This window comes from Hibiscus syriacus, unplaced genomic scaffold (genome assembly GCF_006381635.1).
Source record: "Hibiscus syriacus cultivar Baekdansim isolate YM2019G1 unplaced genomic scaffold, ASM638163v2 tig00000477_pilon, whole genome shotgun sequence".
Classification (NCBI taxonomy): domain Eukaryota; kingdom Viridiplantae; phylum Streptophyta; class Magnoliopsida; order Malvales; family Malvaceae; genus Hibiscus; species Hibiscus syriacus.
The window spans coordinates 2,536,401-2,608,489 of record NW_024061790.1 but is presented as its reverse complement, the minus strand read 5'-3'; the positions used below and the strand labels follow the sequence as shown (position 1 = coordinate 2,608,489).

The 72,089-nt window shown below is 34.1% G+C and overlaps 1 protein-coding gene and 1 long non-coding RNA gene across 2 annotated transcripts; one reads left to right on the top strand and one right to left on the bottom strand.

Annotated features, from left to right (window-relative positions):
• The first annotated feature begins 33,946 nt into the window (after positions 1–33,946).
• Positions 33,947–38,404, top strand: LOC120206892 (mediator of RNA polymerase II transcription subunit 22b-like). The gene is made up of 3 exons (XM_039206459.1): positions 33,947–34,210; positions 35,579–35,644; positions 38,095–38,404. The coding sequence occupies exons 1-3, from the start codon at positions 34,064–34,066 to the stop codon at positions 38,326–38,328; spliced, it is 447 nt and encodes a 148-aa protein (XP_039062390.1). The 5' UTR covers positions 33,947–34,063; the 3' UTR covers positions 38,329–38,404.
• Positions 38,405–38,704: 300 nt separating this feature from the next.
• Positions 38,705–63,603, bottom strand: LOC120206901. The gene is made up of 2 exons (XR_005524151.1): positions 63,478–63,603; positions 38,705–39,151 (listed from the first exon to the last, which is right to left on the bottom strand). It is a non-coding gene; the product is annotated as an uncharacterized LOC120206901 (long non-coding RNA).
• Positions 63,604–72,089: the final 8,486 nt, after the last annotated feature.

The window sequence follows — 72,089 nt, the reverse complement described above, 5'->3', positions numbered from 1 at the left end:
AACACAAAAGCTTCAGTAAATCAAACAAAACTTTTACATGTAGGGGACAACTTTCAGTCCTAACTTCAACAAAACTTTACATATAGGGAATAACTTTCCCATTTTCTTCTCTCAAACCAAGTTAGTTTATCAGCTTATGGGCCATATTGCTTGTCTGGACTGCAGCTTCTTCCATTACATTCTGGTGTTCTTTCATCTCCTATGTCAATTCTTGGAGTTGATCATTTTCCTTTGTGAGAGAACATTTGTGTTCAAAAAGTTTTTGGACAAGATCTTCATGTATGTTGCAACTCTTTTTCAGTTTGGTGACCCCTGCTATCCACTCTTCTGGGGTGTTTCCTATACCAGCATTTTGAAAGGCTTGACTGACCTTCTGGAAGTCTTCATGTATGGTTTCCATTTTGGTGCTCAATTTATCGTTTTCAATCTTCAAATGACGTATTTGAGCTTCAAACCTCAGCAAATCTTCTTCTCTCTGGGCGCCCCTACTGATATTCTTACCTTTGAAGACTTTTGGTATTAATCTATCAGGACCCTCGGTTACTAAACTAGGTCGATTATTTACCATAAATTATAAGGTTCCATGATCCAAAAGACTTTGGACTCGGCGTTTGAAGGCAAGACAATCCTCGATGGTATGTCCTTGAGCTCCGGCATGATATTCACAATGAACATTGATGTCATACCAATTTGGATACGGAGGTTGGAACGGTTTTATATAATATGGATCCACTTCTCGTGCTTCAAGTAGCTTTTCATACAACTCTTTATATGATATGGGGATAGTATCAAGATGAGAACCACCTTTTGTCTTGAATTGAACCTGAGTTTTAGATATCGGGAGCATACTAAACTTCGATGATTTCAGGTTACATGATTTCTTCTCTTCTCTGGAAGCTTTTACAATTGTCATCATTTCTTTGGTATCTCCAGATGACTTGTGAATACGGATGATGATTGTCTGTAACTTCTCCAATTGATTAGGATCAGAAGCCCCTTGCATATTTGAGATTGCAGGATTATGTTCATTAAGCTTTCTCTCTTTCTGTGCAGGAATCTCTTCTCTTTTGGCCAAAACAGATATTCTATCCATCATTTTGGACACCTGCTCTCTTATTTCTTGTATCTCCTTTTGCTCTTCAATGGGCATACAATCTTTGGGTGCATAGCTCTTCTCTATCTTCAGAGTTCCCTCAGGATGTCTTTTCTTGGCCGCATCATATTTTGTTTGATCATAGAACTTTTTGTCCATTTATGATTTCTTTCTAATTTGATGAACAATCTTTTCAGTTAACACCTTTTGGTCATGATCATGCAATGCAAACAAAAGAAAATAATTTAAACAAATTAGAGCAAAAATAACATACATGGGAAAATAAGAAAAAATAAAATGGTTAATACCAACTAATTGAAAGAAAATATTTATTTATCATGGTATATAATAAATCCTAACCTCATGCTTTCTAGTTCCATGCTTTGTTTAGAAAAATTAACCTAACCGCATGATTTCTAGTTCGCATGCATTTATTCAGGGAGAAAAAAAAATAATAAATTAAAAGCTAGAGCTTATTTCTCCTTTGTGTACACCTATGAACAAAGGTTCAGTACTGTCTTAGATTAGGTGAATTTCTAGGGTTTATAATATGCAGAGTTTCAGTTCTAGGAGTAAAGGTACTCGAATTGTCCTTGTTGATGCCCCCTTGGGCTGTTAACCCTCAATCCTAGTCCATCACAGACTAAAGTGGATCGAGTTCAATTCGAGGGGATACATTTCTCTATGCCTGACACAGAGAATAAATTCTCACGAAGACATAGAGCATATGAACCCCGAAAGTTACTGGCTAGGTCTGACACGGAGAATAAATTCTCACGAAGACGTCGCTTTCACTTCCACTTAAAAGGGACAAGCTCAATTATAGAGCTTTATGTTATGCAAGTGTTGTGTGTGAGGAGAAATATTCAAACCTCTGACAGAAAAATAAATAATAAAATACTTGCAAATAATGAAATATTAATAAGAAAATATATAAATACTATGGAAATAATAAGTATATAAAAAATTTGAAAAGAAAGAATTATAAATCAAATATATGAATTTTTTAATTTATAATTAATAGAGACAATTTATAATTGATTTTAAAAGTTTGACCGTCCCCAGCGGAGTCGCCAAGCTGTCGTAACCGGTTTTCATCCGGGCACGAAATTTTAAATTTGGCGGGAAAATTGATGTGAATAAAAAAAATAATTTGGGAGTCGCCATCGGCCTTTTGGGTCAGGTAGGTCGAATACCTAAAAAAGAATCTTTTAAAAGAGTTTTAAGAAAACATCAGTTAAAAGATGAACTGATCTGCGTTTTAACCAAAAAAAATTTCTTTTTAATAAATAAAAGGGATTCGTGGTCGGTTACGTTTAGGGAAGGATTAACACCCCTACAACGCCCTACAATTGTCTCTAATAATAAAATTTAAAAATTCAAATAAATATATTTAATTTATAATCCTATTATTTCAAAATTTTATAAAAAATATTTAAAAATATCGGAAAAGGACTTCTAGGTGCCTTAAGACAGCTCTTTTCTTTGATATTGATAAATATTAATCTGAATAAAAATAATAAATTTTTTATAATATTTAATTTTAAAATACCAGAATAGGACATCCAGTTGTATTAAGACTGCCCTTTTCTTCGATATTGAAAAATGTTAAAAATAATTTATTTAAAAATAAATATTTATTTATTATATATATATTTATGACTACATAATAATAATAAAAATATTTAGACAAGTAAAATTGCAATAATAAATACAATTAGAACTATGTATTTAAAAGCAATAAAAGAAATAAAAAAACATTTAAAATAAGTGACTAAATTATAGTAAAATTAAAATTTAAAACCTAATTCATAATTAATCAAAATTATAGTGATTAAACATGTTATTTTCTTATTTTATTAATTTAGTGACTAAAATAATAATTATTAAAACATAAGGGACTAAATTTATTATTTATCCTAAAGATATATAAACTGATAATGACTAAAATGGGTATTTACCCTAAATATTATATAAGCAGGCAAGGATTAAATTATAAATTAAATAAAATTATAAAACCGAATTGAAATGATTAAAAATCAATTTCAGTGACTAAATTGCAAAGTTACAAATATAGAGGGTTGCGGAAAGGGTTTACCCTTGAGGGTAATTACAGAAATACCCCTCCCCCAAAACGGTGTCGTTTGGGAGAGGGCATTTAAACCCCAAACAGCTGGCCCGAAGGGCCAGCTCTCTCATTCTCCTTTCTCCCTTCTCCCTTCTCCCTTCTCCCTTCTCCCTTCTCCCTTCTCCCTTCTCCCTCCCTTCTCCCTTCTCCCTTCTCCCTTCTCCCTTCTCTCTCTCAAACGAGAAATTTTTTTTTTCTCTCGCTTCTCTCTAAGTTTCCCTCGCCGGAGGGAAACCAGCAGCCATAGGCCACCGTACTCCGCCGCCAGCCACCGCCACCAGCTACCGCCGCCGGCTACCATATACGGCGGTCGGATTTTACATAAAGACCCCAAAATAAAGACTCGAACCTCCCAAGGCCGAATCTGGCCTTGGTTTGCCCTAAAAAGCTCTTGATCGGAGCAGATCTAGAGAAATACCTTCGGGTATTTCGAATGTTTCCTCGGTATGTAGCGTCTCCGGTCACCGCGTAGTTTCCTCGGTAAGTTCTTTCTCCTTTCTTTCTTTCTGTTTTGTTTGCTGTTGAGGGTTGTTATTATTATATATTTTTTTTCTGTTCGGTATCTCTTTGTTGCTCTTTCTGGTCTGTTGGTTGTTATCTCCGTTCTTTGCTTGCTGCCCTCTTTCTTTCGTAGGTGGTCGATGGCTTTATAGCCATCATCAAGACGCTCATCGGACCGGTTAAAGGAAAGGAGTTCGGTGAGTCACCGAGCTATGTGGTGACTCACCATAGAGCTCGACATGGACGGTCGGTGTTGTGGCAACAGGGCTTCTGGAGGCTTCTTCGAGGTGGCTTCGTGGCACTGGTGGAGTGTCGGCAACGGCGATTGGAGCACTTGGCATCAAAGGCTGAAGCATCTGGAAGCTTCTGGCAGCTGGAGAGGCGGCTGCGGCGCGGGGCTTCTGGAAACAGCGGCTGGGAGCTAGGGTTTGAAAACCCTAGCTGAAACCCTAAATCAGTTTAGGGTTTCCATTTGGGTATGGGTCGGTTCTGGTTGGGCCTGGGATTTGGGCTTGTAAATGGGCTTCCAGTTTTGTAATTATTTATTAAATAATAATAATATATAATATTAATAATAATAATAATAATAATAATAATTATAATAATAATAATACTAATAATAATAATAATAATAATAATTTTAATAATAATAATAAATTTAAATGAAAAAAATGATGTCTACACACCCTACACAAAAAATACAGTCCCCATAACTGCATCCATAAGGACTTACCATATACTCGTTGGGTATAAGAGTCAACCTGAGGGAGTGCCTAGGGGCCTTAAAGCCTCCTCAAGGGATACCTTAGGTTCGTGAGGAATTACCAATTTGATCAAAGTTGAACCTTTATACTCCAGAATCCTACCCAGACAATATTTTTATAATCAATTCATACAATAAACAATAGATTCCATGATCCACAAATTAGGAACAATTATATTTTCCAATGAAAACAAGTAACCAAAGAGCACATATCAGGTAGACATAGTTCATAAATAGTAAAATGCATTAGTAAATCAGAATGTCCAACAGTTAAAAGATTCAATAAATCACGTTTCAAGACAGATAAAATAATCATATAGCATATAGGGAATACACTAGAGGATCCAGTTATTTTCCGGGAGTACTTGGTATTTATTAGGTAGGGAGCCACAAAATTTCTGTAAAATGATTGAATTTCAGAATGAGATCCCTATAAAAAGGGGGTTGATAGCTAACAGATTCATCGATCATTCAGGAAGTGATTTATCAAGATCATAGTATTCAAATTTATCAGCAATGTATTCAGGAATTATTGCATCAAAATTTATTTAGGACTCGGACATTCTTAAAGTGATTCTATCAATCAGGCGTATAAGAGCATATTAGTCATTTAATTCCTGAAAATTTTGATAAATAAATTTAATAAGGGTATGCAACTATTTACAAAATTCCAGCAAAGGCAACACTTATCAATTATGTAGGTAGAGAAACTTCACGAATATTCACTTCTTGAAACTTGATGCACCGTAGAATCGAACATATCACCTTTAGAATCATCTTTAAACGGATCAAGAGGAGACGATAGGTATTTAAGCAATATTTATTTACTTCCCTCATTATAATAGTATTAGGGATGATCGGCCTACTTAGGTCATACTCTATAAACCTGAAAGGCGTTATAGCATTTAAAGTTTCACTGGTATCTTTAGAAGTTATCCTAAGGCATTTTCTTAATCCAAGTCATGAGGGTATTTAGGTCATCTCAGTACTCGAGGTTGTTTTAGTTATTTTGGGGTTTAAGGGCATATTGGTTATTTTAAAACTTGAGGATAATCCTTCATTTAAATACTTCAGTGACATGCCCCACTTCTAGTAATCTAGTATTCAAATGATCATTCAAAAACAAGGAGATTATCATATAAAGAATTCCAAAAATATAAGTTTATTTTTAGGGGTTTTCAAATAGATCGGGAATTTAATCAATGATTCCAAAGTTCAAATAGATCAAAATATGAGTTCTCATGTCGTCTCCATTATCATAGCCATCCATAGTCCTTTTTACTCTTTAAGGGTATTATCGTCATCCCATTCAATTCTGTCAGTGGCATTACTTCCAGTAAATTAGGCTTCAACTGTTTATTCAAGAATAAGAATTTATAGGTTTTGTGCTTTTTCTAAGGTTTAAAACTGATTATAAGATATTTTCCAAATAAATCAGGAATTAACAGGTGTGTCATTAATTTTATCGGGTCAAAATACATATTCTCGGGGTAATTCCACTATAGGGTCAATATATACCATTTTTACACCTTAAAGGTATTTTCAGAATTTTTTATGCATGTATATCTGACATTTAACCTTTCACAAAAATAATCGAAGTTTAAGGATCTTGAATTCAATTAATTTATTGATTAATCATTGAACTTGAATTTATTTCTTATCAATCTTCTAATTCCTTACACAAGTTATTCGAGTCTTATACGGTTTACTACCTTCTTATTGTATTCATACCGGGTTTACCTCAATCAACGGTATCCATAAGATCAATCAAACTTATTCATGCATTTACCAACTATCAATGTGTACCATGCATTTACGAACTATCAAAGTGTACCATAAAACATACGAAAGGTAATAGAGTATTACCTCGGTTTTCAAGCCACATCAGTCGATCATTTTAACTTCGTTCGACTGCCCTCAAACTTAGATTAGATTCCCATAAATATCTTAGTTACATAACGAAAGAAATTATATTAAAAAAAACTTAATTGCAAAAAAGGATCGAATCAGAAGATAAAATGTTGAAACCAACTTACCTCAGTCGAATTTTGATGAAACATACTTTGAATTCTAACTTAGGACGTTGACAAACCCAAATCATGCCTTTTTTAGATATAGTCAATTACGCTACTAGAACCTCATTAACCCCGAATTCGAGCTTACTAACTTCGATTTTGAGCTTCCAATCCCTCTCATAAACTTGGGCCATCACTACTACTAAATCGAAGCGATTTAAACTATCATGGCTTAACTAAAATTATATTAAAACTGGAGGTCAAGGTCAGAATCTTACCAAACATGAAGGATTAAAACTATGATTTGTCCATCTCACTTTCCAAACACCCAAAATCACGTGATTTTCAAAAGAAAATATGAAAATGTTTTTAGTTTCATCTTCCATGGATATTACCGTTTCATTTTTTATCCTTTAAGCCTTTTCATCATGTCTGCTCTGTAATAGAAGCGAGAAACCTTCATCGGTCGACAGTCAAACGTCAGTGATGATCGCATCAACACCGTCAACGGTCATCGTCTGGGATCTAACATACATGGTTTGAACCACCTCGAGCTCCTCATCACGAATTCAGTCTCCAATCATCCATAAACACTAGCAATCGTCGTAGATATAGCAAAAACCATTTAGTTTCCTCGAAGCAAAACATGTCGGTCTGCCTCCAGTGACCATCCGATGACCTTCCTTCCACAATATGCTACTAGACATCTTCACTATCCTTAATCTTTCAAACAACTCTTGAATCGTCGAAACAAATAGAAACTCCTTTCTCTATTTGTTTTCCTTTGCTTTCCCCCGTTTTTATTTCTTGTTTATTTGATTTTTTTTCTTGAATTTTACTTTTGGATGTCGATTAAACTGCTATTGTTTATAAGTTGACATGACTACTATTTCGGCATTTTTTATTAAAGGCAGTGTAGATGTTGGGGTGGTCGTCGGTTTCTTCACTAGTTGTTGAAGCCGATAAATGGGTTGCAAAACTGGGGCACCTATGGCGGGACGACGTGGGGATTCTAGCCACACACTCCAAGGAACCGAAGGTTGCATTGCTGGTGTTGGGGACATGGCCGAATGGTGGCTTGTTGGTGCACTGCAGGGGTCACTGATGGGCTGATAGGGTGATGGTTACACGAAGGGTTTTTTTAGTCACTTTCCAATCCCCATTTTAAAAATGTGTTTTCCCTTGAGAAATATCTTTTGTATGTGGTTCTTAATTTTTCTAAATAAAATATTTTTACTAATATTATAAATTATTAAATCTAGTAAAAAAAATCCCTTATCAACCAAATCAAACCCATCACTCAGCTAATACATATAGATCCCTTGCAACTTTAGTAATTCCAAATAATAACTTCCAAAATTTGGAAATTTAAAAAGTTAGTTTCCAAATACATCTATAATGTTTATCCCCAACATCGATGTGACAATTTTACTCTCCTTAAAAGAAATTTTGACCTTGAAATTTACTTGAATTAAATGAAAACCAAGCCTTCATCAAATTTCTAATATCTTAGGTATCTATTGCATGAATATGATTCTTCCATTGCCTTAACCATCAAATTTATATTTTATCATGCACACATATACCTTCTTTTCAATCTCATAACAAACATATCATAAAAGCACATGGTTTAACACTTGTCAGATTAAAAAAAATTGAACCGTAGATTTTCTAGAAATTCTCCCATCCAAATCATTGAAATAACACTTAGGGGAAATCACATTGTTAGGGCTTAGACAAGGTATTACTCTTTCATCCACCGTTAGTAGCGGTTCTTAATCTCAAATTTTCACTTACAAGGTTTGGACGCGAGCTTATCATCACATAATGTTTGGGGTAATATAACCCAAATTCATGTCGGAGGTCAGGTTATGATCCTCAAACAAGTAACTCGTACGTTATTTGCAAGCCAACTTTTTTTTGTTTTTATATAAGAGAATGCTAAAGATTTTCTTTTCCTTCACGTATTAAAACTTAATGGTCAAAATACTCAGGTACGTTCATTACAGAGATAGAACTCAAAATCAGAGTTCTGGATCAAAGGAACATGGTTATAATCAAGGGGCATATACTGAACATAAATCCTTTACGGTCGATCTACTCAAACGAATCGACTTAACCCTAACTGTGATACCACTAAATGTAACACCCTTAGACCGATGCAAGTGATCAAATCCAATACGAGGTGTCACATTAGGGCTACTGGAGCGACCTATAGTAAAAATCTAAGAAAAATTTAAAATTATGTTAAAAACGTGTAAAATCATAAAAAAATGTATAAATAAAATACAAGTTCAGAAAATCATTAATATATAAAAATAGAACTCAACCTACATGCCCCTTAATTACATGCACTGTACTTTGCAAACAATACCAGTAGGACTCCTTTACTAATATCGATACAAGGACATGATCAAACTCTTTAACCTAAAATGGTAAGTAATATAGCGAGTTTTGGAAAGCTCAATAATACTAAACTACTAGATGTATGCAATAGGTCATCAGGTATATGGTAAAGCATAACTTTCCTTAGCGGGACAAACATCATCATATTTTAGTGATGAATTCAGATTCCATTAGCTAAGTCTTTAGTTACAAACATGAATTTACAGTCTGAAGGAAGTATTCAGATAAGTGTGTATAGATCCTTTAAAAACATTAGTAGTTTAAAACATATTTTAAAACCCAGTAATACCCTTCAACCAAACACAAATATGTAGTTTCCCTAGAACTGCATCAATAAGGACTTACCCTAAGCACACAACAAAGTAACCACCCTAAGGGAGTACCTTGAGGTCTGTGGGTCTACCCAAGGGTCTCCTTAGGTCCGTAAGGATTTACCAGCTTGATAAGAGATAACGTCCGTACTCCAGACTCCTACCCATACAGTATCTTATAGAAATCAGGTTGAGCAGTAACATTAATATCAAAACCATGATCCAGTATAATGTTGTAAAAATGACAATGTAATCATTTAAATCACATAATTTCCCTCCACCCTGCACCAAAAATACAGTCTCCCATAACTGCATCCATAAAGACTTACCTTATACACGTTGGGTATAGGAGTCAACCTGAGGGAGTTCCTTGGGGCCTTAAAGCCTACCTAACGGATACCTTAGCTCCGTAAGGGAGCTTGAATAGAGTTGAACCTCCACACTCCAGAATTCTACCCAAACATTATTTCAATAGTAAGTTTATACAGTATACAGTAGATTCCATGATCCATAAATCATGAACAATTATATTTTCTAGTGAAAACAGGTAACCAGAGAGCACATATTAGGTAGCCATAGTTCATAAATAGTAAATCAATACATCAGTAAATTAGAATATCGAATAATTAAAAGATTAAATAAAATAGTAACTTAAGTAAATCACATTTCAAGACATATATTATAATCATATAGCACATAGGGAACACATTAGAGGATCCTGTTATTTTTTGGGGATACTTGGTATTTATCAAGTTGGGAGCCACGAAATTTCTGCAAACTGATTTAATTTCAGAACGAGATCCTTATAAAAAAAATGGGCTGATAGCTAACGGATTAATCAATCATTCTGGAAGTGATTTATCAAAATCATATTATTCAAATATATCGATAAGGTATTCAGGAATTATTGCATCAAAATTTATTCAGGACTCAGACATTCTTAAAGTGATTCTATCAATTGGCTTATAAGGGCATATTAGTCATTTAATTCTTGAGAAATTTGATAAATAAATTTAATAAGGGTATGCAACAATTTACAAAATTCCATATTTCAAGCATCTTAAACAGGTTTTCAATTCCAATCGTATTGTACAATTCTTAACAAAGGCGACACTTATCAACTATGTAGGTAGATAAACTTCAAAAATATTCATTTTTTAACTAGTTGCACTACAAAATCGAATTAATCACCTTCAAAATCATCTTTGAATGGATCATGAGGAGTCGAACATGTATTTAAGCATTATTTATTTACTTTTCGTATTATAATAGTATTAAGGATGATCGACATACTTAGGATGTACTCTATAAACCTCAAGGATTTAAAAGCATTTAAAGCTTCACATGTATCTTCAGAAGCTGTCTAAAGGCATTTGCTTAACACAAGTCATGAGGGTATTTAGGTCATCTCAATACTTGAGGTTATTTTAGTCATTTTTCGGTTCAAGGGCACATTGCTTATTTCAAAACTTGAGGATAATCCATCATTTAAATACTTTAGTGACGTGTCACACTTCTAGTAATCTAATCCTCAAATGATCATTAAAAAACAAGGAAATCGTCGAATTAAGAATTCCAAAAGTAGAAGTTTATTTTTGGGCTTTTTCAAATCGATTGGGAATTTAATCGATGATTTCAAGGTTTAAATCATCAAAATATGAGTTTTCAGGTCTTCTCCATTATCATAGTCATGCATAGTACTTTTTAATTTTTAAGGGTATTATTGTTATCCCATTCAATTCTGTCAGTGCCATTACTTCTGGTAAATTAGGCTTCAAGTGTTTATTCAATAATAAGAATTTATAGGTCTTATGCTTTTTCTGAGGTTTAAAATTGATTATGAGATATTTTCCAAATAAATCAGGAATTAACAGGTGTGTCATTAATTTTATCAGGTCAAAATACATTTTCTTGGGGTAATTCCACTAGCAGGGTCAATACATACCATTTTTAAACCTTAAGGGTGTTTTTGTAATTTTTATGCATGTATATCCGACATTTAACCTTTAACAAAAATAATCAAAGCTTAAGGATCATGAATTCAATTACTTTACTAATTAATCATCGAACATGAATTTATTTCTTATCATTCTTCTAATTCCTTACACGAGTCATTTGAGTCTTATACATTTTACTACCTTAATGTCGTAATCATATCGAGTTTACCTCAATCAACGGTATCCATAAGATCAATCGAACTTATTCATGCATTTACCAACTATCAATGTGTACCATAAAGCATACAAAATGTAGTAGAGTATTTCCTCGATTTTTGAGCCACACCAGTTGATCATTTCAACTCCGTTCAACCTTCCTCAGACTTGGATTCGATCCCCAAAAATATCTCAATTACATAACGAAAGAAATTACGTTAAAAATAAACTTAATTAGGAAAAATTGATCTAATCAGAAGATAAAATGCTGAAAACAGTTTACCAGGGTCGAATTTGATGAAGCGGACTTCGAATTCTGACTTAGGACGTCGAAAACCCAAAATATGCCTTTTTCAGAAATAGTCAATTATGTTACTAGAATCTCATTATCCCCAAATTCAAGCTTACTAACTTTGATTCTGAGCTTCCAATCCTTATCGTAAACTCGGGCCAAACATGAAATTATATTAAAACTGAAGCTCAAGGTCAGAATCTTACCAAACATGAAGGACTGAAGCTATGATTTGCCCATCTCACTTTCCAAACACCCCAAATCACGTGATTTGCAAAAGAAAATATGAAACTATTTTTAGTTTCATCTTCCACGGATATTACCATATCATTTTTTTCCTTTAAGCCATCTCATCATGCCTGCTCTGTAATAGAAGCGAGAAAGCTTTACCGATCGACAATCAAATACCGGTGACCACCTTTCTGACGCCGTCAATGGTCATCATCTGGGACCTAACATACATGGTTCCAACCGGCTCGAGCTCCCCATCATGAATTCGGCGTCCAATCATCCATAAACACTATCGATCGTCGTAGATCTAGCAAAAACCATTCAGTTTTCTTGAAGAAAAACACTCTGTTCTGCCTCTGGTGACCATATGATGACCTTCTTTCCACAAATACTACTCCCGTTGTCAAGAAAGACATCTTTAACATCCCTGATCTTTCAAACAATGCTTAAATCTTCGAAAAAAATAGAAACTCATTTCTCCAGTCGTTTTCCTTTATTTTCCCCCATTTATATTTCTCGTTTTTTTTGTTAATTTTCTTGACTTTTACTTCTGGTTGTCGATTAAAATGCTTTTGTTTATAAGTTGACGTGACTACTATTTCGACATTTTTGATTAAAGGCAGTGTAGGTGTTGGGTGGTCATCAGTTTCTTTACTAGTTGTTGAATCCGATAAATGTACTGCACAACTGGGCATATATGGCGGCTAGACTTGGGGCTTCTAGCCGTACACCCTTGGGAACCAAAGGATGCACTACTGGTGCTTGGGACATGGTCGAATGGTGGCTAGTTGGTGCACTACAAGGGCCACTGATGGGGCTGATAAGGTGATGGTTACACGAAGGGTTTTTTTGTTTCATTGAGTCACTTCCCAATCCCCGTTTTAAAAATATGTTTTCCTTTGAGAAATATCTTTCATATGTGGGTTTTAATTTTTCTATATAAAATATTGTTATTAGTATTATAAATTATTCAATCTAGTAAAAAAATCCCTTATCAACCAAATCAAATCCATCACTTAGCTAATACATATAGATCCCTTTCAACTTTAGTAATTCCACATAATAACTTCCAAAATTTTGGAAATTTAAATGTTAGTCTCCAAATACATCTATCAGGTTTAGCCCCAACATCGATGTGTGACAAACTCTAAGATATTCAAAATAAACTTCTACTCTTAATAGAGTCAAATGCTTTTTGCAAATCCATCTTCAATGAGCACCAAGGAGATAAAGTGGACCTGTTGCATCCACTAACAAGCTCTTGCACCATAATGGTATTATCTATATTGTCTTTTCCAGGAATTAAGGCAATCTGACTATGAGAGATCACCTCAATAAGGAAACCTTTCAACCTATTAACTATAACTCTTGAGATACACTTGTAAACAACGTTACAACAAGAGATTGGCTTGAAATCCTTCATGAGACAATGATTTGGGACCTTAGGGACAACAAGGTTCGTAACATTAATAGTTGGCGACATAATCATAGACTTAAAGAGATAAGATATTGCACTCAAAAGAATATAACCCCATAATATTCTAGGCATACTTGAAAAAGCAAGTACAATACTCATCAAACGATATAGATGAATCAAACCCCCTTACCCTTTTTTCTACCTCATCTAGCAAGTTGTTTATGTTTCTTAGAAGGCACACCCACAACAACAGCCTTGACATCATTCATACCCTACATCAAGACATCCATGAATATAGTATGCCCAAGAGGATTCATCCCAACAACAACCCTTTTTTCCAACACAGTAGGTAGAGCAGTGGTAGCCACCCTAGCAATACTATTAACATGCTATGAGGGTAAAGGCACAACAATAATGATATTATCAGTCACAAATGCCATTAACTTCAGCAACAGAGTAGATAAAACACTATCCACAGCTGGAGCAACACCTACTCTAGCAGTAGCACTAGGCTCATCAGCCAAAGTAGCCTTAATTTTAGCAATAGCACTCGATTCAAGACCCAAAACATCAACAGCTACAGGAGCAGCAACACCATTCACAACCTAAACTCATTAATATTATAACAAGGTTTATTTGTAACCACAATATCCTCAAGCAATTTACAGGGATCATGTATAAATGCATTTCCTTTAACACCAGAGGCACATCCTTGCTTTGTCATCTAGGTCTTTTGAACCCAAACCTACATAGTTTGCTTTTTTGAAGGAAACCACTATCATGGTGACCAAAACACATAGCAATGGAAGTAGTTAGATAGAAACCAAGAAACCTCAACTCCAACCGAAGCAAAAGAACAATCTTGTAACTTCACATTAACAAAGTTAGGGAATTTAAAACCAGTAATATCCTCCATACACACCTTCTTATAAGAGACTATCTACCAAGAAACTATTATTTTATCCATGTACAATAGAGTGCCAAAAGTACTAGATAAAAATCTAAGCCCGAGATTCGTAAAGAATTCAAAAGGCACACCACTTAAATACACCTAGATGGGTAACTTTTCCATGCTAAACTCAAGAGATTTTGTAACACCCCAGACCGATGTGGATGATCTGATCCAATCTGAGGTATCACATTAGGGCCACCAGAGCGACCCACCGTAAAAATATCAGAAAATTTAAAACTTTTATTAAAACATGTAAACTCATAAAATGATTTATCAGTATTAAGAAATAAAACATGTTTTCAGACTCGGATATAAAACAAAATACAATCTACATGCACCCTAATCACATGTACCATACTCTACAAGCAACACCAAAAAAACTCCCTTATTGACGTTCATAGATGCACTGGAATGATTCTTTTAACCTAAAAAGGTAAGAAACCAAGTGAGCTTTGGGAAGCTCAGTAATACAATACTACCAGTTGATGCTACAGGACATACAGATAAATGAAAAGCCATATAATTTCCTTATTAAATCATACATATACCGATTATTCGGGATAATCTGGGGTACCACTGGAGGTCGAATAGGATGTCTAGTGTGTTCCAATCAAAACCAGTGAAAATATATAAATCTTTTAAAATCATAGTGAAACCCTCCAACCAAAATCCATTATGTAGTTCCCCAGAACTGCGTTCGTAGGGCTTACCCTAAGCACACAGCAAAGGGAGCCAACCTAAGATATGCCTTAAGGCCTATGGGCCTACCCAATGGTATCCTTAGGTCTGTAAGTTCTTACCAGCTGGATCAGGGTTGTGCCTCCATACTCCAAAATCCTATCCATATAAGCATTCAGTAGAAAGCAATTTTAACCGTAATTCATAATATCTGGATCGTGATCCAGTAAATCTCATAAGCGTAAACATGAAGTAAACCATATAATTGTCCTCCACCCGTACACCATAAGTAGTCCCATGATTAACTTAAGGGGAATGCCTTGGGGCCTGAGAGCCTACCCAAGGGTCACCTTAAGTTCGTAAGGATTTACAAGCTTGATCAGAGATGTACCTCCATACTTCAGTCTACCCAGATAATGTCCCAATAGAATAGTTCAGGTATAACCCGTGAAAACAGAAAACCATAGTTTATCCATGATTCCATAAATCATGAATAATTCATATTTTCCAGTGAAAATAGGAAACCAGATAACACATTTCAGGTAACATGATTCATAAACCAATAAATTCCATGATTCCATAAATCATGAACAATTCATAGTTTTTGATGAAAACCGAAATCATATATCACATACCATGTTGCCATGGTTCATAACCAGTAAATCAATACTTTTGTTAAAACTCATTTCAAAACATATAAAACATCATTTAGTACATGTGAAACACACTAGAGATCAAAGTATTTCTTTGAGACACTAGGTAGTTATCTGAATGGATAATATGAAACTGATTTAATTTGATCAGATTCTAGGAACGAGGTCATATTGAAAAGAATTTATTATTAACTGATTTAATCAAACATTTAATAAGAGTGATTCTATTACCCAAACAATCATGGGTATTCAGAAGTATACCTTGAATTAACATGATTTCAGTCCAATTGAACTAAATGGGGTAATCAGAATCCTTTACATCTGAGTTACTTGCGTGTTCAGATACGACCGGAGTGATTTGAGCTAATAATAGAGAAACGAATATTCATGACATTTACCATTTATATTGATCGATTAGATTATCGAACAATTATCATAACTAATGCATATGAACTAGTCAATTCATTTCCCTTCAAGGGTATTCAATCTTTAATACCAAAAATTATTGTCCATAAATCATCTTTAGAATCATCACTGAATAGATCTTAAGGAAACGAACAGATATTCCAATGGTCTTTAGTTCATTTCTAGATTGCAACAATATCAAGAATTGTCGACGTAATTAATTCTTGGTTCATAAGCCATAGGGACAGTGCTTCATGCAAGTTCATTGGTGTTCCTAGAATCAACCAAATCACTTACTAAATTCTCAGTCATCTTGAAAGTCTAAAGTTCATTGGTGTTCCTAGAATCTACCAAATCACTTACTAAATTGTCGAAGATTATTGAAGTTGTTTGGATTTTAAGAAGATTATTTTGTTGAACAAATTAACTTTAGGACTTTATTATGGTCATATAGCTTATTTATGATTTATGTATGTTTTTGTCGTATTCAAAAAATTAACTCTAAAGTTGTTATTATTCTTGTTTACTTTTTTTACATTCATTTGTTGTGTTTGAATAAGTTTTTTTTTGTGTTTGTGTTGTTTGTTTATTGTGTTCATTTATATTTGTTCATGTTCATTTATTATGTTCGTTTATGTTCGTTCGTTTGTGTTCGTTTACGTTCGTTTATCATTTAAATGAACGAACATGAAAAATATATATTCCTTAATGAACGAACATGAACAAAAAAAATTTGTTCGTTTATATTTGTTTATTTATTAAATGAACGAACATGAACATGCCTCCTTTTGTGTGCGTTCAGTTCGTTTACAGGCCTAGGAAAATGGATTGAATCGGGTGGTTAATCATTGAAAAATAGCTTATCGGGTTTGAATTTGGAAAAACATACAACAAAAATGGACTCAAGACATCGACAAACGTCAGGATAGGTGTTCTCGGAAAAGGTCAACAGTCGGTCAACGGGGGTCAACTACAGTCAATGGTCAGTCAACGACAGTCAACGTCGGTCAATGGTCAACACGAGAAAACTTGGTCAGCTCGGTAAGATGGCTCGGTCGGTTCGATCGAGTGGCTCGGTCAGACGACTCAATCGGCTTGGTCGGCTAGGTCACACGGCTCAGTTATCTCGATCACATGACTCGTTTGGCTCGGTCGGCTCGATCATACGGCTCAGCCAGCTCAAACAATTCCCTAGATGACAGACGACGCCCACTCATAGGGGGAGGTGCGTATGGCGGCTCATTTCGTCGGTTCGACGTAAAATTTTCCAGAATTGTAGATCGACACCTCGAAAGTCTCGTGCAAGTTTTATTTTTCAATGAAACATAACGGATTTCAAAATTTTAAAACGTACAAACCTCTCTAATACTGTCCGGTGAGTAACGACGATGAAGCAACAATAATATAACAGTTTCGGTCGGGTTTTGAGCGCATGGTCACAGTGAGTCTGATGGTGTAGAAGGTGTGATGAGCGGGTGGCTAGATCGACCGAAATTGACGAAAAACTTACGAAGATCAAGTTAAAACCGACAAAGCTTCCAATTGAGTTTTACGACAAACGATGCCTATTTACAACGGAATAAATGTCGGGTTTTTGTTCACCGTTTGATGGAGATTCTATTGGTGGTTTTAAATCGATGAACGTTGGTAAGACGGTGGAGAATCGGGGAGACAAAGTGGGTTTGACGGGGAAGGAAATTTGAGGGAAAACTTTTGGAGAAAACCAGATTACACGGGGGAGGGGAATTTATTTTTCATCATCCCACAAAAATGGGTAAATTCAGAACTAAGCCGCTGAATTTCCTGAAACTTCAAAACTGACTATAAGTTTCAGAAACTTATAATTTGACCCCTAAATTGGGGTGTGACAATTCTCCCCTCCTAAAAAGAATTTCATCCTCAAAATTTATTCATGTCACAGAATTACAGAATGAAACTTCCATAAGTACTTTCATATCTTCAAGTAGCAGGTGTTACACTAGGGACATCGGAGCGACCCACCATAAAAACCTTAGAAAATTTAAACATTTTATTAAAACATGTAAACTCATAAAATGATTTATCAGTATTCAGAAATAAAATAGTTTTCAGACTTAAATATAAAACAAAATACAATCTACGTACCCCCAAATCACATGTACCATACTCTGCAAGCAACGCCGAAAAAACTCCCATACTAAGGTTGATAGATGCACTGGTACTATTCTTTTAACCTGAAAAGGTAAGTAACAGAGTGAGCTTTGGGAAGCTCATAAATACAATACTACCAGTTGATGCTACATGACATGCATATTAATGGAAAGCCATATAATTTCCTTATTGAATCATACGTATACCGATTTTTGAGATAATCTGGGGTACCACTAGTAGTTCATCGAGTAAAAGCCATGAAGATCTCAGTTCATAGGAAGCATTCATAGTATCACATTTTCAGGAGGTCGAATAGGATGTCTAGTGTGTTCCAATCAAAACCAGTAAAAAATATAAATCTTTTAAAACCATAATGAAACCCTCCAACCAAAATCTATTATGTAATTCCCCATAACTACGTCAGTAGGGCTTACCCTAAGCACACAATAAAGGGAGCCAACCTAAGATATGCCTTGCAGCCTATGGGCCTACCTAAGGGTATCCTTTGGTCCGTAAGGTCTTACTAGCTGGACCAGGGAAGTGCCTCCATACTCCAAAATCCTATCCATATAAATATCGAGTAGAAAGCAATTTTAACCATAATTCATAATATATGGATCGTGATCTAGTAAATCTCATAAGCATAACCATGAACTAAACAATACAACTTCCCTCCACTCATACACCATAAGTAGTCCCATGATTAACTTAAGGGGAATGCATTAGGGCCTGAGAGTCTACCCAAGGGTCACCTTAAGTCCGTAAGGATTTACAAGCTTGATCAGAGATATACTTCCATACTCCAGTCTACCCAGATAATATCCCAATAGAACAGTTCGGGTATAACCCGTGTAAACAGTAAATAATAGTTCATAAACAGTAAATTCCATGATTCCATAAATCATGAACAATTCATATTTTCCAATGAAAACAGGAAACCCGATAACACATTTCAGGTACCATAATTCATAAACCAGTAAATTCCATGATTCCATAAATCATGAACAATTCATAGATTTCGATGAAAACTGAAATCAGATATCACATACCATGTTGCTATGGGTCATAACCAGTAAACTAATACTATCGTTAAAACTCATTTCAAAACATATAAAACCGTCATTTAGTACATGTGGAACACACTAGAGATCAAAGTATTTGTTTGATACACTAGGTAGTTATCTGAATGGATAACATGAAACTTATGTAATTTGATCAGATTATAGGAACGAGGTCTTATTGAAAGAAATTGATTATTAATCGATCTAATCAAACATTTAATGAGAGTGATTCCATTACCCAAATAATCATGGTTATTCAGAAGTATACCTTGAATTAACAGGATTTCAGTCCAATTGAACCAAATGGGGTATTCAAAATCCTTTGCATCTGAGTTACTTCATGTTCAGATACGACCAGAGTGATTTGAGCTGATAATGGAGAAATGAAGATTCAAGACATTTACCATTTATATTGGTCTATTAGATTATCGAACAACTCCCATAACTAATGTCTGTTAACTAGTCAATTCATTTCCCTTCCAGGTTATTCAATCTTTAATACAAAAAGTTATTGTCCATAAATCATCTTCAGAATCATCATTGAATAGATCTTAAGGAAACGGATAGATATTCCAGTGGTCTTTAGTTCCTTTTTATATTGCAACAATATCAAGAATTGTCGACGTAATTAATTCTTGGTTCATAACCCATAGGGACAGTGCAACATGCAAGTTCATTGGTGTTCCTAGACTAATCCAAATAACTTATTAAATTCTCAGTCATTTAGGTTACTTCAAAGTCTTCCCGAGTAATTCAGACGCTTCTGAGCTTCATATATATGTTGTACTTCCGTTCAGTTCACTTTGGTCATATAATAAAGTCATTTTGGTATTCGTGGTTGATTTATCTCACGAATATCCACTTCTTAATATCGAATGTGCTCTAGCGTTGAGCTGAGCTGATTACTTATAGAATTATCATGGATAGAAACTTGAGGACACAAACGAGTATTCAAGTGGTATATATGCCATTCAAGTACTGACATAGCATTATGGTTGGTCTGCCTACTTAATCTGTACACTTGAGTAAGGATTAAAAATGACATTTGAAAGATTTAGAGTAATATTTTGATATTCGAATAATTATATCGAATATACTTAGAAAATCTTTTTGAAAATCTTAAAATTCATTTATCTTAATTTGTTATATCGAAATATCAAAATGTTTTCAACAATCTCCCCCTTTTTGATATAGCAAAACATTTTAGTAATTTTATGATTTTGAAATTATGTTTTGAAAATTACTCTCCCCCTTACTCTAACACTTCTCCCCTTTAAAACACTTTAACTTATCCCCTTTAAAACACTTTAACATTTCTCCCCCTTTTTGTTAAATCAAAAAGACCTTTTAAGAGACTTTAAACAATTTTTTTGAAAAACACTTAGCCAATTGATTATAAATAAATATAGTGTAAGCTGCTAAGAGAACAATCAAGAGAAACGTTAGCCATTAGTTTCATAATCAATGTGACATGGTAAATTGGTCATAATGTAACTAATATGGAAATGATGCAAAAATTAATAAACATTAAGCTCAAAATGAAAGTTAAAAACCAAACCAAAGATATAAGTATGTAAGTTCAAATATCCAATCATCCAAGAAATTCAAACATCCAAAATAAAACAATCCATGAACATCAAAATCTTTCACAATTCAAAGTTCTGAGTTCGAGATGATAAACATATTGGGACGTTTCCTTATCCTTTTTCCATCCCTTTTTCTTTAAGGAAGTAAGATTGATTTGGTTTTGGAGAGGGATATGAATATCAGGAGAGATCCTAAAATCGAGTTTGATAAACAAAATAATAAGGAGACAACCATAAACCAAGGTTTCTATATTATTGGAAGGAACAATGTTTATGGAAACTCACTAAAGATGATCTGTGGTAGATTAATCTTCTTTTTATGTTGGATACAGTATATCCACCATATATCTATGTTCCTAAGGGAGGAGTACCTACCTTCGGATGGTCTAAACCACCAAGAGATCATATAATGAAGGAATCTATCACGATGAGTTCTTAGGGTACTCTCACTATCCTTAGACTTATAGGGTGAAACCACAGTCTCTTTTTCATTAAACCTGAGTTATCTAGTCCAAAATGGGTAGCGATTGTACCGGAGTCAATAAAAATGAATTATCCTAAAAGATATGATCGAATTCTTATAGTTTCAGACCGGCACTCATTTTGGACACATATCACATTGGAATAGAAAAATGCGGACTAATAGATGATAACCCAAAGGTTTAAGTTTAAAGAGTTTATCAAACTTCTAGGATTTAAGAGTATAAAGATATTGGAAGTCCATATCTTCCATAGCTTGGATCGAATGGATACGCTCTTCTCGGATTTTGTATGACTCAAAACAAGTATGGTACCTATGGTATAGATCTTGTCCACGACCAGGTACGTTGAAACAAGAGTTCAAATGGTCATATTTGGGTTATTTGGATTGGGTGGAGGAATAAGTGGTCGGTTTTGACTTGAGCGACTAGACAATGTCCTAGGTCGTTTAGGATTTGACATGGTTTAAGAATCGGAATAGAATATGTAACCTACAAATTTAAACACATGTATGCAATATAAATAAACCCAAAACTCAAATGAGTCCTCAATATTTCAAGGTACTCTAAACCGAATCCTAAAGGGAAATGTTTTGAAAAACTATTTGGAAAATAATGTTTGAAAAACATAATACGTATAGTTTTTATGAAAACAACATAATTGAATCAAAATCATCAATTAAAACAATAATTTTTGAAAATTAAAGATAGTTTTGAAAATTGAGTGTTTTTGACGAAATTGGTTGTAAAATCATCATATAACCAATGCCCGATGTAATGTTCATCTTAGAACTAATCAAAACTAGTCATAAGTTCAAAAATCAATGAAATAGAGAATTTTGAAATATTACCTTGAAAATTTGGATTTTATGATAATGTGATGTTGTTTGCAAGGATTTAGTGATGTTAGCAGGATCAGAAGTTGAAGAACTATCTAAATTCGACTTGTATTTGATGATTTTGGCAAAAGTGGAGATTTAGAGAGAAAGAGAGGTTGAACGATGTTTAAAATAGAAGAGTGGGTTTTGAGAGAAAAGGTTTTTCTGGGCGTTTAGTAACCAGAACCTGTGTGGGGTATCGATCCCTAAAGGAGGAAATCAGTTCCCATTCAAAAGGGGAATTGGTTCCCCTTCAAGGGGGTATCGATTCCTCATGTACTAAAATTCAAAAAACTATATTGTAAACACTCAAAATGCTAAATTAATTTCCTCTAGTGGTATTGGCAACTCATATTACGAAAAATTAACTATGTTCAATCAATCAAATCTATCATTAAAATTTATTTGAACATATAATCAATTTTTCACAAAGAATTATAAACTCCACCTCACTAATAGCAAAAAAATGCAATCAAAACTAATTATAAGCATTTTTCATTTAATCTTAAAAGTTCTAAAATTATTTTTAAACACTAAGTGAAGATAGGTCAGTTATACCTAATTCTCTCATAAGTGTCCAAAATCTTTCCTTGTCTAAAGGTTTTGTAAAAATGTCTGCTAATTGGTGCAAAGTATCAACAAATTCTAGAACTACATCTTCCTTAGTGACATGGTCTCTAATGAAGTGATGTCTAGTTTCAATGTGATTAGTTCTAGAGTGTTTGATGAGATTTTTAGTGAGACAAATAGTACTAGTATTGTCACACTTGATAGGAATGGTACCTACTTCAATTCCATAATTAAAAAGTTGTTGTTTCATCCATAAAACATGTGCACAACAACTACCAGCTGAAATGTATTCGGCTTCAGTAGTAGATAATGCAACACAATTTTTTTCTTTGAAAACCAAGAAATTAGTATATTTCCAAGGAATTGGCAAGTACCAGAGGTGTTTTTCCTAACTAATTTGCATCCTCCATAATCCGCATCAGAGAAGGCATGCAAGTTAAAGCTAGAGTCTCTAGGATACCAAAGTCCTAAACTAGGAGTGTCTTTAAGGTATCTAAAGATTCTCTTAATAGCTAGTAAATGTGATTCCATAGGGCATGATTGAAATCTAGCACATAATCAAACACTAAACATAATGTCCGGTCTACTTACAGTTAGATAGAGCAAAGAGCCAATCATTGACCTATATAATTTAACATCCACACATTTACATCCTTCATCTATGTCAAGCTTTGTTGATGAGCTCATTGGAGTGTCATGAGGTTTCCCATTTTCCAGTCCAAACTTCTTGAGCATATCTTTGACGTACTTAGTTTGATTGATGAAGATGCCATCTTTTCTTTGTTTGATTTGGAGTCCCAAGAAAAATGAGAGCTCCCCCATCATGCTCATCTCAAATTCACTTTGCATTAGCTTGGAAAATTCTTAGCAATGAACATCATTAGTAGAACCAAATATTATATCATCAACATAAATTTGAACTACTAATAAATCTTTACCTTTATTCTTTAAAAACAATGTAGTGTCAACCTTCTCTTTTGAAAAACCTTTTTCAATTAAAAAGTTTGACAATATTTCATACCAAGCTCTAGGAACTTGTTTTAAACCATAAAACGCTTTTTTTTAATTTAAGAACATGATTTAGAAATTTTGAATCTTAAAAACCTGGAGGTTGTTCCACATACACTTCTTCTTTTATAAAACCATTTAAAAATGCACTTTTAACATCTATTTGATTTAAATTCATGAAAACATGCAAATACTAATAACATTCTAATTGCTTCCATCCTAGCTACGGGAGCGTATGTTTCATCATAGTCTATGCCTTCTTCTTGAGTATAGCCTTGACCAACAAGTCTAGCCTTGTTTCTCACTATATTACCACTTTCATCAAGCTTATTCCTAAATACCCATCTAGTACCTATAGTAGATTTATTACTAGGCCTTTCAACTAATGTCCATACTTTACTTCTCTCAAATTGATTTAACTCTTCTTGCATAGCCATAATCTAATGTTCATCATTTAATGCTTCTTTAATATTCTTAGGCTCTATGCATGAGATAAATGCAACATAATTACAAATATTTCTAAGAGAAGATCCAGTTGTTACCCCTTTTGGATGGATCACCTATAATCTCACCATCCTTGACATAGTTGTACTCTCTTGGATAAGATACTTCCCTTTCTTCAATGGTTGGATTCTCGAGAGGATCTTGAGTTTCCTCATCTTTCGTTTCTTCCTTTGATGATGGTTCTCCAACGTCATGTTTAACGTCATTTGTATTTATAACACCTACATCATCATTCAAACAAGAATCCTTCCTCGGAAGGAGATTATCATCGAAAACAACATGTATATACTCTTCTACAACTAAAGTTCTTTTATTAAATACTCGATAAGCTTTAGAATTTAAAGAATAACCCAGAAAAATTCCTTCATCACTTTTAGCATCAAATTTGCCAAGATTATCTTTACCGTTGTTTAAAATAAAACATTTACATCCAAAAGGATGAAAATAGCTAATGTTAGGTTTTTTTATTTTAAAAAGTTCATATGGAGTTTTCTTCAAAATAGGCCTAATCATTACTCGATTAATAACATAACAAGCGGTATTTGTGGCTTCCGCCCGAAAATATTTTGGCAAATTATTTTCACAAAGCATGGTTCTAGCCATTTCTTCTAAAGTTTGATTTTTCCTCTCAACGAATCCATTTTGTTGAGGGGTTTTAGGAGCTAAAAAATTATGGCTAATACCATTAGAATTACAAAACTCAGTAAATCCAAGATTTTCAAATTCAGTTCCATGATCACTCCTAACACTAGTTATAGAGTAACCTTTTTCGTTTTGGATTACTTTTGAAAAACATGATGAATTTTTCTAATGCTTCATCTTTAGTACTTAAGAATAGAACACAAGTATATCTATAATAGTCATCTACCAAAACAAATGCATATTGTTTTCCACCCAAGCTAGTAGTTCTAGATGGCCCAAAAAGATCTAAATGGATCAATTGTAATACTCTACTAGATGATACATCATTAATGGATTTAAAAGAAATTTGCCTTTGTTTTCCTTTAGTACAACCATCACAAATTTTATCATTATCAAATTTTAGCTTTGGCAACCCTCTAACTAAATCTCCTTGAATCAATCATTGCAAAACACTCATACTAGCATGTCCTAGTCTCCTATGCCATAACCAACTATCATGCTCATCCTTAGCAACTAGGCATAAATTAGTCATATTGATAGAATATAAATGCACCATGTAAATGTTTCTTTTTCTATGACCAATAAGCATAATCAAAGTAGATGCAATGTCAATCAATTTTGCAAACACTTAATTTAAAAATAAGACATTGTATCTTTTGCCAAATTCATCTAATCGAATTATGCTTTAATCCATTCACATACAAAACATTATGCAATGTTGATTATCGAGATTAAGAGCACATGCATAAAGTTTTTGAAAAATGTTATGCATTAAAACTTTATAATATTTTTAAAAAAAACTATGCATAATCGTTAAGAAATATTTAAGGTCAAAATTTTGCAAAACCAAAGTTCTTGAAAAATCGATATCAATTGTTAAAGAGATATCAATTACATTTTAAAAACAATTTTGACCAAAAATTAATATGATGAACTAGAGTTTATAAAACATTACCAAAAATTATTATGTTCATCATACAATATTTTTCAACATACATGAGATAAAACATAATCATTTAGAATTAAAAACCTCATGCATGCATAAACTAAATGAGCAACCAAATAAAATAAAAACATTAAGTTTAGAGGTTACCATTCCTTTTTCATGTGTGGCTAGAGCATCTTGAATATCATCATCTTCATCACCATTGCTCTCACACACCTACAAGAGACATTTAAGTAGATTTTGGTATCCAAATTGCTTTGGATCCTTGAACATTAGTTTCAATGCCTCTTGTTCCTTTTGGAACCCATACTTGTCTAATTTTAAATTGTTTTCCTTTTTTTAAAGGACAAGTATGTTCCTTATGACCATGATAATGACAATGTGAACATATTGTCATTATTGTACTAGATGAATTATTTAAAATGATCTCTTTTTCTTTTGTTAAACATTCAAGCTTAACTTTCAAATCGAAATTTTCTTTTTCAATACTTTCAAATTTCATTTTTGAAAGCTCTAAATCCTTATTCAAGATTTCATTTTGATTTTCAAAATTCATTTTCGTTTCTAGAAGAAGTTTGTTTAATTTGACAATTTCTTTTTCAAAGTTTTCATATTTTATTTTTGAAAGTTCTAACTCCTTTCTCAACATTTCATTTTGATTTTCCAAGTTTGTTTTAGCTTTCAAAAGAAGATCATTTTTAGCAATAAATTTAGAAATCAATTTATTGTATTTGGAGTTCATGGTCTCAAACTTCAAAAATAATTCATCATAAGCATCTTGTAACTCATTAAAAGATTTTGAATTTAATTTATTTGAGTTAGAATATACCTTTGGCTCTATGAGAGCTAATAGAGACATCACCTTTATTGGTTATTCTTCTTCCTTGTCTCCATAGATCTCCTCAAGCTTATCCCACATCTCCTTGGCAATTGAACAAGAAGAAACTCTTTTATATACATTAGGATCAATTGCACAACATAACATGTGCATAGCCTTTGTGTTTTGTTGAGCTTTCTTTCGTTCTTGATCACTCCACTTCTTTGCCTTCTTCGTAGGAGAAGAATATTCTTTCTCGATCATCATCCAAGCTTCTATATCAAATGCTTGGATAAATATCATCATGAACTTCTTCCAACGACGATAATTTGTTTCATTGAAGTGAGGAGGCACGTCAATTGGTCTGGATTCTTCCATGGAGAATGAACCGGAAGTGGATGCCATCTTTATTGATTTAACTCTTCCCGGATATACTCATTAGGCGGTTAAACCTTCAAATGAGTCAAGCTCTGATGCCAATTGTTGAGTTAATCTATCGATGGAATCGGCCAAGAGGGGGGTGAATTGGCAATTAAAATTTTGGTAGAAGCTTTTGCAGAAAATTGAAAGTAATTGCACAGCGATTTAGAGTGGTTCGACTTTCTCAACCAAAGTCTACATCCACTACCTTAGCTATCCACACTAAGGATTTTCCACAAATTCACTAATTTATCTTTCTTTTGAGGACAAAGAGTAACCTTACAAATCCCTCAAGAATTATACCCCAAATTCTTGAGAATACTCTCTCCCAAAGAGAACAATACAAATTTTGCAAACTTACAAGAAAATCCTCACAAGGCAAGATGTTTGCACAATTCTAGAACAAAGAAAGAACACTCAAGAATAATAAAATTGAGCACAATAAGTGTTCTTGAAAACAAAAATGAATATTGAATGAAATAGGCTTGAAATGCTCAAACTTGAGGTTTGATGCTTTCTCTTTGATTCTCTCTTGATTCTTGTTGATTTTTGTTTCTTATTGTTGATCAATGACTTCTAAGCTTGTTTAAATACACCTTCAAATGATTCTGAATATTGGGGATGATTAGTGGAGTCAATAGAGCCGTTTTAGTGTGAAATCAATTAATAAAACAGCTTGGACCGTGGAGGGAATCGATACCCCCTCATGGGGAATCGGTTCCCTAAGTGTAAAATTCAAATATTTCGACCGTTGAACAGGGGGAATCGATACCCCTGGGGGGAATCAGTTTCCTTCGAGCATTCTGTTTTTCTCGGAACCAAACCATTCAGGGGGGAATCAGTACCCCCTTGGGGGGGATCGGTTCCCTCTGGACATTCTGGAATTTTTGCCTTTGAAACGGTTCAAAATACTTTGTAAAATTGTTTTGAAATTATTTTAAGATTAAAACTTAATTTTACACTTGAGTAAGGATTAAAAATGACATTTGAAAGATTTGGAGTAATATTTTGATATTTGAATAATTATATCGAATATACTTATAAAATCTTTTGGAAAATCTTAAAATTTATTTATCTTAATTTGTTATATCGAAATATCAAAATGTGTTCAACAAAACATCCAATAGAAAGCAGTTTTAACCATAATTCATAATATCTGGATCGTGATCCAATAAATCTCATAAGCGTAACCATGAGGTAAACCATATATCTTCCCTCCACTCATATGCCATAAGTAGTCCCATGATTAACTTAAGGGGAATGCCTTGGGGCCTGAGAGCCTACCCAAGGGTCACCTTAAGTCCGTAAGGATTTACAAGCTTGATTAGAGCTGTACCTCCATACTCCAGTATACCTAGATAATGTCCCAATAGAATAGTTCGAGTATAACGAATAAAAACAGTAAACCATAGTTCATAAACAGTAAATTCCATAATTCCAGAAATCAGGAACAATTCATATTTTCCAATGAAAATAGGAAACCCGATAACACATTTCAGGTACCATAATTCATAAACCAGTAAATTCCATGATTCCATAAATCATGAACAATTCATAGTTTTCGATAACAACCAAAATCAGATATCACATACCATATTGTCATGGTTCATAACCAGTAAATCAATAATTTCGTTAAAACTCATTTTAAAACATATAAAACCATCATTTAGTACGTGTGGAACACACTAGAGATCCAAGTATTTCTTTGAGACACTAGGTAGTTATCAGAATGAATAAAATGAAACTGATGTAATTTGATCAGATTTCAGGAACGAAGCCCTATTGAAAGGATTTGATTATTAACCGATCTAATCAGACATTTAATGAGAATGATTCCATTACCCAAACAATCATGGGTATTCAGAAGTATACCTTGAATTAACAGGATTTCAGTCCAATTGAACCAAATGGGGTAATCAGAATCCTTTGCATCTGAGTTACTTATGCGTTCAGATATGACCGAAGTGATTTGAGCTGATAATAGAGAAACAAAGATTCAGTACATTTACCATTTATATTGATCGATCAGGTTATCGAACAACTCCCATAACTGATGCCTGTTAACTAGTCAATTCATTGCCCTTCCAGGGTATTCAATCTTTAATACCAAAATTTATTGTCCATAAATCATCTTCAGAAACATTGTTGAATAGATCTCAAGGAAACGAACATATATTCCAGTGATCTTTAGTTTATTTCTATATTGCAATAATAACAAGAATTGTCGACGTAATTAATTCTTGGTTCATAACCCATAGTGACAATGCATCGTGCAAGTTCATTGGTGTTCCTAGACTTATCTAAATCACTTATTAAATTCTTAATCATTAAGGTTACTTCAAAGTCTTCCCGTGTAATTCAAACGCTTATGAGTTTCATATACATGTTGTACTTCAGTTCAGTTCAATTTGGTCATATAATAAAGTCATTTTGGTATTCGTGGTTGATTTATCTCACGAATATCCACTTCTTAATATCGAATGTGCTCTAGCGTTGAGCTAAGCTGAGTACTTCTAGAATTATCATCGATAGAAACTTGAGGAGACAAATGCGTATTCAAATGGTATCTATTCCATTCTCGTACTGACATAACATTATGGTTGGTCTGCCTACTTAATTTGTGTTCCATAACTTTTAATGGTAGTACAAAATCCATGTTTATTTGGATTTCTTAATTAATCCAAGACATTTATTTCTTCTAGGTTATAAGTGTATTTTGGTCATTTCGGTGCTCAACGTTATTCCAGTTATTTCATAGCTTGAGGATATCCAATCATTCCTGGCTTGGTGATATTCTTGGGTCATTTGCATTTCAGGGGTATTTTGGTCATTTTACAGATCTAGAGTATTTATATCATTTATTTTCGTCCGATCGTATTATTTAATTCAAACTTCTAATATCTTGTACAAGCCATCTTAGGTTTAGAACTCGATTATCCATATTTTCTAAGCAAAACCAGTATTTTCTATACACATCAGTAATTCCATCAGATCAATATGTCTTTTTATAGTTATTATCCAACTTTCAAGGACAATTCTTATCTTTTTCAACATAAGGGTTTTTTTGTAATTTTAACTAACTGAATTATTCTCATAATTTCTCATCCAGGTACCCTTTTAATGAGATAAATAATAATTTACAAATTCAGGGTTGATTGCTTTATCACTTAATCACAGAACTTGTAATTTAATTCTAACGGTCCCCTAATTTCTTATATTAGTCATCCAAGCCATATTCAGTTACCGCATTTTTACCGCATTCGTATCAAATGTAGGAATTAATTAACTACCCAGATTAAACCAAACATGTTCATTAATGTTTTTACCAATATCAATATATTTCATAAAGCATGAAAAGGTAGTGATGTATTACTTCGATTTTTGTGCCATACTGATTGACCATTTAAACTCCATTCAAACGCTCTCAATCTTGAAATCAACATCCAATAATTCTTCAGATACATAACAACAGAAATTTCATAAAAAACGGAGCTTAATTGTGAAAAACTGATCGAATCGGGAGGCTAATCATTGAAAAATAGCTTATCGGGTTTAAATTCAGAAAAACTGAACAGACTTAGGACATCGAAAAACGTAAGGATAGGTGTTCCCGGAAAAAGTCAACAGTCGGTCAACGGTCGGTCAACCACGGTAAACGACAGTCAACGCTGGTCAACGGTCAATGCAAGTCAACTTGGTCAACTCGATTCGGTGAGCTTGGTCGGCTCGGTCAGACGACTCGATCTACTCAATCGACTCGATTAAGTGGCTCGGTTGGCTCGATCAGACGGCTTAATCGTCTCGGTCGACTAGGTCACCTGGCTCGGTCGGCTCGGTCACACAGCTCGATCGGCTCGATCATATGGCTTGGTCAACTCAAACGACTCCCTGGATGACAAACGACACCCACTTGCATAGGGAAGCGCGTGCAGCGGCTCAGGTCCTCGGTTCGGCTTGAAATTTTCTAGAATTGTAGATTGACACCCTGGGAGTCTCGTGCAAGTGTTATTTTTCAATGAAACAGAACGGCTTTCAAAATTTAAAACGCACGAACCTCTCTAACGGTGTCCGGTGAGTGACGACGACAGAGCAACAACAACATGACGATTTCAGTCGGGTTTTGAGCGAACGGTGACGGTGCGTCTGATGGTGTACGAGGTGTGATGAGCGGGTGGCTGGATCGACCGGAATCGAAAGAAAACCAACGACGATCGAGTTAAAACCAACGAAGCTTTCGGTTTAGTTTTACGACGAACGATGTTGATTCATGATGGAATAAAGGTCATGTTTTGTTCACCGTTTGATGGTGAGTCTATTGGTCGTTTCGGATCGATGAACGGTGGTTGGACGATGGAGAATCGGGGTGACAAAGTATGTTTGACGGGGAAGAAAATTTGGGGAAAAACTTCTGGAGAAAACCAAATTACAAGGGGGAGGGGAATTTATTTTTCATCATCCCATAAAAATGGGTAAATTTAGAACTAAATCCCTGAATTTCCTAAAACTTCAAAAACTGACTATAAGTTTCGAAAACTTATAATTTGACCCCTAAATTGGGGTATGACAGATTTAATATTAGGAGCCCATTTATGCAAAATGAGTGGCTTATTTTGAATTTTCCAAAGACCATTGTTGATCACCCAAATACAATCAACCTCATTCAATAATTGGAAAAGAAAGAGATTCTTTGCAGTAGAATTCACTACAACCTTCCCACAACCACCCCAAATTTGTTTAATCAAACGATGCGAAGAAGAAACATTACGGGGTGCACCAATAAATTATGATAGTAACGAATGTTTCCATACCTGTATACCCGCATCAAAAGCCTCCGTCGAAGGCTCAATCGTTGCTACACCATCAGCTAGCACCAACGAAAAAATTACAGTGATTGATTATCTTTTGCCCCAAATAGCAACTTCCAAATCATGAAAAAACAAACTCCAAACGGAGAGCAAGCAATAGAAATCAACACAAAGAGACTAGAAAAGAAAAACGACAAAGAACATGATTAGATCGAAGGCATTCAAAAATCAAACACAACCATCAGTTTAGCTAAAGTGCGTCGAGAGAGAAAAACGAGTTCCCTTATTGAAGTTTATTTTGTCATCTTACAAACTATTTTTTGTTCTATTTATTTAAAAATTATCATATCCATTAAAGTTTATCAAAAAAAATATCTATATTCAATAATGATGGGTCAAATATCATGTTCAAGTCTAGAATTTTTTTTAAATTGATTAAGGCAATTTATGTGAAAATTAATAATTTAAGGATAAGTAGAAAATATAATTAAAAAGTTTTTTTTTAAAATCGTCAGGTAATAAAGTGTTTTTCCATCCCATAAGTAATGTCAAACATCTTAAAGATACTCCTAAAATAATGGTTGAAAAAAATGATTTTTCACCCAACCTCAAAAGCTAAAATTTATTGCATTTGATGTGAAAAATAACTTTTGAAATAAAATTATATTTTTATCCTCAATTATTTAATTTTAATTAGTTTTTAAATTATATATTGATTATTTTTGGAGGTTTATTAATATTTATATTTATTATTAGATATAAGTTGATAGAACTAAAAAAATATGTATAAAATTATCTAAAAAGATTTCTTGAATATAAAATAATATATATATTTATAATATTTATGTTGAGCATACAATTATTTTATTTTAAATTTATTGTGAACATGTAATGATTATTTTGTATATAATTTAATATTTAAAATGTACTTTATATATTTAGATTAAATTTTATAAAAAAATTAGGCTTAAAAAAGAATTAACTTATACCGATGTAAATAATTATTGATAATTTGTTGAGATCAAACATCGTGCAAGCATAATTTATAGTCCAAGATATATTAATTACTTAGAAATATTTAGACATATTACACTCGTGCAAAAAAAAAAGACATAATTTAAATAATAATTTTTCATTTAAGTCAACAATTAATATTAACTACTTAAAATATTTAAAATGTATATTTTACATATTAAAAATTATTAATGAATTGTCATATTTTTTTTTATTTTTATTGTAATTTCAATTTATTTATTTTATATATCACAATGTTAAATATTTTAAATATAACTCAACTCAATTTATTTTTAATTTAGAATATCATTTCTAAAATAAATATTTTATCCTTTTAAAAGTGCTTTTTAACATAATATCAAACACTAAAATCTTAAACTCAACTTTATAAAAGCACTTTTCATAAATACTTCCTAAAAACAATTTTCAATAGTTCTTTTTAAAAATAATATTAAATTGACCGTTAAGTGATTATAAGATAAATCCTAGTCACTCATACACAAACTCGAAATCTTCAGTAAATATATCATTCATGAATTTAATCCTTAACAATAGTTATCATTTCAAGTAAAGCATGAATTTAATCCTTAACAATAGTTGTTATGGACCGACTTCGAAATGGTCAAGATATCTGGATTTGGTAGGTTATGATTCAATTCGATTTTATAGGGGTAATTTTTTTTTTAAAAATTTTGGGATTCAGGACGGGGCGAGACCAAGTATAAGGTGAAAAAATGACCTATCCAACTCGATATAAATTATTAATTAACCCTTTTATACATATAATACATTTAATATATTAATATTGTTACAAAATACATTAGTTTAACTATTTTAAAATATTAATATATTCGGATCGAGGTAGGAGTTTTAACAAAAAACAATAAGATAGGATCAAGATGGGAGAAAAGCTCGGGGCAGGACGGGATTGAATATAAGGAAAATATTTTTAGGTTGGGGTCGGGACAGGCAAAAATGGGCCCAACCCACCCATGCCCATCACTACACGGGCCAAGATGGAGGTAGAGCCCAAAACAATTTCCTTAATTTTCTTCATTTATTTATTTCCCAGTGAAAGCAAGTTTTTTCCATATCCTCTAATTTCTTTAATCCCACCTTTCTCAATTTTTTTTCCTCTTCTTCTTTAATCTCGCCATCTTCTGTTGTGTTTCTCTGTGTTAAAAGGGTCTTAAAGTTTTGCATCAATGAACAAAGGAACGGGAGTCGGAACCGGGCCCACAGCGGCAGCTGCAGCGGCGGCGGCACAGAAGCAAAAAACTATGATGCAGAGAGTGGAAACCGACATCGCCAACATCGTCGATAACTTCACCCAGCTTGTTAATGTTGCCCGGGTAATTTCTCTTCACTTCAAGGCAATCACTTCAATTTCTTCAAGTTTAAAGATTCTTATGACAGATTTCTTAAACTCCCCTAAATGGATTTCCCCTTTTGTTTCTGGTTTCGTATTTACAACTTAGAGATGGGAAATGGGTACCCTTCAAATGTAGGATCAGATTTAACTTTATTAAAAGCTTTTACTTTTTAGTCGTTTACAGAATTCCATCATTTTGGAAAAGATATGCTTTTTCTTAAATTGATTAATCATTTAACTTCTTGCTATGAGAATATAATCTGCTAGCTGATTCATGTTTCTTCCCTTTTCTTTTCCATATGATTTTAAGATTAACTTTGCCAGGTTATATATTGTTCATCTTAGTTCAGGGGTTAGAGAGAAACTCACTAATGCTTGCTAATTTGGTGATGAGGAGTGTGGGTTAGGGAGAAACATTCTCGTTAATCATTAAAAGCACGTCATTTTGGTGATGGGTTGGGGTCTTGATTAATCATTTGTGAGATCAATTGTTTGTTTCGATGTAAAATGACTAAAATCTTTGTCGGATTCTGCCTACCATGATGAAATGATGTGTTTATTGTAAACTTGGCTTGTTAGACTGATACCTTCTGATGAAAGTTCAAATGAAACAAGATCCACTATAGGCTGTTTGCCATTAGTTATTTTTCATTTTATTGACCTTGTTTTGTTTGTTGTTGCATCCGTCTAGGGATTAATTTGCGGGTTTGTTGATAGCTCTGTTAAGGAAGCATTATTCTCTTTGGAAGCTAAGAGTTTTCTTTAACAAAAAGGAAATCGTTTTGTCCAATATAAGTTTTAAAATCAAGGTTGTATCGGTAATTTCCTAGTTCATTAAAACGGGCTTTCAATGTTGTCCAATTTAAGTTTGTGATTCCTTTATATTGCCTTTTTTTCTTCAGTTTTGAACAACATTTGCAGGCCCCTGCTCAGTGCGGCATATAATGGTTTTAAGCTGCCTTGTCTATGTCTATACAATGCTTTGTAGTCTGTCTTAGAGTTCATATATTGGTAATATAAGTTATTTGATAAGTTGCGTTCAAATTGTAAGGTTGTGATTGATTATTTTTGTAATTTCTCATTCGCTGATGGGATTTAGTTTTCTGGTTCTATAGGTTAAGACATATGTACTCTACTGAACTATTATTTTCTTTAAGATCGAACCAAATATTGAACTGATTTAAGTGGATTCTGTAAATGTACTGTATATCAGTGGGGATGCTTCAAGGAACAAAATTTTGAGAAATTGGCTTCTTATGAGGAGTTCTTCCGGGATTTGGAACCACGAGTCATTCCATTGTTGGTATATTTATCTTTAATCTAATAACATAGCTGCAACTCATTGTAGGTAAATGACCCTCCAGTTCGAAATTCACAAGAAACTTTCATGATGGAGATGCGTGCAGCCAGAATGGTGAGAAAATCCTTTTATTAACATTTGTTAACTGTACATAGATTTCGCTAAGTCTAGTACCTAGATGATTTAAATCCACAATTCATGAATCTTCATTATAGTCTTTTTTCATTGTTATTGTTCTTTGTAGAATTTAATAAGAATGATTTTTTAAACATAGAAGAAGATGAGTTCTTTGATTTTTGATTTCATACTTTTTGATTACATAGGTTAGTCCTTCATATAGACAAATTAAAAAGAATGTTCAACTGAAATACAATTCTAACTTAGAAACCTATTAGGAGTTAACTTAGTCTAGTCAATATCCTATCTAATCTTTTAATTAGATAAGATGTAGAGTACAAACTAAAACTCTAATAATTAAGTCATATGGATACAATCTACACTCCCATCAAGCTGATGAGTATTTATCATAGAATCCCAGCGTAGATATGAGTTCATCAAAGTTTTATCTTGGAAGGGCCTTGGTGAGAACATCAACAAGCCGTTTTTGAGTAGGAACATAAATCAACTTCATTGAACCACTATTGACCTTCTTTGAGATGAAGTGTCTATCGATTTCCACATTTTTTATTATATCATGATGGACAAGATTCTCGCTATGCTGATGGCAGATTTGCTATCACTTTATACCTCAAAATTGTACATTGAAGTCCAACTCCAATTGTTGTAATAACCTTCGTATCTATATTCCCTCACAAATCCCAATTGCAAGTGCTTGAAATTTTACTTCGATACTGATTATTGACTCCACAAATTGTTTCTTGCTTCTCCATGTAACCAAATTTCCCCAAACAATGAGTAATAACCACTTGTGGATCTTCTGTCGATCAATTCTCTAGCCCAACTAGCATCAACAAAAATTTCTACCTTGTGGTTCTCACTTTTTTCTGAAAAGCAGACCATGCCCAACTGTAATTTTGAGGTATTTCTTAATTTTGTTGGCAGCTTCATGGTGTTCTTCTCTAGGGTCATTCATATGTTGACTCATTGAAAAACCAATGTCTGGTTTGGTGAGTGACAAGTAAATTAATTTACCAATAAGCTGTTGATACTGTTCTTTGTTTACTATAATCATGTCATCCCTTAATTTAAGTTAAGATCTATATGAGTCTCAGCTGGGTTGCACCCCAACATATCAGTTTCAGTGAGTCAATCCATTATATACTTCCTTTGAGAGATTACTATTCCGGCCTTTAATCTAACAACTTTCATTCCTAAAAAGTATTTAAGAGTGTCAATGTCTTTAGTTTCAAATTCAGCAGCCGAAAAACCTTTTAATTTGTTGATTTCTCTAGTGTCATCACCATTTATGATGTTATCATCCACATACACTATTATAATGCTCTTCTTTTTCGGAGACACCTTCCAGAAAAGTGTGTGATCAGACTGACACTGTTTGTGTTATGACCCTAGGAGATTAGAGAATAAATTAGACGAAGAATTGAGAGAATTAAGAGTAAGGAGAGAAAAGAAAAGATTCAAGAAGCTTAGAATTCATTCAATCAAAAGCATGCCATCTCCTCCTCTAGTACATGGTTTATATAATTACAGTGTACCCCTAGTTACCCTACAGTTGGCAGTCCCTGTTGTACTGAATATAACAACCTACACAGATAAGCAAGTTGTTTCCTATCCTTAGTGGGCTGTAGAACATGTCAGGTTCATTCCCAATTCCAAATCCCTAACCCTATCTGATTTCCCCAATTCTCTTGCTCCGATTCTTATCTCTTCTCCTTTGTGCATGACAGTTTGTTATCATATTTAACCACAACATTGGTAAATTTGTCAAACAAAGCTCTAGGTGACTGCTTCAAGCCATCTAATGACTTTTTCAAATTGCACAATATCAAAAAGTTCTGAGATAGTCTGATTTGGAATATGTCTCTTTGACTGCTTCCTAGATCTCTCTTGTTGTGCAGAGATGAAAATTTTCTCCTATTTCCAGTGTCATCGAGTTAATTAATCAGGACGTGAGCATGTTTCCACTTCTCCATAATCGATATTTGTTGTCTGTTTGTTCTGGGATGGACATAGAGGTAGTCATCCTTGCTTCTGCTCGAGATGTATAGGACTGATTGGGACCAAGGAAGCTAGTTGTGGACATTTAGTTTGTGGCTGGTAATGGGGATAAGTGAGGTGTCGACAATTTTGGTTTGGGAAGGGATTTTGTTTAGATCCTGAATTGATTTCCGATGATGTTGATGGAGTCATCGTGCAAAGGGTTTATTTATTAAACCTAGCCTGATACCATGTAACATTTAAGAAGATATTTGAAATAGAGAAGAAGACGAGTTCTCTGGTTCTTTATTTCATACTTTTCGATTACATAGTTTAGTCCTTAATATAGACAGATTACAAAGAGGGTACAACTGAAATACAATTCTAACCTATTAGGAGTTAACTTGGTCTATAATCTACATTTTTCATTACTATTTCACAAACTGCAGGTCCAGGCAGCTGATTCTTTGCTTAAGTTGGTGTCTGAGTTGAAGCAGACGGCAATCTTTTCTGGATTTGCATCACTTAACGACCATGTCGAGCAAAGAACTAACGAGTTCAACCAACAAGCAGAAAAAACAGATCGAATGTTAGCCAGGATCGGAGAGGAGTCTGCAGCAAGCCTCAAGGAGCTTGAATCTCATTATTATTCTTCTGCACAGAGGACAGCTGACACTGAATAGCCATAGGAAGCAGAAAATACTCTCAACATCTTTATCGAATGTTATGAATATGGGGACTCAAAATCATGTTGTAAGATGCAAATTCGTTTACTTATTGCCAGGGTTTCAAATCACGGTCGCGTTTTCGGTTATTTTGGATTTGCCGTGATTGCGGCCGTCGTGGGCAATATTGCGGCCGTCGCGGATAACTCGGACAGTGGCGAAACTGTTATATCGTGGCCGAAATCGCGGTCGCAAACCGTTTTTTGAAACCCTGCCTATTGCATGAATTAACTGTCACTGTCAAATCCCATTGTAATGAAGGGTCAAAGTATTATTTCTCAACAGGGAGTTGGTATCAAAAAAATAGCAGAGATTTATAATTAATTATAAAATGATGAAATATTCTGTACATATAGAACTAAAGAGAAAAGTATTGTCTTGAGATCAGTTTAATTTCCCCTCTGAACAAATGCATCCACCATCCTACATTTCTCACATGTAAGAAATATAATAGCTTGTATCACTCAGCACCCACTTCGTATACTCGCCAAAAATATAGCCAATCGCAAACCTATTTAACACCCGACATGTGAAAATGCAGCAGATGAGCTTCTACACAAGCAAAAGTAAAAGGCCCCTGCCTATGAATCATGATTCAACATATAGTTACAGACTTTGAAGCGTGTCCACTCGATCGATGACATTCAATGCCTTGAACCGGTTGATATCAAAGTCGATAAAAGGAACCGATGACAATCTCCAAACAGGTAAGGAGTCTGTCTTTACTTCATTTGTTGGAGAGTGGCTACTGCTTTTACTCAATCTATGGTGCCTGATTAACCTAGTGTCGTAACCGGTTTTTGTCCGGGCACGAATTTTTACTTGGCGGGAAAAATAATGTGGATAAATTGAATAAATGATTTTTATTTAAAGAAATGTTTTGGGAGTCGTCATCAGCCTTTCTGATTAGGTAGTTCGAATATCTAAAAATCATCTTTTAAAAGAGTTTTTAAGAAAATATCAGTTAAAAGATAATCTGGTCTGCGTTTAACCAAAAATTTGTTCTTTTTAATAATAAAAAGGGATTTGTGGTCGATTACCTTTGGAGAATGATTAGCACTCCCACAACGCCCAAAATTGGTCCCTATCGATTATAAATTGTCTCTAATAGTAGAATTTAAGAATTCGAATATGAATTTAATTCATAATCCCGTGATTTCAAATTTATTAGTATAATTCTAAGAAAATATATTAATTTTTATAAATATATATATTTTTATAAGATATTTATTTACTTAGAAATATTAGAAAAAGACTTTTAGTTACTTTAAGACAACCCCTTTCTTAATATTAAAAAATAAATAAATATTAATAAAACATTTCTCTAAAAATAATTAAAAAATATAATTTATAAAAGTAGGATATTTATTTATTTAAAAATAGCAGAAAATGACATCTAGTTATTTTAAGATTATCTTTTCTTAATATTAAAAAATAAATAAATATTAAAAATATGATTAAAATAATTTATATAAGATTAAAGCAAATATATATATTTTTTATAAACATGATATTTATTATTTTTAAAATACCAGAATATGACATTTAGTTATATTAAGACTGCCCTTTCTTAATATTTAAAAATAAATAAATATTATTATTTAAATATATATATATATATATATATATGACTAATATGAAAATAATAATAAAATAATAATTAAAGTAATAATTTAAACATATCGAAAGCAAAAAGGTAATAAAAAATAAATTGCAATTACATAGTCAAAGGAATTAAAAGCTATATGATTAAATTGCAAAATATAAAAATTGATAAACAAAAATGAAAATTATGAAAATCAGTGGTTAAAAGTGTAAAATATCAAAATTAAAGGATCTAATTCGAAATGTCATAAATCTAAGTGCTAAAAGTGTATTTTGTCCTTAATTAATTAATTAATGATCAAAATAAAAATTATTAAAGCTTAAGGGACTAAATATGATATTTTACACTAAATATATATACATATATAAGCATTGATTAAATTATAAAAGAAAAATTAGAAAACCGAATTAAAAGGCTCGAAAGTTGATTTAAGTGACTAACTTGTAAAGAAACAAATATGTGATGGCTGCGGAAAGGGTTTCCCATATGGGAAATTACATAAGTACCCCCTCCCCAAAACGACGTCGTTTGGGGAGGGGTATAAATACCCTAAAACCGACTTCCCCCTAAGCCATCTTCCTCATTTCTCTGGTTTTTACTTCTCTCTCTAATAGAGAGAGAATTTTTCTCTCATTTCTCTCTTAAAACCTCCGCCCGGAGGGATATCAGAAACCAGCTGGTCGCTATGCTCCAGCGCCGGTCACCACCGCCGAATCCAGCATCCATTTCCCCTAAAAATCCCTAGAATTTCCTAGATCTAAGAAAATACCTTCGGTATTTTCGATTCTCTGGCGACGTTTCGAAGGCCTCCGACGACAGGGTAAGTTCCTCTCTTCTCTTTTTATTTTTCTTCTGGTTGTTGTGTTTGTTGGTTGTGCTTGCTGCTCGTTCTTTGTGGTTCTACCATTGGTCCTTTTTCTTACTCTTGGTCGCTGTCGTGGTTGTTGTTCCTCGTTCTTGCTCTATGTCTTCTCTTTGTAGGTGTTGATGGATTTTATAAGCCTCGATGAGGCTCTCGTCGGACCAGGTACAAGGGTCGAGTTTGGTGAGTCACCAAACTATAGTGATGACTCACCCCATAGCTGCGACGTGGACGGCTTTATGGCGCTTCTAGAGTCTTCGGCGAGGTGGTGTCGTCGTGGCATTGTCGGAGTGGAGCACCTGGCAGTGGAGGCGTCGGCAGTGAAGAGGCGGCTGGAAGATTCCTTTGGTCCAAGGTGACGACGGCCCTGGGTGATGAAACCCTAGTAGAAACCCTGAATGAGTTTAGGGTTTCTACTAGGCCAGCTGTAAATCGGCCTTGGGGTTTGGTTGTAACTGGGTCGGGTTATTGGGCTCCGGGATTTGTATTTTTATTTAATAATAATAATAATAATAATAATAATAATAATAATGTATAATAATAATAATAATAATAAAAGTAAAATGAAAAAATTAGTGTCTACAGCTGCCCCTCTTTGCTCATTCTTGTGTTAACAAGAATAGAGAAAAGACGAAAAGAAAATAATTTTTTCATTTGACGTCTATTGATTAGGAGGGAAATGTTGAAAACATTCTGCCCAGTGGTCTTAAGAATGGCCCGGAGGTCATATCATCTTGCTCGGAAGACTTACAGATGACCCGAAGTCTTTGAAAACATCATGCACTGAATGTCTTACAGATGACCCAAAGGTTTTTGAAAACATCATGCACTGAAGGTCCAATAGATGACCCGAAGGTTTTGAAAACATCATGCACTGAAGGTCTTACAGATGACCCGAAGGTTTTTGAAAACATCATGCACTGAAGGTCTTACAGATGACCCGAAGGTTTTTGAAAACATCATGCACTGAAGGTCTTACAGATGACCCGAAGGTTTTTGAAAACATCATGCACTGAAGGTCTTACAGATGACCCGAAGATTTTGAAAATATCATGCACTGAAGGTCTTACAGATGACCCGAAGGTTTTGAAAACATCATGCACTGAAGGTCTTACAGATGACCCGAAGGTTTTGAAAACATCATGCACTGAAGGTCTTACAGATGACCCGAAGGTTTTGAAAACATCATGCACTGAAGGTCTTACAGATGACCCGAAGGTTTTGAAAACATCATGCACTGAAGATCTTACAGATGACCCGAAGGTTTTTGAAAACATCATGCACTGAAGGTCTTACAGATGACCCGAAGGTTTTGAAAACATCATGCACTGAAGGTCTTACAGATGACCCAAAGGTTTTGAAAACATCATGCACTGAAGGTCGTACAGATGACCCGAAGGTTTTGAAAACATCATGCACTGAAGGTCTTACAGATGACCCGATGGTTTTGAAAACATCATGCATTGAAGGTCTTACAGATGGCCCGATGGTTTTGAAAACATCATGCACTGAAGGTCTTATAGATGACCCGAAGGTTTTGAAAACATCATGCACTGAAGGTCTTACAGATGACCCGATGGTTTTGAAAATATCATGCACTGAAGGTCTTATAAATAACCCGAAGGTTTTGAAAACATCATGCACTGAAGCTCTTACAGATGACCCGAAGGTTTTGAAAACATCAAAAAGGTCCCGAAGGCTTTTTGAAAACATCCTGCACTGTAGGTCTTACATATGTGGGAAATAGTTTTCTAAGTAATAAACTTTGAAAATCGTTTTCTTACTATTCAACAATTTCATTTTCAGAAAAGATTAAATGAGAAACTTTGGAAATCGTTTTCTCATTTTTTTTTCCGAAATAACTTGTTGATTGGGTAACATGCCCCATTTCAAAATAATGCTTCATTTATGGATTGCGTCCATCTATTCTTCAGATGTTTGCATGATTTTTTTCATTTGAGGTTTTGAATTCTACATTCTTCTTGTAAGGTATTTTTCATCATGAATCTTCTTTTTCATACAAAAATATGAAAAAAAAACCTTATGCTTGAATGCAATCAAATGTTTCAATGTAATGCATTGTCTATTGTGCAAATGATGTTCTTATGAATGCATAAATGTTGATGCAATCTTTATGTGACTTTAAAGTGGCGAACTCGGTCTTCCTTCACTTAATCATTCCTTTACATGGTTTTCTGCATATATCAATGTATCAACTTATGTTATATTTCTGAAGAACAATTTGATCATTCTTGATGCCCCATTTTGTCTCTGATAACACTGGCTTTCTTCGTCTGGACTTTTGTAGAAATCCAATAAAGCTTTCATCTTTGAAAAGAAAATCTATCATCTTTGAAGAATGTAGATATGATATGCTAAACTCAGCAGAGATTAATTAGGAGAGCAACGTTTGTTCTAATTTGACTCTTGAAACACATCACAAGGAAGATTTATCCTAATTCTTTTCATTTCTCCACATCTAATCAGATCTCGAACCAGGCAACTTGGACCATATCATGTCGAGATGTTTAGCAACAACCTGTCATTCAACCTTAGTTGGCTCCACTAGTTTCTTGTTGTTAAAATTTTCGCTTCCCTTTTGTGGAAAGAAATATTCATCATATCTAACTTCTAACCTTAGGGTTGAATAAGACATGCTTTATAAAAATGGAAACCATATGATCAAAACATTGGTTCAACACCAAAATCGTTGGTTCGTAAAACATTTGACAATACATTCATCCTTTCATGTGGCTTCTGCTCAGATGTTTGTAAAACATTTGACAACACATTCATCCTTTCCTGTGGCTTCTGCACAGATGTTCGTAAAATATTTGACAACACATTCATCCTTTCATGTGGTTTCTGCTCAGATTTCTGGTTAGGGAAGCTCTTTCATAGTGTTCAAAACTTTTGTACGATGTCACAAGACCACTTGAGAACAAAACCCAGTCAATGATTGAGTATTTGAGACCATACTTGCTGAGTAAATATTTGTTCAACAATAGGACTCTAATGCAATTGCCTGATGAATGAAGCAATTATGTATAGTCAGCTCTACTGTCATTGTTTCACCATTTTCATTCTTCATATCTTTTTGTCTCATTGGAAATATATGTTCAAGTCAATGATTTTTAACACATGATGATGTGGGCCTTCAGCATGCCCCAGTATTTGCTGATATGAACGTTCAAAATACATCAACATTCTTGATTCTGATTGAAATGGGGTTTTAGCATGCCCCAACATTTGCTTTTTTGTTGATGTGAGTTTTCAAAATGCCCCACATTTTCACACTGATGTGCCTTCAAAATGCCCCACACGGATCTGTCTGAAGTGGCCTTTAAAATGCCCCACCTAGATCATTTCTGTCTGCAATGGGCTTTCGAGATGCCCCAACATTTTGCTTCTGGTTCACTCTCAATGTATGTTTGACTTGAATATCATGATCCCCACAAAGTCCAATTTTGACAATGCACTGTTATGGGTATTTGTGGCTTTATTCGTGCCCCAAATCTGTTTAACTTGAATACTCTCATTCTGATGTCACTAAACAACAGTGTTGTCAAGTAATTTGAGGAATTCTCTTTATGTTGTCACAAACTTAAGAAGTAATCAATCATTCGGATGGAAATGTATGAGAGATGTGCCTCTTCTGAATGAGGTGACCATTTTCTAGATCTGGAATGATCTAGCTAGACAGAGTGGTATAAATTGCTTGGTAATCCATTCTAGGTCGACACAGTGGCTTATCATCTTTCGGTCTTAAGAGACATGTTTCCCAAGGGTATCAATGTTCTGTCTTTGTTCTCTGGGATTGATGGTGCAGAGATTGCCCTTTACCGGTTCAACATACCTTTGAAAGCATATGTGCAAGAACTGAATGGTGATCGGTTGGAGCAATTGATGAGTAGATTTGATGGATTGGACCTTGTTGTCGGTGGCATCCCGTGTAACAACTTTACTGGAAGAAATAAACATTATCGGGATGAACTAGAATATTTTTTTTTTGTATTTTCTTGCAATGACTGCTACAATGACTGTCTCTTCTGCTGCTCCAATATATCTCACTCTTCCTGAACCATGGAAAAGTTTAGTTGAGGGTAAAACTGGTTATCTCTACTTTTAGAATCCTGTAACCAATGTTATCCCGTATGAAAGGCCTACAAGTGTAGAATCTATTCCAATATCTTATTCTGTGCCTATAAGTTCTCAATTTCAAGTTCAACAATCTTCTGAAGGACATAATCCTGACAAGGAAAATGATCGACATGGAAGAAGCAACAATGATGTATCAAATTTTAAACCAGTATCATGGTATAACCAGAGTGTAGATGGTGGATTTGTTCATTCCCATAATACACTTAATGAGACTTATGACTCTGTGATTGGAGGATCTGCTATAGACATGGATTGGTGGCTGAGGGAAATAATTTGTCTAGTAATTCTTATCGCCATCAGTATGAGATAAATATCCCTTTTAAATAGGATAATATTTCTTTATGAGTTGCTAATAATGTCACAGAAGATCGTTACAAGTTCAATTCTCCAGACTTTCTGGCTTCTTGGACCACTTGCTTTCAAGAATGCTTCATCATTCTGGCCTAGCTCATTCTTTTTATTCAATAGAGGTAGAATAGGCATCAACTTGCTTCAATGACCTTCCTCATTTGAGACTGTTCAGTTTGAAAATGTTTTTCTCCTTTCTTTATAAAAAAATTAAAGAATTTTGTAAAGTATTGTTTCTTACAGATTCACAATAGAATCAAATCACAAGCATGAGTTTAAAGAATATCAAAAGGATCAACAATTATTTAATGTTTTGAGAATTATAACTCTTTGACAAGTATCAAAATTTATGGGTTTGTTTCAGGATGACTTTCCTATTTTCTATGGTTACATCTATTTAAGATGTCACTCATTTCTCGCTCTTTGTGAACTTTGTCACATTCCTCACTTTAAGAACTTGGTATTTTAACCGGATGCGTACAAAATGATGCAACTAGGATTGCCAAATTACTAGACTATCTAGAATACCTCTATTTCGATTCTCTGGAATCTTTCATTTAGACTCATCTAACCAAAGTAGTGCGAAAATATCGGTCTAAAAATGAAATTTCTGAGTGCTTGTGTGAAATTGACTATAACAGGTGTTTCGAAACTCCCTTAGTCCATTTTTATTTAGTAACGTTTTGTCATTTTAGCTAGTTGAATTCAACTTTATTGTATATAATAATATAATCACCTTTATCAGGCTAGTTGAAACTTATCCATAAAGCCCGGGCGATTAACCAATTACTCTAGAGGGACAATTTTATTGCATATAGTAGTATAACAGGCTAGCTAAATATTATCCATAAAGCCGGGGCTATTAACCAATTGCTTTATAGGGACAACTCAAGCTTTATTTTATATAATAGTAATATAACATGAGTATCCAAATCCAATTTCTTAAGCTTGTTAAAAAGAACCTGTTATAGTCGAGGTGTTTTGGTGGAATTCAGAAAATCTCTTTGTTAGAGTTTAATTCCCAAGCAACTTACTTAAACTAGATTTACCTATTTGTAAAAATTATGTTCATCATCGAACGTCATCAATAGAAAAGTACTCTAGTTGGTTTTGCAATGTAATACACCAACGATGCCCCATGTTGTACGCTCCTATATATAAATACCAAGCCTTTTTGTAATTCCTTTCAATAGGAGAAGGCTATCTCATATTTGTAATAGGATAGTGTTTGGGTATATTTCATTTGAGGTAAGGTCAAGGGTCCTTTTTTTCTAGTTTTTAATCCTAATATTTTGTCAAAGATTATAACTCTAATCATAAAGAGCTTTTTAATCCAGTTGATATTCAAAGAATTGCAAGATTGCAAAATTGACTAAATGCTCATAACCTTACAAGCAACACAAATTTATTTATTGCACAAAAGGTGAAGAAAGGAACAAAAACATGTTCAAACAAGATGCTGAAAATAGAAAGGTGCTACAGTGGTAGATAACAACTTCCACTTGTTTTGTTTAACTTGCTATATCATTTCTCGAATGTTGGGTGCGTACTTGACCCAGGATTTTCATCTTTATTTGCCCTCCATTTCTTGATCATTTCTTGTGTCAAGTCCTTTGGATAAACTTTCAGATAAATCTCTTCTTTCTCCTGAATAGTCTCCATCATCATTTTTTTCTTCCTCGACTGGTGATTGGGCTCGATTTTAGATCCAGAACAAATTTCTTTGGTGATGATAGTTTTTCTTGGTTTTGAATACTCAATGCAACTAAAATTGGGGTTGTAATCACCATATTCCTTAAATTGCCCCTACCTCACTTGTTTTCAGAAAATCTGATATAAGTGTCTGAGGTGTCTTATGGGTTACATCTGCCCCATTCCTTTTTAAACCCATGGGCCAGTCTCAAATTACTTCTCCTTTTACTTCTTTATCATTTATAATCAGAGAGGTATTGAAATTTGAATGTTTTATCCTTGGCTCAAGTACTTCATTTTCCTCGTTCTCTATGACATGTACTTCACTTGTTTTGATACTACCAACTCTATTTTGGGGTTTAATTCCCAATTGTTTGACCAACACAGACTGATCATTATTCACTTCTATAATTCCCTGAACCATAAGGTCTTGAACCCATCGTTTGAAGTTATCATAATTCTCAATGGAGTGCCCTCGGGCTTCAGCATGATAGTCACAAGAGAGTTTCTCATTATACCAACTCGGGTATGGAAGCAACAAAGGCTTAGCTCGACATGGAGTAATAATTTGGGCTTGGAGAAACTTGTAATATACCTTGCTGCATGAAATTGAAGGAAAACGGGGTAGATTCCCCCTTGACATCACTGTTTCTTTACAATTGTTTACTTTGCTTTCTTGAAGACCATGTGAATGATGACCAAAATGTTTGTTTTGAATGATTGATTCTTGAACATCATGAGACAGACATTAATTCAAAATTTTCTCTTTCTCGACCAGTTTTGAACTTTTGAGGAGCTTAGGTTTCCCATCTTCAAAACATAGCAACCCTTCTGCGATGAGGTTTTGGACCTTTAAATTCAAAACCCTACAATTCTCCATGGAGTGGCTAAACTCTCCAGAATGATAATTGCATGAATTCTTGACACCCTGCCAATGTGGACGCAAATAAGTATCAAGCCTTGGAGGAATTGGTGTTATGAGGTCATTTTCAAAAAGAAAGGGTAAGAGATTGGAATTGGAATGAGAGGTATCATTTTCTTTTTCCTTTTCCTAGCTTTCTTCAATGGCCTTTGAACCTCTTCTATGCTTCACTTCAACTTAATCTTTATCGCCTTTTCTAGGATCATACCCGATTTTTGGAGACTTATTGGATTTCCACATTTCTTGACAAGTTCTTGGTCATTTGTTTCCATTGCATTGGCTATACCACTAACATTCATAAACCCATTCAAATTTATTACAATAGGATTCTCTAAGGGTTTCTCTCCATGGATTACAATATTCACCATATCCATTAGTTTTGTCATTTGCTATTTTGAGTCATCTTGGAATTTTTTTGCTTGATCCATTTGTTCATTTGAATCACCCTGGAACTTTTTTACTTGATCAATCATCTCTTGTTGAGTCTTGATAAGTTTCTCTTGCAATTTCTCAATTCTACCAACCCTTGATAAAATCTCATTCATGGCTATTATCCTTCTTTAGGAAGACCAAGTTAGCTCCAATTTGATTTCGAAAATTATTCATGGAATCCTCCATGAATTATTCCCATATTTTCATGATTAAATACATGTAAAATAGTTTGAAACAAAATGTAATTATGAAAAGATGTAAATGAAAAAATGAAAATGTAAATACAAACGTAAAAATGCAAAGATGCAAAATGCAAATGCAAATGCAAATATGTAAATGCAAAAATAAGAATGAAAATTGTGCAATGCAAATTGTGCAATGCAAAAGAAAACATAAAATTACGAATGTAAAATGAAAATGCAAAGATGCAAAATGCAAATGCATGTATGAAAAATGTGTTACTCAAGAGTGATAATTTTAAAACAGATTTCATAGAACACAAAAGTTTCGGTACATCAAGCAAAACTTTTACATGTAGGGGATAACTTTCACTCCTAATTTATCTATTTCCCTTAAAAGCCAAATTAACTTCCACTCATGCTCAGGTGTGGAGTTATCAATCTGCTTTAATTCTCTCGTGAAACCAGTTAAGTCTACCAGCTTTTGAGCCATGTTACTTGCTTGAACAACAACTTCCTTCATAACATTGTCTTTTTCCTTCATCTTCCGTGTCAATTCTCGGAGTTGTAAACAATGTTGTTCATTTTTTCTTGTGAGAGAATCTTTGTGTTCAAGAAGTTCTTGTATTAGATCTCTACAATCATCTAAACATTTCATCAATGTCTTGTTTCTGGTCTTAGTGACTTCTAATTCACTATCAATCTCATACTGATGGATCTGATATGATACTTCTATGTTGGTCATAGCACTATTCAACCTTTGATTTTCGACTTGACATTTTTTCAAATTGAGGACAGTTGTATTGCGTCTTTCTTCTGTAACTCGTAAATCATGAGAAAACTTATGGGCTTGACCTTCATGTATGTTACAGTTCTTTTTCAATTTGGTGACTCCTGTTATCCATTCTTCTGGGGTTTTTCCTATGCTAGCATTTTGAAATGCTTGACTGACCTTCTGGAAATCTTCTTGTATGGTTTCCATTTTGGTGCTCAATTTATCATTTTCAATTTTTAAATTACGTATTTGAGCCTTGGACCTCAGCAAATCTTCTTCCTTCTGGACGTCCCTACTGATACTCTTACCTTTGAACACTTTTGGTATTAATCTAGCAGGACATTCAGTTCCCAAATTAGGTCGATCATTTATCATAAATTATAAGTTTCCATGATCCAAAAGACTCTGGAATCGATGTTTGAAGGAAAGATAATTCTCAATGGTATGTTCTTGAGCTCCAACATGATATAAGGATATTATCAAAATGATAACTGCCTTTAGTCTTGGATTGAACCTGAGTTTTAGACGTTGGGAGAAGACTAAACTTCGACGATTTCAGATTACATGACTTATTCTCATCTCTGGGAGCTTTTACAGTTGTCACCATTTCTTTGGTATCTCCAGACAGTTTGTGAATATGAATGATGATTGTCTGTAATTTCTCAAATTGGTTAGGATTAGAAGTCCCTTGCATATATGAAATTGCAGGATTATATTCAATGACCTCTCTCTCTTTTTGTGCAGAAATATCTTTTTCTTTGGCCAAAATAGATATTCTACCCATCATCTTGGACATCTTCTCTCTTATTTCTTGTATCTCCTTTTGCTCTTCAATGGGCATACGACCCTTGGGTGTATAGCTCTCCTCTATATTCGGAGTTCCCTCAGGATGCCATTCCATGGCTGCGTCATAGTATGCTTGATCATAAAACTTTTTGTCCATTTATGAAAACTTTCCAATTTGATGAACAATCTTTCAAATCAACACCTTTTGGTTATGCCATGATCATGCAATGTAAGCACAAAAAATCAATATAAATAAATTAGAGCAAAATACAATGTATCTACAAAATAGATAACAATAAGAAAAAAATAAAATGGTTAGTACCAACTAATGGAAAGAAAAATTTTCTATCTATCAAGGTATAAATCCTAACCTCATGCTTTCTAGTTTCATGTTTTGTTTGGAAAAATTAACCTAACTGCATGATTTATAGTTCACATGCAATTATTCAGAAAAGAAGAAAAAAATTAAAATAAATTAAAAGCTAGAGCTTATTTCTCCTTTGTGTACACCTACGGACAAAGTTTCAGCATTGTCTTAGATCAGGAGAATTTCTAAGGTTTATTATATGCAAGGTTATGGTTCTATGAGTAAAGGTACTCGAACTATCCTTGTTGGTGCCCCTTGGGCTGCCAAACCCTCAATCTTAGTCTATTACAGGCTTAAGAGGATCGAGTTCAATTCGAGGGGACACATTTCCCTATGCATGACACGGAGAATAAATTCTCACAAAGACATAGGATATATGAACCTCGAAAGTTACTTGCTTGGTCTGACACGGAGAATAAATTCTCACGAAGACGTCGCTTTCACTCCCACTTAAAAGGGAAAAGAGCTCGGGTATAGAGCTTATGTTTATGCAATGTGAGTACTCTGTGTGAAGAGAAATTTTCACACAAACATTAATATCTAAAAAGCAATTAAATATAAAAATACAAACATAAATATACAAGAGTATAAAATATATTGAAAGAAATAAAAAGGAATCATAAATTAAATAAATCTAAATTCTCAATTTCTAATTATAGAGACAATATATAATCGACTTTGGTTGACCAGGGTCCCCAGCGGAGTCGCCAAGATGTCGTAATCGGTTTTTGTCCGGGCACAAATTTTTACTTGGCGGGAAAAATAATGTGGATAAATTGAATAAATGGTTTTTATTTAAAGAAATTGTTGAGTTAATCGATCGATGGAATCGACCAAAGGGGGGGTGAATTGGCAATTAAAATTTTGGTGGAAGCTTTTGCATAAAATTGAAAGTAATTGCACATCGATTTACAGTGGTTCGACTTTCTCAACAAAGTCTACGTCCACTACCTTAGCTATCCACACTAAGGATTTCCAACAAATTCCCTAATTTGTTCTTTCTTTTGAGGCCAAAGAGATAACCTTACAACTCCCTTAAGAATTATACCCCAATTCTTGAGAACACTCTTTCTCAAAGAGAAGATTACAAATTTCGCAAACTTACAAGAAAAACCTCACAAGGTAAGATGTTTGCACAATTATAGAACAAAAAAAGAACACTCAAGAATAAATATAATTGAGCACAATAAGTGTTCTTGAAAGAAAAATGATTATTGAATGAAAAATAGGCTTGAAATGCTCAAACTTGAGGTTTGATGCTTTCTCTTTGATTCTCTCTTGATTCTAGTTGCTTGATGTTTCTTGTTTTGATCAATGGATTCTAAGCTTGTTTAAATACACCTTCAATCACTTATGAACGTTGGGGATGATTAGTGGAGTCAATAGAGCCGTTATTGTGTGAAAACAATTAATAAAACTAGTTGGGAGCGTTGGTGCATCTATGCATGACCATAGTGCATCAGTGTAAAATTCAAATATTTTGACCGTTGGAACACTTAGTGCATCGGTGCACCAAGTGTGCATCGATGCATTAAATGCATTCGATGTTTGAAAATAGCCTGAGTGCATCGGTGCATTGCTTGTGCATCGATGCATGAAATTCTTTCGATGTTTTAATAAAACCCAAGTGCATCGATGCATATAGAGTGCATCGATGCATGAAATGCATTCGATGTTCAATTTATTCAATGGTGCTTCGATGCATGGATTGATGCATCGGTGCATGCCTTTGAAAAATTGATTTAAGGCTTGATTTTGGTTCAAAATACTTTGTGAAAATTGTTTTAAAAATAGTTTAAGTACAAATCACAATTTTACACATTTAGTAAGGTTTAAAATTGATCTTGAAAGACTTGGAGTAATAATTTGATATCCGATTAATTAATTCGAATATACCTTAGAAAATCATTTATAAAATCTTAAAATTCATTTAACTTAATTTGTTATATCGAAATATCAAAATGTTTTCAACAATCTCCCCCTTTTTGATATAACAAAACACTTGAGTAATTTTAAGATTTTCTTTGAAAAACTATTTTGAAAATCGAGTTTTAAATTACTCCCCCTTACTATAACATTTCTCCCCCTTTAAAACATTTTACACTTCTCCCCCTTTTTGTTAAATCAAAAAGATTCTAAAATAACTTTACACAAGGTTTTGAAAAACTTAGCCAATTTATATTTAGAAACTTAAAGATTAAGCTGCTAAGATCAAAGATCAAAAGAGAGATTAGCCATTAGTTTCATAATCAATATTCATAAAAAATGTGAAATGGCATAATTGGTCATAATGCAACTAATATGTAAATGATGCAAGAATTAAACCAAACCAAATATTTATAATAAGTTGAAACAACCAATCATTCAACTCCAAAAATAGAAAAATGTTTAATCAATCCAAGTTTTAAGTTTAATCCCAAATACAATCAAACTAAAATAAGTCTAATCATGCATAGAAGGATCGGGAGGCGGAGGAGGAAATCGAGCTTGCATCTCAAGAGAGAGAGCATCCATGCATGCAAGCATCTCCCTTTGAAACTCCATCTGACAAGCTTCCAAAGTGTCTAAGCATTGATTTACTGCTTCGTGAGTAGCAGTCAAGTGGGATTCGATGGAAGCATATCGTAAATCAAATGTCTTCAAAAACGAACGAAAATATGGTGGCATTCGATCTTCTTGTGGAGATAGTTCCAGTGTAGGCTCGTCAACGAGTACGTGATCATCGATGTCTTGCATAAGCTGTTGAAATTTAGGATCATCGTCAGAAGCCGGAGCCGGAGGAGGAGGAGGAGGAGGAGGAGCACGAGAGGAGCTAGGAGCAGCTCGTGAGGAACTAGCTCCCGGAGTTTGCTTTCCGGGTCTAAAAACCCATTGACTGGTTACCTCGTCTTGTTTCCAATCTGCTTTCTTCAAGGATGTGAGATTGATTGGGTTTTAGAGAGGAATAGGATTGTCAAGAAAGACATCCAAACCGAGTTTGATAAAGAAATTGCTAAGAAGACAACCATAAACTAATGTTTCAACATGTTTGGATGAGATAATGTTTACGGTATCGACTAGAACACTAAAGATAATCCGTGGAAGATTTATTTTGATCTTATTCTTAATACAATACATCCACCATAAATCCCTAGCACGAAGAGTGGAGTACCTATCCGCTGATGGTCGAAACCACCATGAGATCATTAAATGAAGAAAACCATCGTGATGAGATCGAAGGGTACTAACACTAGCGTTTGGGAGATATGGATAATCCACAGTTTCTTTTTCATTATAGACACCAGCGTCATCTAACCCAAATTTTGAAGCTATAGTTGCGGAATCAATAAGAATATATTGTCCTAAAAGGTAGGATCTAATTCCTATAGTTCCACATTGAGTTTCGTTTTGAATATAGACCACATTAGCATAGAAAATGCGGACTAATTAATTAAAGACTACAGGTCTAAGACAGAATAGTTTATCAAACTTCCATGTTCTAAGAATCGGGAGGTATTCAAATTTAAAGTCTATCATGGATTATAGAGATGTAATACATTCTTCCCTAATTCTATAAGAGTGAAAAGAATCCATGTACCTATGGTACAATTCTTCTCTCCGACGTTCAGGCATATTAAAGCAAGATCCTAATAGGCTATTAGGAGGTTGAGGAATAAGATTAGAAGGTTGGTTTGAACGAGAATGACTTGATGAAGTTTTAGGGCATTTAGGGGTTGACATGTTTAAAAAAAATCGGAATAAGGAATATCACCTGCAATTTGAAACACATGTATGCACAATTAATCCCAAAACTCAAATGAGTCCTCAATAATTCAAGGTTCTCTAAACCATATCCTAATGGGCATGTTTTGAAAACTATTTAAAAATAATATTTGATAATCATAATATAGTTTTCATGAAAACAAAACAATTAAGTAAAAAATATTACTAATTTTCGAAATCATAATTTTTTTTTTTAAATTTCGAAATTCAAAGAAAAATCTTGAAAAATTGTTTGTTTTTGACGAAATTGGTAGTAAAATATAGTTTAGAACCAACAAACAATCAATGCCTAATATAATGTTCATCCTAGAACTAATCAAAACTAGTTCTAAAATCAAAAATCAATAAAATAGAGGTTTTTGAAATATTACCTTGAAAATTCGGATTGAGAGGGATGATGAGTTGTTTTGCACGATTTAATGATATAAGCAGGTTTTGAAGATGAAAAGCATGAAGAAACCAATGATTTTTTGATGATTTTGAGCAAGAGGAGGATTTAGAGTGAGAGAGGGACGAACGGTGTGAGAGTTTTTAGTTTTAGGGTTTGAGAAAATAAAGAAAATGAGGCATTTTAACCCAAAACTCGACGGATGTATCGATGCATGACCCTGTGCATTGATGCACATTCAAGGCATGCATCGGTGCATCAACATGATGAATCGATGCACATTCAAAGGGATTCATCGATGCACTGTTAAGTGTATCGATGCATGAAGCAGAGAAATGTCAAAAATCCGTTTTAAACACTTAAAATGCTAAATTAATTAGATTTAGTGGTATTGGCAACTCATATATTGAAGATTAATCATGTTCAATCAATCAAATTAATCCTTTAAATTTCATTTGAACATAAAATTAATTTTCATCAAGCAACATAAACTCCCCCTAACTAATAGCAAAGAATGCAATCAAAAATTATTATTATAAGCATTTTTCATTTATTCTTAAAAGTGCTAAAATTATTTTAAACACTAAGTGAAGATAGGCTGGTCAAACCTAATTATCTCCTAAGTATCCAAACTTGTCTAAAGGTTTTGTAAAGATATCAGCTAATTGGTGCAAAGTATCAACAAATTCTAGAACTACATCTTCCTTAGCAACATGGTCTCTAATGAAGTGATGTCTAATTTCAATATGCTTACTTCTAGAGTGTTGGATGGGATTTTTAGTGAGACAAATAGCACTAGTATTGTCACACTTGATAGGAATGGTGCCTACTTCAATTCCATAATCAAAAAGTTGTTGCTTCATCTATAAAACTTGTGCACAACAACTACCGGCTGAAATATATTCCGCTTCAGTGGTAGATAATGCGACACAATTTTGTTTCTTTGAAAACCAAGAAATTAGCATATTTCCAAGGGATTGGCAAGTACCGGAGGTGCTTTTCCTATCTAATTTGTATCCTTCATAATCCGAATCAGAAAAGGCATGCAAGCTAAAGCTAGAGTCTCTAGGATACCATAGTCCTAAACTAGGAGTGTCCTTAATGTATCTAAAGATTCTCTTAACAGCTAGTAAATGTGATTCCTTAGGGCATGATTGAAATCTAGCACATAAGCAAACACTAAAAATAATGTCCGGTCTACTTGCAGTTAGATAAAGTAAAGATCCAATCATTGACCTATATAATTTAACATCTATACATTTACCTCCTTCATCAAAGTTAAGCTTTTTTGAAGAGCTCATTGGAGTGTCACGAGGTTTGCCATTTTCCAGTCCAAACTTCTTGAGCATATCTTTGACGTACTTAGCTTGATTGATGAACATGCCATCTTTTCTTTGCTTGATTTAGAGTCCCAAGAAAAATGAGAGTTCCCCCATCATGCTCATCTCAAACTCACTTTGCATTAGCTTAGAAAATTCTTGGCAAAGAACATCATTTGTAGAACCAAATATTATATCATCAACATAAATTTGAACTACTAATAAATCTTTACCTTTATGCTTTAAAAACAATGTAGTGTCAACCTTATCTTTTGAAAAACCTATTTCAATTAAAAAGTTTGACAATCTTTGATACCAAGCTCTAGGAGCTTGTTTTAAACCATAAAGCGCTTTTGTCAATTTAAGAACATGATCCGGAAATTTTGAATCTTCAAAACCTGGAGGTTGTTCCACATACAATTCTTCTTTTATAAAACCATTTAAAAATTCACTTTTAACATCCATTTGATATAATTTAAATTCATGAAAACATGCAAATGCTAATAATATTCTAATTGCTTCCATCCTAGCTACGGGAGCATATGTTTCATCATAGTCTATACCCTCTTCTTGAGTATACCCTTGAGCAACAAGTCTAGCCTTGTTCCTCACTATATTACCACTCTCATCTAGTTTGTTCCTAAACACTCATTTAGTACCTACAGTAGATTTATTACTAGGCCTTTCAACTAATGTCCATACTTTACTTCTCTCAAATTGATTTAACTCTTCTTGCATAACCATAATTCAATGTTCATCTTTTAATGCTTCTTTGATGTTCTTAGGCTCTATGCATGAGATAAATGCCACATAATTACAAATATTTCTAAGAGAGGATCGAGTTGTTACCCCTTCGGATGGATCACCTATAATCTCACCATCCTTGACAAAGTTGTATTCCCTTGGGTAAGAGACTTCCATTTCTTCAATGGTTGGATTCTCGAGAGGATCATGAGTTTCCTCATCTTTCATTTCTTCCTTTGATGATGATTCTCCAACGTCATGTCTAACGTCATTTGCTTGTACAATACCTACATCATCATTAACACAAGAATCCTTCGTCGGAATAAGATTATCATCGAAAACAACATGTATAGACTCTTCTACAACTAAAGTTCTTTTATTAAATACTCAATAAGCTTTAGAATTTAAGGAATAACCCAGAAAAATTCCTTCATCACTTTTAGCATCAAATTTGCTAAGGTTTTCTTTACCGTTGTTTAAAACAAAACATTTAGATCCAAAAGGATGAAAATAGCTAATGTTAGGCTTTATTTTTTTGAAAATTTCATATGGAGTTTTCTTTAAAATTGGCCTAATCATTACTCAATTTATAACATAACAAGCGGTATTTGTGGCTTCCGCCCAAAAATATTTTGGCAAATTATTTTCACAAAGCATGGTTCTAGCCATTTCTTCTAAAGTTCGATTTTTCCTCTCAACAACTCCATTTTGTTGAGGGGTTCTAGGTGCTGAAAAATTATGGCTAATACCATTAGAATTACAAAACTCATTAAATCCAAGATTTTCAAACTCAGTGCCATGATTACTTCTAACACTAGTGATAGAGTAACCTTTTTCGTTTTGGATTACTTTTGAAAATGTGATGAAATTTTCTAATGCTTCATATTTAGTACTTAAGAATAGAACCCAATTATATCTAGAATAGTCATCTACCAAGACAAATGCATATTGTTTTCCACCCAAGCTAGTAGTCCTAGTTGGCCCAAAAAGATCTATATGGATCAATTGTAATACTCTACTAATTGATACGTCATTAATGGATTTAAAAGAAATTCACTTTTATTTTCCTTTAGCACAAGCATCACAGATTTTATCATTATCAAATTTAAGCTTAGGCAACCCTCTTACTAAGTCTTCTTGAATTAACTGTTGCAAAACACTCATACTAGCATGTCCTAGTCTCTTATACCATAACCAACTATCATGTTCATCCTTAGCAACTAGGCACAAATTAGTCATATCAATAGAATCTAAATGCACCATGTATATGTTTCCTATTCTATGACCAACAAGCATAATCCGATTAGATGTAATGTCAATGACTTTACAACCATTAATTTCAAACATGAAATTGAATCCCTTATCGCATAATTGACTAATACTCAATAGATTATGCTTTAATCCACTCACATATAACACATTTTTAATTTGTATGGAAGAGGTATTACCTATAGTACCAATACCTTCAATGTGACCTTTTGAATTATCACCAAAAGTTACTTCTCCTCTATTTTTGGCGTTAAGCTCTATGAACCGGCTTTTGTCTCTGGTCATGTGTCTCGAGCATCCACTATCAAGGTACCATGAATTTGGATTTGTTTCCCGTGCCTTGTAGCAATGCTCCTTTTCCTACAAACATAGATTAATTTCTAATTTTTGGTAACCAAATTCCTTTGGGTCCATATTCATTAGTTTCTAAAATCCTTGTCCCCTTTGGTATCCATTTATGAAAGACATCATTATCTTTAGTAGTAATGAATTCTTTAGGAACCCATATACTCCTAACAATTTTACCATTCAAGGTTCGTTGAGGACTTCTATGATTGTAGCTTCTAAAACTTTTCTTAACAAAGTTGGATTTTGAATTCTCATATTTTTCAAAACTTTTTGTTCCAACCTTATTAAAAGATGTTTTAAGATCATTAATCTTCTTTTGATGATCATCATGAACTTTTAAAAGTAAGTTATGCAAATCAATATTTTTCTTTTCAAAATCATTAATTTTGATTTGCAATTCTTTGATCTTACTTTCAAGCTCATTGTTGGTCTTGGATATAAGACTATTTTTCGTTTTTCAATTTTGAAATATCATTTTTGTATTTTGAAAATAAAGTCTTATAATCCAAAGCCAACCCATTATAATCCTCTAATAACTCATCATAAGATAATTCATCCAAATCGAATGAGTTAGAGATTACCTTAGAATCTTCCCCGATAGCCATCAAGCACAAGTTTGCAACTTCTTGTTCCTCTTCATCGGAACCTTCTTCATCGCTCCATGTAGCTACATGAGCCTTGTGTTTCTTTTTGGATTGTCCTTTTTTCTTCAATTGTGGGCAATCATATTTGACATGCCCCGACTTTTTGCATTCATAGCAAATGATCAGGTCTTTCTCCTTCAATTCAGTTTTGAAGCCTTCATTGCGTTTGAATTTTCTTCCTCGGTTGGGCATCATCAACTTTCTGAATCGTTTGGAAAATAATGACATTTCCTCGTCATCATCGTCGTCATTTGAATCACTCTCATCTTTTGTGGATTTGAGAGCAACTTCAATGTTTTTCTTCTTCTCCTTCTCTTTGGTGTTTCGTCAATCTTATCGAGGTCCACTTCATCTTCAAGCATCATTTCATGAGTGAGAAGGGAACCGATTAGCTCTTCAAGAGTTAAGGACGTTAGGTCCTTAGACTCGATGATTGTCGTCTTCTTTGATTGCCACGATTTTGGAAGAAAGTAGACTAACTTCCTCATAAGCTTTTCATTTGAAATGATATCTCCATATTATTTGAGACCATTGGCAATCGTTGAAAATCTATCCGTCATAACTTTGATATCTTCATTTGATTTCATCCTGAAATTTTCATAGCTATGTGTTAGAATGCTAATTTTAGATTTCTTTACCTCATCCATACCTTCATGAGTGACTTAAAGCTTGTCCCATATTTCTTTGGCGGTTGTATAAGATGAAACTCTTCCGTATTCATCTGGTCCAAGAGCACAAAATATGATATGGATGGCTTTGGAGTTGAGCTGGAACATTCTTGTCTCTCCTTCACTCCACAACCTTGGATGAGTGAGAGGCTTGATGTATCATTCTTCTACGGCATTCCATGCTCCCATGTCACTTGCTTGAATGAAGTACATCATCCTATTTTCCCAATAGGCATAGTTAGCTCCATTGAAGAAAGGAGGCTTGTTGACGGGCATCGAATCGAGACAGGAGTCGTAATTTGAAGCGAAGGCCATTGATGACTTGATAATCGATGTAACTCTTCCCGAATCGACTCAAGAGGAGATTAAACCTTCAAATGAGTGAGGCTCTGATACCAATTGTTAAGTTAATCGATCGATGGAATCGGCCAAGAGGGGAGTGAATTGGCAATTAAAATTTTGGTGGAAGCTTTTTCAGAAAATTGAAAGTAATTGCACAGCGATTTACAGTGGTTCGACTTTCTCAACAAAGTCTACGTCCACTACCTTAGCTATCCACACTAAGTATTTTCCAATAAATTCACTAATTTGTTATTTCTTTTGAGGCCAAAGAGATAACCTTACAACTCCCTCAAGAATTATACCCTAATTCTTGAGAACACTCTTTCTCAAAGAGAAGATTACAAATTTCGCAAACTTACAAGAAAAACCTCACAAGGTAAGATATTTGCACAATTCTAGAACAAAGAAAGAACACTCAAGAATAAATATAATTGAGCACAATAAGTGTTCTTGAAAGCAAAATGAATATTGAATGTAAAATAGGCTTGAAATGCTCAAACTTGAAGTTTAATGCTTTCTCTTTGATTCTCTCTTGATTCTAGTTGCTTGATGTTTCTTGTTTTGATCAATGGCTTCTAAGCTTGTTTAAATACACCTTGAATCACTTCTGAATGTTGGGGATGATTAGTGGAGTCAATAGAGCCGTTATTGTGTGAAAATAATTAATAAAACTGGTTGGGAGCGTCGGTGCATCGATGCATGACCATAGTGCATCGGTGCATCAGTGTAAAATTCAAATATTTTGACCGTTGGAACACTTAGTGCATCAGTGCACCAAGTGTGCATCGATGCATAAAATGCATTCGGTGTTTGAAAATAGCCTGAGTGCATCGGTGCATTGCTTGTGCATCGGTGCATGAAATGCATTCGATGTTTTAATAAAACCTAAGTGCATCGATGCATAGAGAGTGCATCGATGCATGAAATGCATTCGATGTTCAATTTATTCAATGGTGCATCGATGCATGGATTGATGCAACGGTGCATGCCTTTGAAAAATTGATTTAAGGCTTGATTTTGGTTCAAAATACTTTGTGAAAATTGTTTTAAAAATAGTTTAAGTACAAATCAGAATTTTACATATTTAGTAAGGATTAAAATTGATCTTAAAAGACTTGGAGTAATAATTTGATATCCGATTAATTAATTCGAATATACCTTAGACAATCATTAGTAAAATCTTAAAATTCATTTAACTTAATTTGTTATATCGAAATATCAAAATGTTTTCAACAGAAATGTTTTGGGAGTCGCCATCAGCCTTTTTGATTAGGTAGGTTGAATACCTAAAAATCATCTTTTAAAAGAGTTTTTAAGAAAACATCAGTTAAAAGATAAAATGGTATGCGTTTAACCAAAAATTTGTTCTTTTTAATAATAAAAAGGGATTTGTGATCGATTATGTTTAGGGAAGGATTAGCACCCCCACAATGTCCAAAATTGGTCCCTGTCGATTATAAATTGTCTCTAATAGTAGAATTTAAGAATTCGAATATGAATTTAATTCATAATCCTGTGATTTCAAATTTATTAGTATAATTCGAAGAAAATATATTAATTTTTATAAATATATATATATATATTTTTATAAGATATTTATTTACTTAGAAATATCATAAAATGACTTCTAGTTGCTTTAAGACATCCCCTTTCTTAATATTAAAAAATAAATAAATATTAATAAAACATTTCTCTAAAAATAATTAAAAAAGGAAAAAATTAAATTAATATATATAATTTATAAAAGTAGGATATTTATTTATTTAAAAATAACAGAAAATGACATCTAGTTATTTTAAGACTGCCCTTTCTTAATATTAAAAAATAAATAAATATTAAAAATATGATTAAAATAATTTATATAAGATTAAAGCAAATATATATTTTTTATAAACATGATATTTATTATTTTTAAAATACCAGAATATGACATCTAATTATATTAAGATTGTCCTTTCTTAATATTTAAAAATAAATAAATATTATTATTTAAACAATATAATATATATATATATATATATATATATATATATATTTATATGACTAATATGAAAATAATAATAAAATAATAATTAAAGTAATAATTTAAACATGTCGAAAGCAAAAAGGTAATAAAAAATAAATTGCAATTACATAGTCAAAGGAATTAAAAGCTATATGATTAAATTGCAAAATATAAAAATTAATAAAAAAATGAAAATTATGAAAATCAGTGGTTAAAATTGTAAAATATCAAAATTAAAGGATCTAATTCGAAATGTCTTAAATCTAAGTGCTAAAGGTGTAATTTGTCCTTAATTAATTAATTAATGATCAAAATAAAAATTATTAAAGCTTAAGGGACTAAATCTGGTATTTTACACTAAATATATATACACATATAAGCAGTGATTAAATTATAATAAAACAAAATTAGAAAACCGAATTAAAAGGCTCGAAAGTTGATTTAAGTGACTAACTTCTAAAGAAACAAATATGTAATGGTTGCGGAAAGGGTTTCCCATATGGGAAATTACACAAGTACCCTTCCCCAAAATGACGTAGTTCGGGGAGGGGTATAAATACCCTAAAACCGACTTCCCCCTAAGCCATCTTCCTCATTTCTCTAGTTTTTACTTCTCTCTCTAACATAGAGAAAATTTCTCTCATTTCTCTATTAAAACCTCCGCCCGGAGGGATATTAGAAACCAGCCGGTAGCCATGCTCTGGCGTCGGTCACCACCGCCGGTCACCGTTAACGGTGGCCGAAAATTTCCAAATTACCCTAGGATATAGATCCCGTGGTTCTAAGGCCGAATCCGTCATCCATTTCCCCTAAAAATCCTCGCAATTTCCTATATCTAAGAAAATACCTTCATTATTTTTGATTCTCCGACGACGTTTCGAAGGCCTCCGACGATAGGGTAAGTTCCTCTCTTCTCTTTTTATTTTTCTTCTGGTTACTGTGTTTGTTGGTTGTGCTTGCTGCTCGTTCCTTGTGGTTCTACCATTGGTCCCTTTTCTTGCTCTTGGTTGCTGTCGTGGTTGTTGTTTCTCGTTCTTGCTCTGTGTCTTCTCTTTGCAGGTGTTGATGGATTTTATAAGCCTCGATGAGGCTCTCTTCGGACCGGGTACAAGGGTCGAGTTCGGTGAGTCACCAAACTATAGTGATGACTTGCCCCATAGCTGCGACGTGGACAGCTTTGTGGTGCTTCTGGAGTCTTCGGCGAGATGGCGGCGTCGTGGAATTATCGGAGTAGAGCACCTGGCAGTGGAGGCATTGGGAGTGAAGAGGCGGCTAGAAGATTTCTTTGGTCCAAGGCGGTGGCGGCGCTGGGTGATGAAATCCTAGTAGAAACCCTGAATAGGTTTAAGGTTTCTACTAGGTCAGCTGTAAATGGGCCTTGGGGTTTGGTTATAACTGGGTCGGGTTATTGGGCTCCGGGATTTGTATTTTTATTTAATAATAATAATAATAGTAATAAAAGTAAAATGGAAAAATTAGTGTCTACACCTAGTTTTTCCACTGTCAAGTTCCTAGCTCTTACTTATCCCAGGTGATTTTTTCCTCTTACTCACATCCTGAAGCATCTCTTGATCTTCGACTATCAGCATAGAAGATGTGGACTGCTTTTGAGTCGACAGTTGATTTGTCTTCTGGTTCGGAGACCTAATTGGAGACTTAACAAGACATCTTATTCCACCATTGCTAGCCCTTACTTGGGTAACAAGATGGTGGAGCCGCACTACCATATAAAGGATACAAGCTTCGGTTTTCTCCTTGTAAGCATGGTGTAGTGTCTCGATTCTCAGCAAGTCAGTCTGGCCAGCAGTTTTACAACTCATCTCAGACCTGAAAATTTTGAAACAAAAGCCGAGTAACAAAAATGCATCAACATTGAGTAAACAAAAAACATCTAAACTCAGAAGTTACCCGATGTTTGCCCATTCTCCGACCCAGCCAAACCCATGATGAGCTCTAGTTGGAACAATTTGGGACAATGAAAACAAGGATGAGTAGTCAGAAATAAACTAGAAAGAACAATATCAACTAGCACGCAATGACAACATAATCCATTGTGGAAGATAGCTATTTACTTGGTTGTATTAGTGGCAATCGGAATAAACCACTGCAATGTTTTCTCCATATCATCTTTGATCTGTGGCACAGTTAGCTACAAGGAAAATTTGAAAACGTATAGGTCCACGCAAATTATAAGTTAATATTTTCAACAATCACAAGGCTAGCAGCATCTTCAAAATCCCAAAACAAAATAGTCTTAATATAAAAGTAAGTGCTCAAATTATACCCTTTTTCCAAGTTAGGTGCCTAAATTATTTTTGGTCCATCCACGTGCCTAACGTTACAAAATGTTATCATATTGTGTGCTCTGGCAGTAGCGGTGTTAAAAAATTCATTAAGTGACACATGTTACGTCATAGTAATTCATTTTTATATTTAAAATAAAAAACTTAAAAGTATAATTTATTTATAATTATCTAGATAAATTTCGTTAGAGGGATGGGTGAGGGGGGATTTTTTTTATAAATATTTTTTAAGACACGTGTTAGTTAACGAAATTTTTTAACAATCGTTACGATTGTTACACCTAAAATGGTAACGTTTGTAATGTTAGACACATGAATTTACGGAAAAATAGTTTATAAATGGTATAATTTGGACACTTATTTTTCAAGTATCGAGATTATCGAACATCACACCTCCTATAATAAATAAACCCTGATACATATTTATAAAAATAACCCTGTACCGTACCATCGTAACCCCTATTGCGAGACTTTCTTTTTAAGGACATGTGATGTTCGCTTCGCTCACTCCACTCCATCCCCTGTCCTTTTTACCGATATATTTATGAGTCATACCTAACAAATCTCCACCTTGGAGAATATCCTGCCCCTTAAGAAACATTCAGTGTGGGTTGGGTTACCTTACTTCTTTAATAACTCGAAACATTCAACAAGTCCAAGCAATGCATGAACTTGTCTGTGGTAACTGGCTTGGTGAACATATCAGCGACATTCTCATCAGTATGTACCTTCTGAAACAAAATCTCTCCAGATGCAACAAACTCTTTGATCTTGTGAAACCTTACATCAATATGCTTAGTTCTAGCATGATATATTTGATTCTTAGCTAAGTGAATAGTAATTTGATTGTCACAAAGCAATTGAACTCCACCTTGCTGAACACCCAAGTCCTTCACTAAACCAGTAAGCCATAAAGCTTCTTTTGCAGCTTCAGTCGCTGCCATGTATTCAACTTAAGTTGTAGATAATGCCACAACATATTGAACAATAGACTTCCAACAAATAGGCCCTCCCACCAAGAGTAAAGACATACCCTGTCGTAGATCTTTTATTATCCAAATCACCCGCATAGTATGAATCCATATATCCTACAACCAAAGGATTATCCCGGTGACTACCAAAACCAATTCCATGTCCCACAGTACCCTTTAAGTACCTAAAGATCCACTTGGTTGCTTCCCAATGTTGCTTACCAAGTTTAGACATGTTCTTACAAACTTGACTAACAGCATGAGCAAAATCAGGATGAGTACATACCATTGCAGACATCAAGAAGCCAACAACATTAGAATACAGAACCTTTTCCATATCTTCATCTTCCTTATCTGTCTTAGGGCACTGTTCTGATGAGAGCTTAAAGTGATTTGCCAATGGAGTACTCACTGGTTTTGCGCTGCTCATTGTAAACCTTTCTAGCATTTTCTTAACATAACCCTGTTGAGATAGCCACAGTTTCCTTGAGTCTCTATCCCTGCAAATTTCCATTCCAAGAATTTTCTTTGCAACACTTAAATCTTTCATATCAAATTCCTGACTCAATAAAGTTTTCAAACCGATAACATCATCCATGTTCTTCGCAGCAATTAACATATCATCAACATACAATAACCAAAAAATAAAAGAACCATCATCATGGCTGTTAACATAGACACAACAATCATACTCACATCGTTTGTAGCCAATCTTGATCATATAGGAGTCAAACCATTTGTACCATTATCTCGGAGACTGTTTCAATCTGTAAAAAGATTTCTTCAATATGCAATCGTTTCCAAGTTGAGTGAAACCTTCAGGCTACTGCATGTAGATTTGCTCCTCTAAATCACCATGCAAAAAAAGTAGTTTTAACATACATCTACTCTAAATGAAAATCCTAACTACCCACCAATGCAAGTACTGCTCGGATTGAAGTGTGTCTGACCACAGGAGAAAAAATTTCATCATAATCAACTCCTTTCTGTTGTGAAAACCCTTTGCTATCAAACGAGCCTTGAACTTCTCCCCCTCCTTTTCTGTTACTGCTGGTTTCTTCTTATACACCCATTTGCAACCAATAGATTTCTTACCCTCAGGAAGGCGAACTAACTCCCATGTACAATTGTGATTCAAAGACTTCATCTCCTCAACCATGGTAGCCATCCACTTATCGTTTCCTGACTAGTAAGAACATCATGAAAAGTAACCGGATCATCACTGCTAACAGTAAGTGCAAAAGAGACCAAGTCTTCAAAACCCAATATGTTCAAAGGCTTTATATTCGTCCGTCTCACCCTGTCTCTGGCGAGACTATAATCTTGCAAATCAACCGTAGCGGAACCACCAGAAGTTGGTTGAGAAGTTTCTGTTTTCTCAACTGGAAACTACTCGAAATCAAGTTTGGATATCTCATCAGTAGGTACATGCACATAAGCAGAACAACAAAAAAATCGTTAGTGATAAAAAGTAACATCATGACCAATCCATACCTCTTCAGCAACTTTCCCAGCCAATGATGCCCTTGGCGATCTATTGATAAGATAACATGCCATGTTAACAGCCTCATCCCAGAATTATTTGGGAAGCCCTACATTCAACCGCAAACATATGGCTCTTTCATTCAATGGCCTATTCATCCGTTCTGCAACACCATTCTGTTGTGGTGTCTTGCGCACTGTAAAATGCCTCTTAATCCCATACTCCTTACAAAAGTTTAGAAACTGTGAATCTGTGTACTACGTACTATTGTCAGACTACAAACACTTTAGTCCTGTTTGGTTTTCTACCTTAGCTTTCCACAGCTTGAACTTCTCAAAAACGTCAGAATTATGTTTCAAAAAATACACCCAAACTTTCCGTGAAAAATCATCAATAAAAGTAACATAATACCTAGATCCACCCAAAGACGATGTTGTGGAAGGCCCCCATACATCAGAATGCACATAATCAAGAATCCCTTCAGTTGTGTGCTTCACAGTTTTGAAATGAACTTTAGTCTGTTTACCAAGAACATAATACTTGCAAAAATTGAGGTTACAACTTTTAACACCATGCAATAGATTTCTTTTATGTAATTCAACCATACCACGTTCACTAAGATGAGCAAGACGCATATGCCACAGTTTGGTAGTATTATCACAGGACTCAACAGAATGAACTCCACCTACAACTGTACTCCCTAACAATATGTAAATATTCCCTGCAGTCATCTTTCCTTTCTTCACAGTCAAAGCTCCTTTAACAATCCGAATGGTTTCCCTATCCTCGTCAACCTTAGGGATAAAACCATTCTTGTGCAAAGTACCCAAAGAAATCAAATTCTTCTTCAAATATGGGATATGCCGAACACCACACAACGTCCGAATAGAACCATCATACATCTTAATTCTGACATCACCAATACCAACAATATTGCAACATCGATAATCACCCAAATAAACAGAACCAGATTTAACCAATATGTATGTCGAAAACCATTCCCTATTTGGCGTGATGTGATAAGAACATCCAGAATCAAGAATCCAGGCATCCGTCAGTTGAGTCATTGAAATAGAGAGCATATCACCCTCACTGCAATCAGAATTGTCATCTTCGATCACATTCACAGACTTGGATGAGTCATCACACTTCCCATCAGTCTGCTTTTCAACTTCAGACAGGCTCACTTCATATGTCCCGCCTCCTTGCACTTGTAGCAGTGAATTGTCTTCTTATCCCCTGATTTGGATTTGAAATTCCGCTTCCCAGACCCTGCCTTCTCTGGCTTCTGTCCACGGTCTCGATTACCCTTGACATATAATCTATCAGCTTGAGACCTTTCCCCTACATTCTGCTTCATCTTGTTGTGAGCCAACAAGGCTGTAGTAATCTCCTCAACTTTGATAGTCTCTTTCCCATATGTAAGAGTAGTAACCATGTGTTCGTAAGAGGGAGGCAACGAACACAACATAATCATCTCTTTGTCTTCATCCTCAATTTTCACATTAAGCCGAGCCAAATCAGAAACGTTTTGATTGAAGACATTCACGTGTTGCGCCAAATCATGATCGTCCTGCATCTTCAGCCCATACAACTGCTACTTTAGATACAATTTAGTCGTTAAATATTTGGACATAAACTCACTTTCCAACTTCTTCCAAATTTCATCTGGAGACGACATATGCATGATGTGATACATGACCTCATCCACCAAACATAATCGTATGGTTCCTGCCGCTCGTTGCTACAATTCTTCCTAATCTTCCTTCTCCATCGACGTCGGCTTTATAGGTCACAAAGCCTTCAGGATCCCTTTTGCCCCAACAGATCCTTCACCCTTGTTTTCCATAATCTAAAGTTACCCTAACCATCAAATTTCACAACTTCAATTTTGGCTCCTGACATCTGATACCAATTGTTGAATAATCGGGTAAAGAAAATGGAAAAAACACAAGAATTTTAACGAGGTTCAGCATTGTACTTACGTCGTCGGTGCCCTAGGTGGTGCTAGAATTTTATTCAATATCAATGTCTCATATGTTTAGGTTACATCTCCTTTTATAATAAATAAACCCTGGTACATATTTACAAAAATAACCATGTACTGTACAACACCCCCATACCCCTAACCCACATAATCGTAACCCCCACTACGAGACTTTCTTTAAGGATAGATGATGTTCGCTTTGCTCACTCCGCTCCATCCTCTGTCCTCTTTACCGGTATATTTAAAAGCCATACCTAACACAAAGGATACCTATACCTCAAAATTTAGGACATTTTTATGCTTTGAGGATACTTATACCATCCTTAGTCTATAAGATAATATATATAGTAACTAGATTGCCAAGGGAGCAGTTCGGTCATCCATTCTATGTTTTCTGAAAATATACCACCATGAATTAAAGGAGATAAAGAAAAGACGTAAAAGGGAATATAATTCAGATGAATACGATTAACTTACAAGAATATCAATTTGGGTGATGATATTCGCATAATACAATGCAAGACCAACCGTCCCTAACCTTTTATGACTGTTGACAGAATCTTTAACATGTTTATCACCATCTAGGAAAAATCTAAGACTAAGTAAATAACTATAACAGGTTAAAATTCCTAGATAAAATAGTTCCATTTCCAAATATTCCGACCGATTGTTTAAAATTCTTACCAGAAGTACCAAATGCCTCATGAATCTCTAGGTGCAAGAAATGGACAATATCTACAAGCTTCTCCATGACCTATGAATGCAAGGTATAAAACTTCCACTAGTACATATTAACTTTAAAGTAAAGCATAAATCGACACTGGTAAATCATGTGCAAAAGCTCGCATAAGTTTAGATTCCACCACAAGACAAAAGGGGATGAACAACAGTGCAACTTTTAGGAGTTATATCATAAATACATGAAAAATAATACGAATATCGTATAGAGCTTTACTAGTACCTCTTCCAAAATCTTAGACCAAAGAGAGTTTTTCTTCAAAATTTTCACATGCTTATTTTGACTCTTTAACTATGTTCTCAATATTGCAAGGCTGACTCCTACAAGCCAAAACCAAAATAATCTCAATGGGAGGGGTTTAGATGGCATTAACTATATTACATAAAGTTACTATGGAAGGGGAAAACCTTAATATAAAAAGAACTTGACAGCAAATTGGCAAACGAAATGCCATTAGAACGAGCACTAAAATGCATAGAAGACCCATGGTAAAGCTTACAAGTCCATTACAACTAAAACCAAATAAACCCCTTGGGATTTTGAATAGAAATACAGAAAAAAGTAGTTGTCTCTTCCACATATCAACAACTTTGTTAAAAAAAGTGGGTTGAATTAGTTTGACAATGAATTTATGGAAGTCTAAGCCACAAAAATGAATTTATTAAAGTCTAAGCCACAAAAATGAATATATGATTCTTATGACTCATTTTATATATCTTGATTGGAAGCTTCAAAAGTGGGGTGCTCAACTTTGTTCATTTTTCGTCTACAAGAAAGTGTGCTAATATTGCTTGTTGTATTTTAACATGTTTAAAAGAGTGGGAAATTGAAGGCAAAGTAAGTTTAGTTAAATTGTTTTTGTTTTAATATACTTTTTAATTAGTAGTGTTTGTCTTTTTTCTTTTCTTTTGTGATTATATACACTACAAGAAAATATACCTTTAATGACACACGAACGATGACACGCGCTAATTTATGACTTGCAAAAAATGTGTCATAAAAAAATGTCATGTTTCTTAAAATCTGAATGATTTATGACTTACAATAATGTGTGTCATATTTAATAGTCATAATTCAAAAAATTTACAAAAACACGGAGTACAATTTTAATTGTGTGTCATCTATAAAAGTCGTCTTTTAATTTCCCTCCCATAATTTTCATCCTTTCCTGCTTCTTCCCCCTCGATCATCAGTTCACACTAAACCTATGTTTCCCTTTGCATTCATGTTACCAAGAAACACGATATTGAGAGATCAGATGGAGAATGCTTCTTCCCCAAACCCTACCCTCCAAAATCCAAACGAGAGCACCCAAAATCATCTAAGAAGAACTAATACAGGGAGTAAGAAAGGCAATGGTTAGAAGAGCCCAGTGGTTATAGGAGCGGCAAAAGTTGAAAAAAATCCTTGTTTGTTTCATTTTTGTAAAGACAAGAGATTATTATTGTTCCATTAAGAAGAAATGGCCAACGATCTAGAGAAGAGGTTTCATTCCATCATGGACAAGCTCTTCCACTCCAGGTTTTCTTTTTTCTATTTGTTTTTAAGTTTTAACCACTGATTTGTTTGATGAAACTTGAAATTTCAATTAAATCTCATCACTACTGCTATTTTTTTTGTATATAAAATGTATTTGTAATTGTAATTAATGGGTAGTCCATCGCCGCCAGGAACGGGAATGGGGAGACAAGAACAATTATTAGGAGCGAAGAAATGCCCAAATCCAACGTATTCTTTAGCAGCGGAAAAGAATCAACATGGCTTAGCTGCGAGTGAATCTCCACTTTGCAGACCATGGGATAGAGGAGATTTTCTCAGGAGATTGTCAACTTTCAAATCCATGACTTGGTTTACTAAGCCCAAGGTTTTTATTCTATCTTCTCTATATTCTCACCCTACCATTTCCTATGCTTTTTGGGTTTTTTTTAATTCAAAGAGATGATAATTCTTTCTATTCTTTTTAGGTAGTAAATGTTGTTAATTATGCTATGAGAGGTTGGGTCAATGTGGATAGGGACATTCTGGCCTATGAATCATACGGAGCACGTCTCCTATTTTCGACCCCACCTTCTTGGACACAGCAGCAAGGCATGCTATGCATCTAATATTGCTTAATTTTGGCCAGATAGTTTGAAAATTATGGTATTTGCAGGCTAAATTAGATATCATTTTTTATGTTCTTCAGTTGAGAATGTGGCCTCGATGTTTAGCTTAAAGTTGGATAGTGGACACAAATTGACTTGCCCTTGGATTGACAATGTCTGTGATGAAAGACTGGTTGAATTTCCTCCCACTGTGCCTGCTGATTTGATTGATAAATTCCTGGCGAGACCAAACTCACTCTTTCAAGTTATGGCTCTTCTAGTAATTTCCTCTTCAGCCATTGAATTTATGAGAAGTCCTCAGCTTGAAGAATTTCTCAGACAACCCCTAATGGTGGATTGCCTGAAAAGGAATGCTGAATTTTCTCAAATATAATGTATTGAAGATGGATTTGCTGTGGATTCTGCTAACTTGTACTATCAGGTATAAAACTTGTTTCTCATTGTAGTTTGCAATTATAAGCACATTAGGGTTGAAAATTTTTGCTAGTCTCAGCTTCATAGGAACATGTACA

What these genes read in the sequence shown, in the direction of transcription:
- LOC120206892 (XM_039206459.1), top strand. Translation starts at nt 34,064, where the DNA reads ATGAACAAAGGAACGGGAGTCGGAACCGGGCCCACAGCGGCAGCTGCA. An exon ending in AGCTTGTTAATGTTGCCCGG is followed by an intron (nt 34,211 to 35,578) that starts GTAATTTCTCTT and finishes AACTCATTGTAG; the next exon opens with GTAAATGACCCTCCAGTTCG. An exon ending in AGATGCGTGCAGCCAGAATG is followed by an intron (nt 35,645 to 38,094) that starts GTGAGAAAATCC and finishes CACAAACTGCAG; the next exon opens with GTCCAGGCAGCTGATTCTTT.